Source organism: Oncorhynchus nerka, linkage group LG2, assembly GCF_034236695.1.
Source record: "Oncorhynchus nerka isolate Pitt River linkage group LG2, Oner_Uvic_2.0, whole genome shotgun sequence".
Taxonomy (NCBI): Eukaryota; Metazoa; Chordata; class Actinopteri; order Salmoniformes; family Salmonidae; genus Oncorhynchus; species Oncorhynchus nerka.
In genome coordinates this window covers 34548960-34621048 of record NC_088397.1, presented here as the reverse complement: position 1 = coordinate 34621048, position 72089 = coordinate 34548960, and the positions used below count along the sequence as shown (strand labels likewise).

The 72089-nt window shown below is 41.3% G+C and overlaps 2 protein-coding genes across 2 annotated transcripts; one reads left to right on the top strand and one right to left on the bottom strand.

Annotated features, from left to right (window-relative positions):
- The first annotated feature begins 18229 nt into the window (after positions 1 to 18229).
- Positions 18230 to 20193, top strand: LOC115145219 (neurogenic differentiation factor 1-like). The gene is made up of 2 exons (XM_029686615.2): positions 18230 to 18327; positions 18845 to 20193. The coding sequence occupies exon 2, from the start codon at positions 18856 to 18858 to the stop codon at positions 19849 to 19851; it is 996 nt and encodes a 331-aa protein (XP_029542475.1). The 5' UTR covers positions 18230 to 18327; positions 18845 to 18855; the 3' UTR covers positions 19852 to 20193.
- A 3671-nt stretch (positions 20194 to 23864) lies between these two features.
- LOC115134628 (integrin alpha-4-like) lies at positions 23865 to 53788 on the bottom strand. The gene is given in 29 exon segments (XM_029668826.2): positions 23865 to 27335; positions 27739 to 27858; positions 32170 to 32265; positions 32356 to 32481; positions 32683 to 33015; positions 40181 to 40288; positions 40475 to 40556; positions 40673 to 40762; positions 41059 to 41135; positions 42249 to 42347; positions 42630 to 42780; positions 43258 to 43334; positions 43983 to 44135; positions 45486 to 45646; positions 45950 to 45997; positions 46000 to 46103; positions 46269 to 46314; positions 46527 to 46617; positions 47130 to 47224; positions 47444 to 47552; positions 47779 to 47916; positions 49960 to 50022; positions 50677 to 50762; positions 51040 to 51166; positions 51282 to 51349; positions 51558 to 51687; positions 51971 to 52074; positions 53229 to 53344; positions 53487 to 53788. Coding segments are annotated over 29 exon segments (3237 nt in total). The 5' UTR covers positions 53663 to 53788; the 3' UTR covers positions 23865 to 27272.
- Between the last annotated feature and the right edge of the window lie 18301 nt (positions 53789 to 72089).

The following is a 72089-nucleotide window of genomic DNA, read 5'->3' as shown; positions in this document are numbered from 1 at the left end:
GAGGAGTGGAAAGAAGGAGGCAGAGAGGAATGAGTCAAAGGTAGACGTGGGGAGGTTAAAGTCGCCCAGAACTGTGAGAGGTGAGCCGTCCTCAGGAAAGGAGCTTATCAAGGCATCAAGCTCATTGATGAACTCTCAGAGGAACCTGGAGGGCGATAAATGATAAGGATGTTAAGCTTGAAAGGGCTGGTAACTGTGACAGCATGGAATTCAAAGGAGGCGATAGACAGATGGGTAAGGGGAGAAAGAGAGAATGACCACTTGGGAGAGATGAGGATCCCGGTGCCACCACCCCGCTGACCAGAAGCTCTCGGGGTGTGCGAGAACACGTGGGCAGACGAAGAGAGAGCAGTAGGAGTAGCAGTGTTGTCTGTGGTGATCCATGTTTCCGTCAGTGCCAAGAAGTCGAGGGACTGGAGGGAGGCATAGGCTGAGATGAACTCTGCCTTGTTGGCCGCAGATCGGCAGTTCCAGAGGCTACCGGAGACCTGGAACTCCACGTGGGTCGTGCGCGCTGGGACCACCAGATTAGGGTGGCTGCGGCCACGCGGTGTGGAGCGTTTGTATGGTCTGTGCAGAGAGGAGAGAACAGGGATAGACAGACACATAGTTGACAGGCTACACAAGAGGCTACGCTAATGCAAAGGAGATTGGAATGACAAGTGGACTACACGTCTCGAGTGTTCAGAAAGTTAAGCTTACGTAGCAAGAATCTTATTGACTAAAATGATTAAAATGATACAGTACTGCTGAAGTAGGCTAGCTGGCAGTGGCTGCGTTGTTGACTATGTAGGCTAGCTGGCAGTGGCTGCGTTGTTGACACTACACTAATCAAGTCGTTCCGTTGAGTGTAATAGTTTCTACTGTGCTGCTATTCGGGGCTAGCTGGCTAGCTAGCAGTGTTGATTACGTTACATTGCGTTAAAAGAACGACAATAGCTGGCTAGCTAACCTAGGAAATCGCTCTAGACTACACAATTATCTTTGATACAAAGACGGCTATGTAGCTGGCTATGTAGCTAGCTATGATCAAACAAATCAAGCCGTTGTACTGTAATGAAATGAAATGAAAATGTGATACTACCTGTGGAGCGAAGCGAAATGCGACCGGGTTGTTGAGTGCGGAAGTTCTGTTCGGTAGACGTTGGCTAGCTGTTGGCTAGCTAGCAGTGTCTCCTACGTTAAGGACGACAAATAGCTGGCTAGCTAACCTCGGTAAATTAAGATAATCACTCTAAAACTACACACTCTAAACTCCACAATTATCTTGGATACGAAGACAGCAAAGACAACTATGTAGCTAGCTAACACTACACTAATCAAGTCGTTCAGTTGAGTGTAATAGTTGTGCTGCTAATCGGTAGACGGTGGACGTTAGCTAGCTGGCTAGCTGCTGGGCAGATAGCAGTGTAGACTGCGTTAGGACGACGAAATACGATAATTACGCAATTATCTATGATACAAAGACGGCTATGTAGCTAGCTAAGAAGAAATTGCTAAGATTAGACAAATCAAACCGTTGTACTATAATGAAATGTAATGAAATGTAATACTACCTGCGGACCGAGTGCGGATGCGACCGCTCGCTCCAACCCGGAAGTCGCAATGCAAATATCATGGTACAGCTATATAGACACTCAATGATCTGTCACGCCCTGGTCTTAGTATTTTGTGTTTTCTTTATTATTTTGGTTAGGCCAGGGTGTGACATGGGTTTTTTATGTGGTGTGTTTTGTCTTGGGGTTTTTCGTAGGTATTGGGATTGTGGCTTAGTGGGGTTTTCTAGCATAGTCTATGGCTGTCTGGTGTGGTTCTCAATCAGAGGCAGGTGTTTATCGTTGTCTCTGATTGGGAACCATATTTAGGCAGCCATATTCTTTGAGTGTGTCGTGGGTGATTGTTCCTGTCTCTGTGTTAGTTTGCACCAGATAGGCTGTTTAGGTTTTCACGTTTTGTATTGTTCGTGTTTATTCGTTTTATTAAAAATGTATCCAAATTACATTTATTGCATTTTGGTCCGATCCTTGCTACACCTCTTCAGAGGAGGAGATAGAAGAAAACCGTTACATGATCATTTTACTCTTTAATGTTACATTTAAAAACATATATTTTGATAAATAGAATTGAAAGTTGTGTCTCATTATGGTAAGTGGTGAAATAAGTATAGGCAGTTTTAATTGTAATGGCTTAGCAGATAATAAGAAAAGACGATCAGTATTTACCTGGCTAAAAGAGAAGAAATATAATATCTATTGTTTACAGGAAACTCATTCAACAATTTTAGATGAAGTTCTGTGGAAAAAGGACTGGGTGGCAAAATATATTTCTCCCATGGGCAAAGAAATTCAAAGGGGTTGATGGTATTAATTAACAGTCATTTTGATCCAAATGTGCAAATTGTCCAAACAGATCAGATCATCGAGGTAGATGGATTATTTTAAATATGTTTTTGGACAATAAACAGATATGGCTCATTAACCTATATGGTCCAAATAATGATGATCCAAGCTTCTTTGAATATATATATATAAAAAATGCATCAACTCTACAAGCAACACTAGACTCTTATGGTGGGAGATTTTAATACGGTCTTAAATACCTTTATGGACTGTAAAGGAAATCCCACTACAAACTATCACCCTCAGGCACTTAAGGAAATCATGAATGTCATGGATATATTGGAATTAGTGGATATATGGAGGCTTATATACCCGGACCTACAGATATATATGGAGGAGGCTTAATCAAGCTAGTTGTCTGGATTACTTTCTTATGTCATTCTCTCTGGCACCAAAAGTTTATAAAGTGTTGATAGGGGACAGAATGTTGTCGATAATCACATAATTGGCATATATATTACTCGTAAAGAATTTCCACGTGGGCGAGGATATTGGAAATTTAATCAAAGCCTACTAGATGATATAATGTTTTACTAGGACAGAAGAATTTATAACTGACTTTTTCAGACTTAACATAGGTACAGCAGATCCCCTTAATGTATGGGACACTTTTAAATGTGCCTTTAGAGGCCATGCAATTCAGTACTCATCTATAAAACAAAAGCAATTTAGATCAAAATTGCCCATATTAACAAAGGCAATTTAAGGACTAACAGTACAGATAGATAGCTATAAAAACCGTACCATAGAGGCACAGAATAAGTTAGAGGAACACAACAAAAAAATGGAGGAACTGGATGTTTTATGGGAAAAATGCCCCAAATTCTTTTTCAATTTTCAAAACAAAATGCTACCAAAAGAATATGTATTGAAACTTGTTACAAATGGAGTCACGCATGATTCACCAAATGATATTTTGAAAGAGGATGTAAAGTACTTCAAGAATATGTTTTCATTTCAGTCTCCTCCATCTCCACTACCCGTAGCTAATTGTATGGATTTTTTCCCAAATAATAATGTAAAATTAACATCTGTACAGAAAGACTCATGTGAAGGCCAAATTACAGAGGAACTTATTGATGCAATATCAGTGGAAGTATACCAAACATATTTTTATATACTCAGGGGACCATTATTAAGATGTTTTAACCACTCCTATATAAATGGTAGATTATCAGACACGCAACAAGAAGGTCTGATCTCATTATTACTGAAACAGGACCCAAGTGGTATATATAAAGCTCCAGTCCATTTAAATTGGAGGCCTCTTACACTTCAGTGTTGTGATGCAAACATTCTAGCTAAATGCTTGGCGCATAGAATTAAATTAAAATTAAATGGGTTAAAGTTATGTATACTAAACCTAGGTGTAAAATAGTAAATAACGGCTACATCTCAGAAAGTTTTAAACTGTCTAGAGGAGTAAAACAAGGTTCGGCATATCTATTTATTATTGCTATCAAAATGTTAACAGTTAAAATTAGATTCAACAATATTAAGGGATTAGAAATCCATGGTTTAAAAACAAAGGTGTCATTGTACGCAGATGATTCATGTTTTCTTTTAAAACCACAATTAGTCTCTCCACGGCCTTTTAGAGGATCTAGATACTTTTGCTAACCACTCTGGATTAAACCAAATTGGATCACAAAAAAATGCACATTTTACATTACCGTGTAGTTTACCAATAAAATGGTCTGACAGGGACATGGACATACTCGGTATACAAATCCCAAATAGAAAGATATCTCACTCCAATATATTTTTATAGAAAATTAGAAAAAAATAGATAAGATCTTGCTACCATGGAAAGGAAAATACCGGTCTATTTGTGGAAAAATCACCCTGAGTAAGTCATATCACAGTTTACCTATTTGTGTCACGATCGTGAGGACAGACGGACAAAGGTGCAGCATGTGTTGAGTTCCACGTCTTTTATTTAAGTGAACCCCCCCCAAAACCTACAAACCGTGACATCCGTGGTGCAACATGGACATACACAAAACAATATCCCACAACCCAGGTGGGAAAAATGGCTACCTAAATATGATCCCCAATTAGACGCAACGATTACCAGCTGCCTCTAATTGGGAACCATACAAAACACCAACATAGAAATATTGAACTAGAACACCCCCTAGTCACTCCCTGACTTCTTGAACCAAGGGCTCTCTATGGTCAGGGCGTGACTATTTGCTAATGGTTTTGCTTACGCCTCTTTTTTAAAATTATATGAACAAAAAAATATTCTATTTTATTTGGAATGGCAAGCCAGAAAAAAATTTAAAGGGTCTATTTATATAACAAATTTGAATTCGGAGGGCAGAAATGATTATATATTAAACATTAGACCTCTCACTAAAGGCATCAGTCATACAAAAGTTATACTTAAATCCACACATTTGAACAATCTTTTTTTGCAGGTGCATGGTAACAGATGTACAAGATGAAGGATAAAGGAAACCGCACACTGCTCTGATAGTATCATCGATGTTTAATAAGCTTACGTATCGGCCTCACGGCCTTCGTCAGAGCTTTTTTTATATATATGTGGGATACAATCTTCCCAGCTCTGCAGATTTAGCTGTGAGGAGGCAGAGTCATTAGATCATTTATTTTGGTACTGTCCATATGTAGCTCGTTTTTGGTCACAGGACCAGGAATGGCTGAAAAATTGCAACATTTACCTAGAACTAATAATGCAGATAGCAATACTGGATGATTTGAAAAGCCATAGACAATCAATTAATAATATTATTATTATTTTAGCAAAAACATGTATTTAATTTACAGTCTGTAGAAGCTATGTGAATAGAAAGGTTCAGTACTTGAAACATCACAGCACAGTTGAAAAATATATGGCAAATAGAAATCCAAAATGGATGGTGTTAAGAGATAGATGGGAGAGGTTGCATGGAGTTGAAGGGTGGGACTAATAACATACTGTAAAATGTATGTAGGTTCAGAAATGTTGCGAAATAGCAAAGTTACAAATAGAAATCAAACTGGATGGACATCAGAAATAGAGGAAGGACTGAAAACAAATGAAATATAACTATTGTAAAATAGATTGTGTCTGTAAAATGTTTATAATATGTATAAACTGAAGGCATAAGTGTTATGTTTATTAGTTTACTCCAATTGGGGGAAGGGTGGTAGGGTTTGTGGGGAATAATAAAGGTATGTACTGTATATATCTATATAGGTATGTCTGTATGTGTATGAATGTTTATGTATGCATGTCTATATGTATGGGTATGTATATGGATATATATATATATTTATATATATATATATTTACCCAAAATATATATAAGGGATTCGAAATGATGCAGACAATTACATTGATGGAAGCAACAATCGTTCTGCAATATTAATCTGATTCACCCCCAAAAAATTCAAATAAATAAAATAAAAGTTAGTGTGGGAGAGGCGGGAAAACTGTTGTTATCTCTCAATAATGAAAAGCCACCAGGTATAGACAACCTTGATGGGAAATGTTTTAAATGATAGCAAAGTTGTGGAGAAGTGGAGATCAGGGTTGGGTTATAAAAAAATATCAGAAACTTTGAACATCCCACAGAGCACCATTAAATCCATTATTAAAAAATACAAAGAATATGGCACCACAACAAACCTGCCAAGAGAGGGACGCCCACCAAAACTCACAGACCAGGCAATGAGGGCATTAATCAAAGAGCCAACAAAGAGATCAAAGATAACCCTGAAGAAGCTGCAAAGCTCCACAGCGGTGACAATAGGTCCACCTTAAGCCGTACACTAAACAGAGCGGGGCTTTACAGAAGTGTTCAGAAAATAAAACATTTCTAAAAGAAGAAAATAAGCAAACACGTTTGGTGTTCACCAAAAGACATGTGGGAGACTCCCCAAACATATAGAAGAAGGTACTCTGGTCAGACTAAAAGTGAGATTTTTTCCCCCCAGAGAACCCCATCCCCACAGTGAAGTATGGTGGTGGCAGCATCATGCTGTGGGATGTTTTTCATCGGCTGGGACTGGGAGACTGGTCAGAATTGAAGGAATGATGGATGGCGCTAAATACAGGGAAATTCTTGAGGGAAACCTGTTTTAGTCTTCCAGAGATTTGAGACTGGGACGGAGGTTCACCTTCCAGCAGGACAATGACACTAAGCATACTGCTAAAGCAACACTTGAGTGGTTTAAGGGGAAACATTGAAATGTCTTGGAATGGCCTAGTCAAAGCCCAGACCTCAATCCAATTGAGAATCTGTGGTATGACTTAAAGATTGCTGTACACCAGCGGAACCAATCCAACTTGAAGGAGCTGGAGCAGTTTTGCCTTGTAGAATGGGCAAAAATCCCAGTGGCTAGATGTGCCAAGCTTATAGAGACATACCCCAAGAGACTTGCGGCTGTAATTGCTGCAAAAGGTGGTTCTACAAAGTATTGACATTGGGGGGGTGAATAGTTATTTACGCTCAAGGTCTGTTTTTTGCCTTTTTCCTTGTTTGCTTCACAATAAAATATATTTTGCATACCCTATATTACTCATCTCATATGTATACAGTGGGGCAAAAAGGTATTTGGTCAGCCACCAATTGTGCAAGTTCTCCCACTTAAAAAGATGAGAGAGGCCTGTAATGTGACAGACAAAATGAGAAAAATACTTATTTTCCACCATAATTTGCAAATAAATTAATTAAAAATCCTACAATGTGATTTTCTGGATTTTTTTTCTAATTTTGTCTGCCATAGTTTAAGTGATGATGAAAATTCTATGATGAAAATTACAGGCCTCTCATCTTTTTAAGTGGGAGAACTTGCACAATTGGTGGCTGACTAAATACTTTTTTGCCCCACTGTACTATACTCGATACCATCTACTGCATCTTGCCTATGCCGTTCTGTACCATCACTCATTCATATATCTTTATGTACATATTCTTCATCCCTTTACACTTGTGTGTATAAGGCAGCTGTTGTGAAATTGTTAGGTTAGATTATTCGTTGGTTATTACTGCATTGTCTGAACTAGAAGCACAAGCATTTCACTACACTCGCATTAACATCTGCTAACCATGTGTATGTGAACAAATAACTTGATTGTTTTGATTTAATTTCCTGTCTGACTTCTGGCTGGCTCCTCTTCCTAGTGCGGTGATCGGGATTTGATTGATTGATTGAGAGGGAGGCCTGAATCCTAACTTGAAATCTGACATCAATGGATGATTTATGCATTTACGCATAATTTCAAGTGAGGATTCCGGCCTAAGGCAGAGTCTTCCAGTAGCAATTTCAATGTGGAGTCGTTGTATATTTTTTCACCATTAGAGGGTAGGCTTTCTTCACTTTCCCATTATGTGGATAAAAAACAACAACAGATACACTACCTTTACCTATAGAACTGACGACAGTTGTAGTGAACTAGCCTTTAAAAGAAAATAAGTATCTAGATGTCCCTCTCATGTCCTCAAGATTTTCACCTTCATTACTCCCTTCATCACACTGCACTATTATATGTATTATATGTATAATATGTGGCTTTCCCAGATGCAATTAATAATGTATAGAATACTTTGCTTTAATCAAAAGTTTAAAACTACCATCAACTGTTATGGTAATCTCAGAGGTAGAAACCCCAAAACAAATAAAATATACTGTGGTGTACAGATACTTATAAAATACACTTGGTTAATAATATGCAGATAAATTGTTTTATTCATCACACAAATAACTTGCATTCTGCAATGTGAATGAATTAAAGGAACATGAACATCATTAAATATTTTCCACTGTCAACATCCTTCCAACTGTCACAGTCATCAAAGCATTAAGTTACTCCACAAGAGATTCTCTAATACAATACCTCATCAATTTCAAAGCAGCCTGTATGGTTTCGGGTTTGGGAGATGATAGGTGATAGATGATGAGGAGCTCTGGTGGCCACCTCAGGGGCTCCGAACCTGGGAAGAAGTCAAAGGGATTCCCCTTTCTGTTCCTCTCTCTGGATCAACCTGGTTGTAACAGCTCCAGTCCTCATTCAGATCAACTTTGGACCCGACATCCACCTCTGAACCATGTACCTCTAGCCGGGGCTCTAAATCATCTCCTCTACCTCCAGTGAACAGGCCATCACTTAAGCCCTCCTCCCCTCTCTCTACAAACATACTCCCGGGTGTGAGACTGTCCCTCCAGCCATGATCTTTGTCCTTATCTATATACCCTGTCATGTGGGTTTCTCCCTTGCCATAGCCTCTCTGTGTACACAGACCCAGGGCAGTGGGTGTGGTCCTGAGCCCATGTCAGTTGGGCTAGCTTATGCTCCTGGCTGCCTCTTGAATGAGAGAGGAGTCGGTGAGTTCACAGCCCCCAGTCACATGGACATCGAGGCCTGAGACTTGTTTTTAGAGGGAGAAGATGCTGTCCAATCCTAGTTTTAACCATTAGTGGGGAAAATGCATAACTGACCCAAGGTCAGCATTTACGGGCAACTTCACCCTACTCTGTGTTGTGTGGACCTTCATGGACAATCAGACTGAAGGCCTGACTGTGCATTATGAATCCTGCATGGTTGGTTTTGTTTTGCAATGTCACAGGACTCGTCTGAAGTCGGAACCGCTGATGTGCCAACTTCTGTTTGTAGCATCCGAACCATTTGGACTACAAGCTAATGTGACCGGCTATGAAAAGGGGAAATTCTCCATTTTGCTCTACGACCCCAACAAGTGTCACTGGACGAGTCTAAAGGAAACACATACAAATGAATGGAAGTGTGGATGTAGTTTTGTGCCTCCCCAAAAAGGGGTTAAGTATAAATATATATATATATATATAGCTATATATATATACACACACACTACCAGTCTAAACTTTTAGAACACCTACTCATTCAAAGGTTTTTCTTTCTTTGTACTATTTTCTACATTGTAAAATAATACTGGAGATATCAAAACTATGAATTAACATATATGGAATCATGTAGTAACCAAGAGTGTGCAAAGCTGCAACGTAATGCCAAGAGTGTGCAAAGGGTAGCTATTTGAAGAATCTCAAATAAAAAACATATTTTGATTTGTTTAACACTTTTTTGGTTACTACATGTTTCCATATGTGTTATTTCATAGCTTATGTCTTCACTATTATTTTACAATGCAGAAAATAGCAGAAATAAAGAAAAACCCTTGAATGAGTAAGTGTTCTAAAACTTTTGACCGGTTGTGTATACATTACCATTCAAAAGCTTGGGGTCAGTTATAAATGTCCTTGTTTCCATGAAAACATACAGTTGAAGTCGGAAGTTTACATACACTTAGGTTGGAGTCATGAAAACTAATTTTTCAACCACAACACAAATTTCTTGTTAATAAATTTGAGTTTTGGCAAGTCGGTTAGAACAGCTACTTTGTGCACGGCACAAGTCATTTTTCCAACAACTGTTTACAGACAGATTATTTCACTGTATCACAATTCCGGTGGCCCAGAGGTTTACATACAGTAAGTTGACTGTGTCTTTAAACAGCTTGGAAAGTTCCATAAAATTATGTCATGGCTTTTGAAGCTTCTGATAGGGTAATTGACATAATTTGAGTCAATTGGAGGTGTACCTGTGGATGTATTTCAAGGCCTACCTTCAAACTCAGTGCCTCTTTGCTTGACATCATGGGATAATTTGTTGACCTATACAGGTCTGGTTCATCCTTGGGAACAATTTCCAAATGCCTGAAGGTACCACGTTCCCATAACACCATGGGACCACGCAGCCGTCATACTGCTCAGGAGGGAGACGCGTTCTGTCTCCTAGAAATGAACGTACTTTGGTGAGAAAAGTGCAAATCAATCCCAGAATAACAGCAAAGGACCTTGTGAAGATGTTGGAAGAAACAGGTACAAAAGTATCTATGTCTACAGTAAAACGAGTCCTATATCGACATAACCTGAAAGGCTGCTCAGCAAGGAAGAAGCCACTGCTCCAAAACCGCCATTAAAAAGCCAGACTACAGTTTGAAACTGCACATGGGGACAAATATCATACTTTTTGGAGAAATGTCCTCTGGTCTGATGAAACAAAAATGGAACTGTTTTGCCATAATGACAATTATGTTTGGAGGAAAAATGGGGAGGCTTGTAAGCCAAAGAACACCATCCCAACCGTGAAGCACGGGGGTGGCAGCATCATGTTGTGGGGGTGCTTTGCTGCAGGAGGGACTGGTGCACTTCACAAAATAGATGACATCATGAGGCAGGGAAATTATGTGGATATATTGAAGCAACATCTCAAGACATCAGTCAGGAAGTTAAAGCTTGGTCGCAAATGGGTCTTCCAAATAGACATTGACCCCAAGCATACTTCCAAAGTTGTGGCAAAATGGCTTAAGGACAACAAAGTCAAGTTATTGGTGTGGCCATCACAAAGCCCTGACTTAAATCCCATAGAACATTTGTGGGCAGAACTGAAAAAGCGTGTGAGAGCAAAAAGGCCTTCAAACCTGATTCAGTTACACCACCTCTGTCAGTAGGAATGGGCCAAAATTCACCCAACTTATTGTGGGAAGCTTGTGGAAGGCAACCCGAAACGTTTGACCCAAGTGAAACATTTTAAAGGCAATGGTACCAACTACTAATTCAGTGTATGTGAACTTCTGACCCACTGGGAATGTGATGAAAGAAATAAAAGCTGAAATAATTAATTCTCTACTATTGTGCTGACTTTCCACATTCTTAAAATACAGTAGGGATCCTAACTGACCTAAGACTTGGATTTTTTTACTTTGATTAAATGTCAGGAATTGTGAAAGACTGAGTTTAAAATGTATTTGGCTAAGGTGTATGTAAACTTTCGAGTTCAACTGTATATGAAATTAGTTGCCAAATGAATAGGAAATGTAGTCAAGACGTTGACAAGGTGATAAATAATGATTTTGAATTGAAATAGTGTCCTTCAAACTTTGCTTTCGTCAAAGATCCCTCCATGGCAGCAATTACAGCCTTGCAGACCTTTGGCATTCTAGTTGTCAATTCGTTGAGGTAATCTGAAGAGATTTCACCCAATGCTTCCTGAAGCACCTCCCCACAAGTTGGATTGGCTTGATGGGCACTTTTTACGTACCCTACGGTCAAGCTGCTCCCAAAACAGCTCAATAGGATTGAGATCCTGTGACTGTGCTGGCCACTCCATTATAGACAGAATACCAGCTGACTGCTTCTTCCCTAAATAGTTATTGCATAGTTTGGAGTGGTGTTTTGGGTCATTGTCCTGTCGTAGGAGGAAATTGTCTCCAATTAAGCACCGTCCATAGGGTATGGCATGGCGTTGCAAAATGTAGTGATAGCATTCCTTCTTCAAGATCCCTTTTACCCTGTACAAATCTCCCACTTTACCACCACCAAAACACCCCCAGAACACCACATTGCCTCCACCATGCTTGACAGATGGCGTCAAGCACTCCTCCAGCATCTCTTCATTTTTTCTGAGTCTCACAAATGTTCTTCTTTGTGATCAGCACACCTCAAACTGTAACGGCATTCCTCCTCCTCTTCTGAGGAGGAGAAGCGAGAAGGATCTGAGTACCAATGCGCAGCGTGGTAAGTGTTCATGATGAGTTTTTAATTGAACCGAACTGAACACTGAAATACAAAACAATAAACGATGTGAACAAAACGAAAACCGAAACAGTACCGTGTGGCAATAAACACTCACACGGAAACAAACACCCACAAACCAAAAGTGAAACCAAGGCTACCTAAGTATGATTCTCAATCAGAGACAACTAACGACACCTGCCTCTGATTGAGAACCATACTAGGCCGAACACAAAAACCAACATAGAAAAACAAACATAGACTGCCCACCCCAACTCACGCCCTGACCATACTAAAACAAAGAATAAAAGAACAGAACTATGGTCAGAACGTGACACAAACTTAGATTTGTTTGTCCATAACACTTTTTTTCCAATTTCCCTCTGTCCATTGTCAGTGTTCTTTTGCCCTTCTTAATTGGCCAGTCTGAGATATGGCTTTTTCTTTGCAACTCTGCCTAGAAGGCCAGCATCCCGGAGTCTCCACTTCACAGTTGATTGTTTTGCGGTTACTATTTAATGAAGCTGCCAGTTGAGGACTTGTAAGGTGTCTGTTTCTCAAACTAGACACTCTAATGTACTTGTCCTCTTGCTCAGTTGTGCACCAGGGCCTCCCACTCCTCTCTCTATTCTGGTTGGATTCAGTTTGCTGTTTGCTGTTCTGTGAAGGGAGTAGTACACAGCGTTGTATGAGATCGTCAGTTTCTTGGCAATTTCTCGCATGGAATAGCCTTAATTTCTCAGAACAAGAATAGACTGACGAGTTTGTGAAGAAAGGGCTTCATTTCTGGCCATTTTGAGCCTGTAATCGAACCCACAAATGCTGATGCTCCAGACACTCAACTAGACTAAAGGCAGCCAGTTTTATTGCTTCTTTAATCAGAACAGTTTTCAGCTGTGCTAACATAATTGCAAAAGGGTTTTCTAATGATCAATTAGCCTTTTAAAATTATAAACTTGGATTAGCTAACACAATGTGCCATTGGAACACAGGAGTGATGGTTGCTGATCATGAGCCTCAGTACGCCTATGCAGATATTCCATAGAAATCAAATCTGCCGTTTCCAGCTACTATAGTCATTTACAACATTAATTAACAATTTATTTCTGATCAATTTGATGTTATTTTAAATGGAACAAAATTGTGCTTTTCTTCCAAAAACAAAGACATTTCTCATTGACTCCAAACTTTTTAATGGTAGTGTATATATACTGTATATACAGTGGTTTCTCAGCTAAAGGTTTTGAGATTATGCTGCGGGATTTAGAGGTAATTTGTGGTATAATACGGTGCCCTGCGTCACTGCTTCATTGCTACAGAGCAGCGCAACACAGAGTTAGAGTGTGCTTTTGGGTCCCAAGGCACTAATGTGTCTCTAACTGACAATGAATGGGTGACAAACCAAATAGAAACTGATAATTGTGCATCCATTTCAATTAACTGAATGATGAGGTTGAAGGTGATTTAATTTAGAACAATAGTGTAAGAATTGCTTTTCCTCTGTCCTGCACGCACACACCTGGAAAAACACACTTTTTTTTTTGTTTCTACTAGTCAGTATTACTTACTAAAACGTTTTTTACACAAGGGTTTTTATTCAAGTGAAACGAAAATGTTCAATTATATTCCGTGATATTCTTAAAATATGTGTTGACTGAATTATAAGCAAGTGATGCTAAATAATCAAGTTGATGGCACAGCCATATAGCCTCGGCACCTACATAAAGCTGAGTGACTCACTCATTCACGGCTTTGGATCAAAATAAATAAGTAACAACATTCTTTCTCATAGTTTCAATAAAATAAATGTTTTGGTTATCCTGAGCTGGACACCATGTATTATAGTCTCTAAAATGAAAAATATTATCACTGTCTTGCGCATGTCATTCTCCAGATTTGCCCGAATGAAAAATGCCCCTTAGATATTAATTTAGAATCCTCTAATCCTCAAAATGTAATTATTGGCGGAGAGCCATATAGATTGCAAAATAAGTGGGAAGAGATTTCGATGGCACGTGGTTTATGAATTGACACGCAATTTTACGTCCCTCCTGAACAATAGTGTAAGAATTACTGTTCCTCTGTCCTGCACGCACACCCGAAAAAAAATAGTTGTTTTTTGTTTCTCCTTGGTCAGAACAATCTGTAACTGGACTGTAGTGTATTACTTACTACAACTTGTTACATAAGGTTTTTATTCTAAGAGAAACAAAAATGACCTGGATACCATGTATTATAGTCTCTAAAAGAAAAAATATTACCACAGTCTCTTGTGCATGTCATTTTCCAGATTCGCCCTAACGAAAAATGCCCCTTAGATATTACCTGAACCACATAGGACATGAGCTTTCGTGCAGTGCCCTATCGCCGTGGGGCCTATGGGTTGTCTCCGCCTCGAGTCTCGAACGTAGGGGAGACAAACACACAAACACACTACAATGTGTTTGGTCCCGCACTCAGGCAAGCCTGAGACCTAGTAGTGCCCGCTGCTGGTTAGTCACATGCCACTCCACTCTGAGGAGCGTGGAAGAGAGCTCCCACCGTGACGTGTAGAGTCCTGTACTCAGGCGAACCTGAGACCTGGTAGTACATAACCGCTGGACACTGGCCATCCCCATTTAATGTTCACTCTCAGCGGGCGTCGTTTGATTTAAACTTTCGCGGTTTAGAGCTATCCAAGCATGCAGGGAACGCAAGCTTTTGTTTCATCACTGCCTTCTGTGATCAGACTGAATTCGGCAGAACACTTTTTGTTTTTCTTGGAATAAAAACACCGTAATATGAAACATTTTGTGCAAACTGCGTTACTACAGTTGCTGGTTCACAATTACCCCTCCTGGGTTTGGCCGGACAGGCGGTAGGTTTTTGGTTTCCCACCCTCTAAAACAGGGAGAGAAAACAAGCGTAGCAGGCTGTGAATTTATCAAACAATGGATAAAGATTTTTTTCTACAGCCTATCAATGTGTAGGCATACTGTGTAATAAAATTGATAATTGTGTACTAAAAACGTGAATGTGTTTTTGTAGAGCAACCATGCCACAAATAAATAAATAACAATTATGGTTTCACAGAATAACAACTGGGATTGATCCTGAGGTAAATGTGATTCTTCATCAACATCTGTATGCTTTCGCTAAAAAAATAATGATTACAAATACTCTCGCCAGCTTTGATCCATGCCTGGGTCTGCAGAACGCACATTTGTGTTTGTCCGACGAATCATTGGGTTGAAACTACAGAACATTACAAGAGAACATACATGGTAAATGTTCTGAAGAAAAAAAAAAATATATATATATATATATATATATATATATTTATATACACAGTTGAAGTCGGAAGTTTACATATACTTGGTTTGGAGTCAGTAAAACTCGTTGGTTAGGGCATCTACCTTGTTACATGACACAAGTACATTTTCCAACAATTGTTTACAGACAGATTATTTCATTTAGAATTCACTGTATCACAATTTCAGTTGGTCAGAAGTTACATAATCTAAGTTGACTGTGCCATTAAACAGCTTGGAAAATTCCAGAAAATGATGTCATGGCTTTAGAAACTTCTAATAGGATAAAATACATAATTTGAGTCAATTGGAGGTGTACCTGTGGATGTATTGGAAGGCCTACCTTCAATCTCAGTGCCTCTTTTCTGGACATCATGGGAAAATCAAAAGAAAATCAGCCAAGACCTCCAAAGAAATTGTAGACCTACACAAGTCTGGATCATCCCTGGGTGCAATTTCCAAACATCTGAAGGTACCACGTTCATCTGTACAAACAATAGTACACAAGTATAAACACCATGGGACCACATACCACTCAGGAAGGAGACACGTTCTGTCTCCTATAGATGAACTTACTTTGGTGCAAAAAGTGCAAATCAATCCCAGAACAACAGCAAAGGACCTTGTGAAGATGCTGGAGGAAACCAGCTACAAAAGTAGATATGTCCACACTATATCGACTGCAAGGAAGAAGCCACTGCTCCAAAACCGCCATAAAAACTCGGTTTCAACTGCACATGGGGACATATATCATACTTTTTGGAGAAATTTCCTTTGGTCTGATGAAACAAAAATAGAATTGTTTGGTCATAATGTTACGTTTGGAGGAAAAAGGGGGGCGCTTGCAAGCCGAAGAACACCATCCCAACCTTGAAGCATGAGGGTGGCAGCATCATGTTGTGGGGGTGTTTTGCTGCAGGAGGGACTGGTGCACTTCACAAAATAGATGGCATCATGAGGTAGGAGAATCCCATATAGATTGGGGGCACCATAAGCCACTTTGGGTTCATCCTGTGGTCATCTACCTCTGGTGTTGTTTCCCAGATGCCAGGATTAGGAACACTGATGCCTTTGTTATGTTCCTCCAGGCTCTCTCTAGCTGGTGCAGTCTTTGAATGTAGTTTCAAAGAACGGCTCAAGCGCATTCATTAGCTACCGAGCTAGACAGCTAACGTTAGCTAGCTAACAGTACACTAACTTGAAATGATCCCATATTTTTATTTAAAAAAAGGTTTACGTTCAAACGGCTCTCCAACGAAGTAGTGACCCGCGACACACGCCTAGTTTCCTGAAACAGGTCACATATACAGTATATGTAGATGACACAGTCCTGTTCTATTCAGTTTATACCACCAGAGAGTGTGAGGAGTCAGTCTCAAAAGACATCAAGAGGGTAGCAGCTTGGTTTGCTGACAACAAGCTCTCCTTACACCCTCAGAAGACCATGGCAATGCTGTTTGGCAACCCACAAAAGCTGAGATACACAGGCACAAGTATCACAATAACAGACGGACAAAACACTTATGAAGAAGTAAACATCATAAAGTACCTGGGGATGTAGTTGGGCCTACACCTAACACTGGACTGAACGCGCCAGCCTGGTCATAGGGAAACTACTGTCTGGCTTGACACTCTAAAAAGGGCAAGGGACTTCGTCTCCAATGACATTATCCTGACAATTTAGCACCCATGATAAAACTCACCTGGACTGCTGTGCCACAGTGTGGCTTTCCACCCTACATCATTGCAATAAGACCGGTCTTAACCAGTTACAGCCTATCATCAACAGGGTTGCTCGTATCATGACCAGGTATTCACGGAGGTAACACGGGTTCCTCTTAATTCTTACCAATTGAGATACAGATGAGAGGGGGTGTAACCGAATTGACAGTGTTATATATACAGACAGTGTTATATTCTCCCATCATGTCACATTTTTACACACAGCTCTAAGACCATTTTGACCAAGTTAGTGAAGCGGGAAACACTGCTATATTGTTATTGCGTGTGCGGCTCGAGTGCCCAACCCTGGTTGAGAAGGACTATTGGCTCAGACCTGGCATCTACCGTATCCCAAGCCACCAGCCAAGGCACACACGGTTAGAATTGAAAAACCCAATTAAATCCATGCCTGACCCACTGGTCTACCTCTCTATGCATTTAGGCCTCAAACTTTCTTGTGAAGGCACTCTTTAGGGCTACAAGCTTTTTCCCATAGCCTAGAGGCGGGGCGGCAGGGTAGCCTAGTGGTTAGAGAGTTGGACTAGTAACCGGAAGGTTGCAAGTTCAAACCCCCGAGCTGACAAGGTACAAATCTGTCATTCTGCCCCTGAACAGGCAGTTAACCCACTGTTCCTAGGCCGTCATTGAAAATAAGAATTTGTTCTTAACTGACTTGCCTAGTTAAATAAAGGTAAAATAAAAAAATAAAATAAAAAAAAGAATAGGCTACAGGTGTTGATGAAAATTTAAAGGTCTACTACCTGAAATGTCTAATAAAAATAATAGGCCTATATCAATTGCTTAGGCTTTTGGGCTAATCCAACCATCAAATCCAACATTTTCCCAAAATAATTGCACACTAAACGTAACTGTAGGCCTATAACCAACCTAATCTCTCTGCCAAACAAAATTTAGGCCTATGCTGCTGGCTGAAATGGGTTAGGGTGCATGTGAGGAGGCTTCTTTCATGGCATACACCTGCTAATTGGAAGAGTTCATTTATCGGATTCGGGTGTAAACAGGTCCGTGCAGTCTGACTGGTGACAGATGGTTGTTTTATTTTCAGCCACGATAGGGGAGGCTCCCAGAGGCCCAGTGAATCTAAATTGGAAACGTCACGTGAAGCTTGTTGCCTTTTGCCCGCGACATGGCATGTGTCGGAGAAAGGGGCGGGCTATGATCCCACTGTTGTCCATGCATGGATTTTTATAAAGTGCATCCATTGGTGCACTACACCATCAGTCAGCCTCAGCAACAATACTATAAAACTGCAGCATCTGAGGTTTGCAGGCAGATTGAATCAGGACTTTTCAAAGGATATGGAACTCTTATAACAACATAATCTGCATTAAAAGGTAATTATTTATAGTTTCAATTAAGAATGTCTCTAGTCTTAACTTTTTCTTGTCTGTAGACTGCTATTTGTGTTGGGTTCAAACATTACTCTGCTGGTGTTTTTTGATGTTGTAACTGGAATTGTATTGCCTATATGCTTCACTTAGTAGTATATCGTACTGAGAAGTGGTTATAGGGCTATTCAACATGTGGGTGTTTAGGTAAACTTGTCATATATGGGCCTATTTATGAAAACAATTGTAAAGGCACTTCATTAAGCACAGGGGTGATGTATAAGGATGACAATGATGTAAAGTACCAGTGCCTCATTCAGCCTACTATGCCTCATAACATGATTCATTGCCTGCATGGCTATTTGGCAGGTATTAATAGTTTAATCTGTCTAAGCTCAGATCATTCAGTTACACAATCATACATGGGCGTTAGGATTTCACAGTGGCAAACACATTTACCGCAGGTGTCTTTGTATCAGCAGTTTAGAACTATGGATGTAACTCTCTTCCTCTGCCCCAACAGAGGACAGCACCATGCCAGTGTCACAGCAGTATGTTTCCAAATGGACTGAGGGATGCCGCACCACTCAGAACATGGAAACAGTAAATGGTGTGCACAAAATCATGAGTAAGGACGGCGACAATGACGACGAGGATGGATTCAACAGAATGGAAGAGCGTAACGACGATGAGGAGCAGGGGGAAGAAGGAGGGTCGGGGGAAGAAGAGAGCCTTGACGATAGCCCAAAGAGGATTGGGACCAAGATAAAGAAAATTACAAAAACCCGACAGAGGTTTAAGGTCCGGCGCATGAAGGCCAATGCGCGCGAGAGAAACCGTATGCACGGGCTCAATGACGCGCTTGAGAGTCTGCGTAAAGTTGTACCTTGCTACTCGAATACTCAGAAACTCTCCAAAATAGATACATTGAGGTTGGCAAAAAATTACATATGGGCTCTCTCTGAGACCTTGCAATCGGATGAAAGTCCAGATTTGATGTTGTTCGTGCAGGCTCTATGCCATGGACTGTCCCAGCCCACCACCAATCTAGTGGCAGGATGTTTGCAGCTCAACCCCAGGACTTTTTTACCGGAGCAGGTCCAGGACAACCCGTCTCAGGTGCACCAAACATCGACTGCGTCCTTCTCTTTGCACCCCTCCTACCCTTACCCTAGCCCGCCATATGGTACAATGGACAGCTCCCATATCCACCACTCCAAGCCCCACACTGTCGACAATGCTCTTGAGCCGTTCTTTGAAACTACATTCACAGACTGTACCAGCACCAGCCCCCGGTTCGAGGGACCCCTAAGTCCACCGTTGAGCGTGAATGGGAACTTGTCCTACAAGCACGAGTCAACGGCAGAGTTCGACAAGAACTATGCCCTTTCGATACAATATGCAACTCAAGGCCTGGCGGGAGTACAATGTCTTCATCCTTTTTATGCAAGCTCATCAAAGCACTTTGATATTCTCATGGACAACATGATGTCGTTTGAGACTCATCACGAGAGGAAGCTGAACGCTTAGCTCAATGCCATATTGCCAGAAAACATGAAACACCTGAAAAGTCTGTGTTTGATTACACATGGACAGTGAATGCACTTCTAAATGATGCATGTATTTAATGTATCCGTTACTAATGTTAGTATGACATACAATTATACTGTTTCATTCTTCTCTGCGAACTTCTTGATAGAAAGATCAAATGAGTCTGTATTGCCCAACCCAATCGTGTACCAAGACCAATAGTTTGCATTCATCAAATAATTGTTACAACAAACAATAATGGAAATAAAAACATTTCTATATGAATGACTTTGTTTGTGTATTTCATATTTTGTTTGTGTATTTCGCAACCAATTACTTACCCCTCTTTGTAATGATTGTGCTATCAATGAATGCTATTAATTAGGCTAATCGCTATTTTACCCAAGCATTAACCTGCTAACAAGAACAATGTATGTGCTGTCCAGTGCTTAAATTAGAACATCGAATAATGTAGGCTAACTAACGATAATGGACATCCAGCTTTGTACTGGTACAAAATTAGCAAACATAGACTAACTGCACTGACTGCACTGTTCAAAGGGGAAAAAAAGATGTCAAGTCATCATCATGTCCTTCTCCTTTCAATGGGTCAATACTCTAGCTGCTCTGTAGTTGTTGGATTCTCATACATATTATGATTAGTCAATAATACAGTTATTTCATTTGTGATTAGCCACTGATATTTGCCTATCAATTTCTCGTAGTCAAAACACAACAGGATACTGAACACAAAAAGACGCAACATGTGGCCTTCCGCCACCATTCAAGCTTCAGACAGTGTCAGTAGACATCATATCATGGATTCAAATATATATATATATATTTTTTACAGATACTTTAGCTGCGCTTGTTTGAGCATGCCAGGCATAATGGAACCAATGCAATAGTGCCAAAACCCCACCCATCTGGCAATCCAGGCAGGTTCAATTATAACAAAGTATTTTTTTAAAAGCAAATACTATTTGAACCCAAATTATTAGTACTATTAAAGTACTACTCAACCTAAAACAATCAGCACAAACTGCTGCCAAACTTTTTGTATTGTAGATATGTAGTAGAGTAGTGGCCTAAGGGCACACTACTCTACAATGTCTTTGTAAAAGTGTTATGAAATGTAATGTCATCTAATATATTAAATTGTATATAACTGCCTTAATGTTGCTGGACCCCATGTTTATTTTTTTTATTTCACCTTTATTTAACCAGGTAGGCTAGTTGAGAACAAGTTCTCATTTGCAACTGCGACCTGGCCAAGATAAAGCATAGCAGTGTGAACAGACAACACAGAGTTACACATGGAGTAAACAATTAACAAGTCAATAACACAGTAGAAAAAAGGGGGAGTCTATATATAATGTGTGCAAAAGGCATGAGGTAGGCGAATAATTACAATTTTGCAGATTAGCACTGGAGTGATAAATGATCAGATGGTCATGTACAGGTAGAGATATTGGTGTGCAAAAGAGCAGAAAAGTAAATAAATAAAAACAGTATAAAAACAGTATGGGAATGAGGTAGGTGAAAATGGGTGGGCTATTTACCAATAGACTATGTACAGCAGCAGCGATCGGTTAGCTGTAGCAGCAAATTTGGATTCTTAATAAATACAAATATTACACACTACTATACAGTATAGTTATATATAGTACACCATATGAGTACACTATAAACTCTGCAGCCTTATATTATGAATGTGTGAAACACTATTAGACCTGAACCGAGGACAAATAGATTGATACAGCCATTTTATGAGATCATTGAGTCCTTCATCCACCTCTGCATTTGAAATGACACTCTTTAGTCTCCATGGTTAATAAGGTGACATCCTTGTTGTCCACATTATTTCCACAATACACAAGGCCTATACTGTGCTTTTGATTTGAAATGATCAGGTACCTCATAAAAAAATAAAAAATTCACACCACATACAGTATATACACATTACAATGTAAACATGAACAGTGACAACCTATTTGTGCGTTGGTTCACCTTCACGATACAAAGCCAAGCTTGACAAGGCTAGCTAAGTATTAAGGACCAACAGATTTAGGTGTCATGGGATTAAATGAGGAGAAGACTCTTGACCGGAAAACAACTTCAAGACTATTAACTTCAAAACTAAGTCGTTGTGTGTAAAGAGGGCAACACCATCATGTGAATGAGATCCTGCCCATATTGCTGCAACCCCCACACCCATTAGACAGACTGCTGTAACTATTATACACCGAGAAAGTGACATAATATCTGAATGTTTAAGCAATATCGTATAATGTTATCTTATATTGAATACTATGATAATGTGGAAAGAAAGAGGGATCGAACAAGGAATGCCAGAGTGGAGGGGGCTGCATGACTCCAGTGATACAAAGTCTGTCACAACCCCTACATGAAAATGTAATATCTCCAAAATATTCTGTCAATGTGTTCCCCAAAAATATGTCTGCCAATAAAAAATGTTGAGTAAATGTTCCACTCCATGACTTATTACTGGACTAAATAAAGACTATAACAAAATTAACCCTCAACAGGCTGGTAGAGCATGTTTTGACAGTGGATTTAAAAGTGGATATGAAACTAAATTGAACTTGATTGGTCATCTCTCCGAGCTCTCTTTTCAAAAACATGTCAAATAAATACAGCCCATCTGTGTGTGTGTGTGCATGTTGCCAGTTAGTGTGTCTCTCAGTGATCTACTTTAGGGTCAGCTCTAAAGATTGGATTAACCACTTCTGAGAATGAGCCTATGCTCGGTTGGGGTGCGTTCATGGGTGCTCATTTAACCCCGATTAAGGAGGGTAATCCTGGGGCTTGGAAAAAGTCACTGCATCAGATGGTCAAGGTACATAAAGGCACCAAACAGGAGCAGTGTGCCCAGAATCCCAGTTACGTTCTAGGGATTTACTTTCCAGTCCAAATTTAGCCCGTGATGTCAGTTAAGATTGTCAGACTAATACAGATTAGCCTATTTGAGACAAGCATGTTATGTCTTCCTTGAGCATTAAGACCAGTGAGGACACCCTTGTTTGTTATCTGACCTACAATCTATGTACATACAAAGTAAACAAAAAGTGTTGGCATGGACCAAGCCGATCTATGCGTTCAGACTTCAATTCACTGACCTCCTATACTGTAGATGACATACGGTGGATACATTTAAAATTAATTGTCAACATTTCCATCCACCCTAGTCATAAACTGTTCTCTCTGCTATCCTTCCTGTTTGGTCCTGTCTGGGGGTGTCCTCGGATGGGGCCACAGTGTCTCCTGACCCCTCCTGTCTCAGCCTCCAGTATTTATGCTGCAGTAGTTTATGTGTCGGGGGGCTAGGGTCAGTTTGTTATATCTGGAGTACTTCTCCTGTCCTATTCGGTGTCCTGTGTGAATTTAAGTGTGCTCTCTCTAATTCTCTCTTTCTCTCTTTCTTTCTCTCTCTCAGAGGACCTGAGCCCTAGGACCATGCCTCAGGACTACCTGACATGACTCCTTGCTGTCCCCAGTCCACCTGGCTGTGCTGCTGCTCCAGTTTCAACTGTTCTGCCTTATTATTATTGGACCATGCTGGTAATTTATGAACATTTGAACATCTTGGCCATGTTCTGTTATAATCTCCACCCGGCACAGCCAGAAGAGGACTGGCCACCCACATAGCCTGGTTCCTCTCTAGGTTTCTTCCCAGGTTTTGGCCTTTCTAGGGAGATTTTCCTAGCCACCGTGCTTCTACACCTGCATTGCTTGCTGTTTGGGGTTTTAGGCTGGGTTTCTGTACAGCACTTTGAGATATCAGCTGATGTACGAAGGGCTATATAAATCATTTTGATTTGATTTGAGTACCAGAGCACCAAGTCTATGACCAAAAGGCTCCTTAACAGCTTCTACCCCCAAGCCATAAGACTGCTGAATAGTTAATCAAAGTGCCACCCGGCCCTATTTACATTAACCCCCCCCCCCCTTCTCCCTTTGTTGTTGAAGGAAGTGGACCAAGGTGCACCGTGTTGTGCATACATTTTCTCTTTATTTGGAAAAAAGACGCAGAACAAGAACAAAAACAATAAACACTACACAAAAAAAACGTGAAGCTAAAGGCTAAGGCTAAACAAAAGTCAACTTCCCAAAAAAGACAGGTGGAAAAAAGGGCTACCTAAGTATGGTTCTCAATCAGAGACAACGCTAGACAGCTGTCCATGATTGAGAACCCTACCCGGCCAAAACATAGAAATACAAATAATAGAATATAGAATACCCACCCCAACTCACACCCTGACCAAACCAAAATAAAGACATAAACAGGATCTCTAAGTTCAGGGGGTGACAATCAGACTTTGGAAATACAAACACACTGCTTGGACATTTCAGTAAGAAGATATTTAATGATCAACATTCATAATGGATGGCAATGAAAATGTTTCTTAAATGAAATGATGATTATAGTACAGATGACACCTGTAGTATGTGGGTTAATTTTGGTTCAAGTATGGTACTGGTAAGGCATGTATGGTGTTAACCAATGCCAACATATGGCGCCTTGAAGAGTTGTAAATGCATTCAAACCAGTGGTTTCTAGAATAAGCACTTTCCTTACTTGAAATCGGTTCAACTTCAGGTGATTGGTAACATCCTAAAGACAAGTACCATTTAGTGGAAGTGACAAACAGAGGTTGTGCATTTCCAAAATAACTGAGGGTGTCAACCTGTCTTTTTAAAAGTTAAGAAAATAAAACAAACCACATTTCAGTGTAATAGAGTGCTGAGGTGTGCCGGTGTCATTTTGTATTACACAAAGCAAAGAAGTGATTTGCTGCCATTTGCCCCCATCCATTTTCCCACAAGATAGATTTTTTATAGCGATAAATAGGTCTGTGTAAGACTTAGGCCAACTAATTACAATACGTTTTTTTAACCAAATTAATATCTTTAAGAGGTTTTTAGTCTTTCTTTTTAGTCAAACATTGATTGACATCACCTTCTCAGAACAATAGCTAGTCAGTACACCTACATGCTACACAGACCTTATTGTAGAATAATCACTGTGAAAACATGGGTGAAATTTGATTAGAACCAGGCAGTCAGACTCGGCCTACAAAATGACAACACCTTGTCTCCCTGTACAGGAATAACTAATAATTTACAGCATGGTACAATTATTTTTTTATTTTACAAAAACAATACTGCAATTTAGATGGCATGTAGTCTATTGAAATTTAGAATAACATTTGAGACATTTCAAAACTTGAGTTGCATAGAAAACATAATTGCCTCTCAAAAGCTGAGCATTTTTCTAGTTCCTATATCAAATTTTGTTTGCTTTTGTTCATGTAGGTTAATCTCAAGATGTCTCTTGTCAAATATAAAGTGCATTTTGTAATTTCCCTCTGAATTCCTATAATCCACATGAATTTTTTTTTTTAAGTGTGTCTATTTGCCAGTTTTTCTCCTACGAATTCATTATTATTATTATAATATTTAACTAGGCAAGTCAGCTAAGAACACATTCTCATTTACAGTGACGGCCTACCAGGGAACAGTGGGTTAATGGCAGATTTTTACCTTGTAGGTTTGGGGATTCAATCCTGCAACCTTTCAGTTACTTGTGCACCGCTCTAACCACTAGGCTACCTGCCACCCCCAATACAGTGGCTTGTGAAAGTATTCACCCCGCTTAGCATTTTTCCTATTCTGTTGCCTTACACCCTGGAATTAAAATCGATTTTTCGGGGATTTGTATCATTTGATTTACACAACATGCCTACCACTTTGAAGATGCAAAATATTTGTTTATTTCTAAACAAACAAGAAATAAGACAAAAAAACGGAAAACTTGAGCGTGCATAACTATTCACATCCTATATTCATGGTACCATTTCAAAGGAAACACTTTGAAGTTTGTGGAAATGTGAAAGGAATGTAGGAGAATATACAGAGAAATGCCATGATGTATCATTCCAGCCCAGGTGCAAATTAGATTATGGCCACTAGATGGCAGCAGTGAATGTGCAAAGTTTTAGACTGGTCCAATGAACCATTGTATTTCTGTTCAAAATTGTGTGTCAAGACTTCACAAATGTACCTAATTGATTTATAACCTCATGTTCAAAAATTGTGCACTCTCCTCAAACAATAGCATGGTATTCTTTCACTGTAATAGCTACTGTAAATTGGACAGTGCAGCTAGATTAACAAGAATCTAAGCTTTCTGCCCATATCAGATATGTCTATGACCTGGGACATTTTTGTGTTACTTACAACCTCATGCTTATCGCATTAGCCTACGTTAGCTCAACCGTCCCGTGGAAGGGACACTGATCCCGACAAAGTTAACCTCTTGAACCTCTGGGGGCAGTATTTCATTTTTGGATGAAAAACGTTCCCGTTTTAAACAAGATATTTTGTCATGAAAAGATGCTCGACTATGCATATAATTGACAGCGTTGGAAAGAAGACACTCTGACGTTTCCAAAACTGCAAAGATATTGTCTGTGAGTGCCACAGAACTAATGCTACAGGCGAAACAAAGATGGAATTTCATACAGGAAGTGAGCCAGATTTCTGAGGCGCTGTGTTCCAATGTCTCCTTATATGGCTGTGAATGCGCAAGGAATGAGCCTACACTTTCTGTCGTTTCCCCAATGTGTTTCCAGCATTGTGACGTATTTGTAGGCATATAATTGGAAAATTGACCATAAGAGACTACATTTACCAGGTGTCCGCTCGGTGTCCTCCGTCGAAACTATTGCGTAATCTCCAGGTCCGTGCATTTTTCAATTTTGAACAGAGGAGAAACCAAACTGCAACGAGTGATTTATCATCAAATAGATATGTGAAAAACACCTTGAGGATTGATTCTAAACAACGTTTGCCATGTTTCTGTCGATATTATGGAGTTAATTTGGAAAAAAGTTTCCGTTGTAATGACTGCATTTTCGGGTTTTTTTCTTAGCCAAACGTGATGAACAAAACGGAGCGATTTCTCCTACACAAATAACTTTTTGGAAAAACTGAACATTTGCTATCTAACTGAGAGTCTCCTCATTGAAAACATCCGAAGTTCTTCAAAGGTAAATGATTTTATTTGAATGCTTTTCTTGTTTTTGTGAAAGTTGCCTGCTGAATGCTAGGCTTAATGCTATGCTAGCTATCAATACTCTTACACAAATGCTTGTGTAGCTATGGTTGAAAAGCATTTTTTGAAAATCTGAGATGACAGTGTTGTTAACAAAAGGCTAAGCTTGTGAGCCAATATATTTATTTCATTTCATTTGCGATTTTCATGAATAGTTAACGTTGCGTTATGGTAATGAGCTTGAGCTTGAGGCTATAATTACGCTCCCAGATACCGGATTGCTCGTCGCATCAGGTTAACTATGATATTGTGTCATATATTTGATATGAATCAATGTCCGTCCTCAGTAGTCCCAGCTGAGCCTTTGTATATTCTCCATCTTGTCCTCACGCTTAAAGAAGCCACTCTGTGAACAAAGTCCTTGATTTAGTACACAATTAAAATAGACATGCACAGTTCTAATTGTTAACAATTAACACTTGTTAAATGTTACTTAGTTAAAATATACTGATGTTTTTTTTATTTAAATGTTACCTTTATTTAACTAGGCAAGTCAGTTAAGAACAAATTCTTATTTACAATGACTGCCTAGGAACATTTATGTTGTATAGTCTTAAAGACCGTAGATGAAAAGCAGCAGTCGCTTAGTCTAACATAATACACATTCACAAGATGCTTAACAATTACATAAAGAACCAGTAAGACCCAGAAAATGAACCAGTAAGAACCAGGAATTGTACTAGTTAGAACCAGAAATTAACCAGTAAGAACCAGGAAATCAACTAGTTACTAAGAACTAGGATATGTACCTTCCACATGCAGATGACCAGCAAGGCAAGGATGAAGAGGCCTAGTAAGAGACTGGCCACGATGATGGACAGCTCAATGACTCGTTTCAGTTTGTGGCTATGATGGGCCTCCAGGACAACCTGGAGAACATTGATCCAATTATGTAAGTGATAAACAACAATGCCGTGGATGTTATTCCTAGTGTTCCATGAAATTAGTGCTTTTTGAAATTAGTGTCTATTTTAAGTAGAAATGTAAGTTAAATGTACAGTGCCTTGCAAAGGTATTCACCCCCTTGGCATTTTTCCTATTTTGTTGCATTACAACCTGCAATTTAAATTGATTTTAATTTGGATTTCAAGTAATGGACATACACAATAGTCCAAAGTGGTTAAGTGAAATGAAAAAAATTACTTGTTTCAAAAAAGTTTTTAAAAAAGTCAATGGAAAAGTGGTGCTATGAAGCTCTAAATAAGATCTGGTGCAACCAATTACCTTCAGAAGACACATGATTTCTTTACAAAAAAGTCCACCTGTGTGCAATCTCAGTGTCACATGCTCTGATAAAACGCTATGATAAACGCTATGATGATAAAACGCTATGTCTGGCACAAACCCAACACCACTCATCACCCCGAGAATACCATCCCCGATGTTTTTCATCGGCTGGGACTGGGAAACTCGTTAGAATTGAAGGAATGATGGATGGGGCTAAATACAGGGAAATTCTTGAGATAAACCTGTTTCAGTTTGAGACTGGGACAGAGGTTCACCTTCCAGCAGGACAATGACCCTACGCATACTGCTAAAGCAACACTTGAGTGGTTTAAGGGGAAACATTGAAATGTTTTGAAATGGTCAAAGCCCAGACTTCAATCCAATTGAGAATCTGTGGTATGTGTCACGCCCTGACCTTAGAGAGACATTTTATTTCTCTATTTGGTTCGGTCAGGGTGTGATGTGGGGTGGGCATTCTATGTTTTGTTTTCTATGTTTCTTTATTTCTATGTTTTGGCCGGGTATGGTTCTCAATTAGGGACAGCTGTCTATCGTTGTCTCTGATTGGGAATCATACTTAGGTAGCCCTTTTTCCCTCCTTTCAGTGTGGGTAGTTGACTTTTGTTAGTAGCGCTATAGCACAGTAAGCTCCAAGGTGTTTTCTTCGTTTGTTGTTTTGTTGGCGACATTTTAAATTAAAGGCAAATATATGCCCACCACGCTGCACTTTGGTCTACTTCTTTCAACGGCCGTGACAGTATGACTTAAATATTGCTGTACACCAGCGGAACCCATCCAACTTGAAGGAGCTAGATGTGCCAAGCTTATAGAAACATACGTCAAGAGACTTGCCGCTGTAATTTCTGCAAAAGGTGTTTCTACAAAGTATTGACTTGGGGGTAGAGGGGTGAATAGTTATGCATGTTATTTTTTTTTTGTCTTATTTCTTGTTTGTTTCGCAATAAAACATATTTGCATCTTCAGTGGTAGACATGTTCAATAAATCAAATGGTACAAACCCCCCCAAAATCTATTTTAATTCCAGGGTGTAAGGCAACAAAATAGGAACAATGCAAAGGGGGGTGAATACTTTCGCAATCCACTGTATATTGAATTAAAATACTGTAATATTCAATAATGTGCCCTTTAACCTCTTCAGTCGACCCTCTACTTTTTTGAACATTCTGTTAAAAATCGCACAACATTTCAGCGCCCTGCTACTCATGCCAGGAATATAGTATATGCATTTGCTTAGTCTGTGTGGATAGAAAACACTCAGACGTTTAAAAAAACTGGTTAAATCACTGCTGTGGCTTTACCAGAACGGCATTTACATCGAAAAGCACAGGAAAAACTGATCACTGAAAATGGGGAAAATATATCCATGCGCTACTTGAACCCATTGATAAACGTGAACCACAATTAATTGACTGAGGTTGCAGTACCTACAGCTTCCACAGGGTGTCTAGAGTCTTGTCATTTCCCTTCGAGTTTTTTCTTGTTCAAACACATACAGGACACCGTATCTAATCCGGTCTAGGACCGGATATTTTCGTTGAGTTTCTAGCCGGACATTTTTCCAGACGGACAGCTAATGATCTTTACATCGCCTCCTGATGAATTTTATCGCTTATTAACGTTTACTAATACCTAAAGTTGCATTACAAACTTATTTCGAAGTGTTTTGTGAAAGTTTATCGTCGACTTTTTGAATTTAAAAAAATGACGTTACGTTTTGAAACAATGTTTTTTTCGTTTATCACACAGTCTACATATAACGATATCTAGGCTTTATATGGACCGATTTAATCGAAATAAAGACCCAAATAGTGTTTATGGGACATCTAGGAGTGCCAACAAAGAAGATGGTGAAAGGTAATGAATGTTTTCTATTTTATTGTGCGGTTTGTGTAACGCCGAAATGCAAATTATTTTGTTTACGTCCCCTGTGGGTCTTTTGGGGTGTTGCATGCTATCAGATAATAGCTTTTCATGCTTTCGCCGAAAAGCATTTTAAAAATCTGACTTGTTGCCTGGATTCACAACGAGTGTAGCTTTAATTCGATACCCTGCATGTGTATTTTAATGAACTTTTGAGTTTTAACTAATACTATTAGCATTTAGCGTAGTGCATTTGCATTTCCAGAGCTCTAGTTGGGACGCAAGCGTCCCGAGTAGAAGCAACAGGTTAAACCTGTTACTCCTACCCCCTACTTTTTCGAACATTCTGTTAAAAATCGCGCAACATTTCAGCGCCCTGCTACTCATGCCAGGAATATAGTATATGCATATGATTAGTATGTGTGGATAGAAAACACTCAGACGTTTATAAAACTGGTTAAATCACGGCTGTGACTATAACAGAACGTGCGTTTCATCGAAAAGTGCAGGAAAATCTGATCACTGAAAATGGAAAAATATATCCATGCGCCACTTGAACCCATTGATAAAGGTGAACCACATTTAATGGGGCTGAGGTTGCAATAAATCAAATCAAATCAAATTGTATTTGTCACATACACATGGTTAGCATGTACCTACAGCTAACCATGTGTATGTACCTACAGCTTCCACACGATCTCAACAGTCTTGTCATTTGCCTACCTTTTGTTTCTTGGGTCAAAAAGACGCAAGGCATTGCCTTTCTTCCGGTCTCCGACCGGATATTTTGGTTGAGATTTACCCGGACATTATTTCCAGACGTACCCCTATAGAATATACTTCGCCTCGTGATCAATTTGATCGCTTATTAACGTTTACTAATACCTAAAGTTGCATTACAAAAGTATTTCGAAGTGTTTTGTGAAAGTTTATCGTCAACTTTTTTAATTTAAAAAAATGACGTTACGTTATAAGACGCTATTTTTTTCCGTTTATCACACAGTCTTCATAGATCGATATCTAGGCTATATATGGACCGATTTAATCGAAAAAAAGACCCAATAGTGATTATGGGACATCTAGGAGTGCCAACAAAGAAGATGGTCAAAGGTAATGAATGTTTTATATTTTATTTGTGCGGTTTGTGTAGCGCCGACTATGCTAATTATTTTGTTTACGTCCCCTGCGGGTCTTTTGGGGTGTTACATGCTATCAAATAATAGCTTCTCATGCTTTCGCCGAAAAGCATTTTAAAAATCTGACTTGTTGCCTGGATTCACAACGAGTGTAGCTTTAATTCAATACCCTGCATGTGTATTTTAATGAACTTTTGAGTTTTAACTAGTACTATTAGCATTTAGCGTAGCGCATTTGCATTTCCAGATGTCTAGATGGGACGCCTGCGTGCCAGGTAGGAGCAAGAGGTTAATATAGACCACATGGAGAGTTCAATTAATCCGATTTTTTAATATGAGGAAAGAATTGCTAGTGGCAAAATGAAGTATTCTGACATGTCCCTCTGAGCACCCTCTGTGACTTCCAGGCAGATTGTAACACAATTAATCCCAACATTTCTCCAAATTGTCACCATCATTGTAAAGCCTTAGATATTGTGTTGCTTTAATAAAGTTATTTCTGAAGATTATTATTATTAATTTCATGTGATTAGTGATTAATTTTAAGGTAAAAAAAACAACCTGTCCCTAATTTTAACCTCTTGAGATTGGAAAACATGTTAAACATGTGCTCTTTATGACAGAATGCTAAAATCAGGTGAAGTCTTTTTTTTTTTTTTACCAAGTCACACATTTCAAAAGGCACCAAATTGGTAGAACGTCCAAAATACCTTGAAGATAACAGGCTAATGTATGTACAGTATTGTACTGTAGCAACCCTATCCCAGCGAAGCTTCCGATCTCCTGCAATTGGGTTTACCCTATTGGAGCAGTGGTTAGCAAGTTTGCCTATGGTCTGGGAGACCTGGGTTTGACACCCACAAGGGACATTTCACAGTTGCCATTTACTCAGTAGAGTTGGGGATTCTCATGAAAATTATGAAGTGTTTGACTTACCACTGTGATGGGGTCTTCTTTTAAGAACCAAATAAATGGGTCCTTCTTGGGTGATATGACAGCAGTGGTCTCTAACAGCATGACACTATGTCTTCCCTTGGAAAGAGAACACAGGGAAATGTCACCACAATACTTATTCATTTATGTAAAAACCTATACAATTAGTATACACTGCACAGTCCTTACCGGTGAGATGTCTAAAACTCCCGAATTCATTTCGACCTCCATTTCAATGGTGACATCTTTCCCAATGTCCATGTCTCCAAGCTCACACACCGCGTACAGACACAGAGCATCCTCTTTCATACAATACTGGACAAAAAGACAATGTCCTTACAATTGTTCATAGTTTTGCTCATCAATGGCCCAGCTCTGATTTGAAATATGTGCACAGTTAAATCCACATTTGTCCCATTGACATGAATAGATGTTTTCAACATACTATATGTTTGAGTTTCAGCATTCTGGTCACAAAGTGGCTTCCAAGCAAAGCATTGTAACAAACGTACTTACCATATGTCTTCTACTGCTTTTCGAGAAGAAGAAGAAGAAATCATTCAAGGGATTGGAGTCAGGCAGATCACACTCATCCTCAATAACAGTGGTCCAGTTTCTCACATTGGCCCAATAGGACATACTAGTCCAATTGGTGTCAGTGGTACTGGAAATATTAGTCCAATAAGGGTGTGTGGTGCTGGACCTATTCGTCCAATAGCTGTCAGTGGTAGTTGTCACATTTAACCAAACACTGTCAATGGTACTGGCTCTCTGGCTTCCATACATGGTGCCATGTGTACTGCTGGTCCCATCAGTGGAGTTTCGAATGTAACACCACCCAGAAGATGACTGTATGTGAGAGACAAAGTAATGTGAACAGCAGGATAAGTCAATTCTATACACAAGAGACATGGATCATGTTCAGGTGAATGATACTGGCAAGGATAAGTATTTAAAAATGAATTGATTTGGTAGACAGTTTTTCATTATTATGACCTCCCTACACAGTGCCGACCCGCTCATTAGGCAGAATTAGGCAACTGCTTATGGTGGCAGATTGACTAGGGTGGCAGTTTCTGAGTTACACTGGCCAAAACGCACCTACAACAACACAGTAAACATCACATTTTTTATTTTATTTTTTATTTTACCTTTATTTAAACTCTTAAGTCGACCCTCTACTTTTTTGAACATTCTGTTAAAAATCGCGCAACATTTCAGCGCCCTGCTACTCATGCCAGGAATATAGTATATGCATTTGCTTAGTCTGTGTGGATAGAAAACACTCAGACGTTTAAAAAACTGGTTAAATCACTGCTGTGGCTTTACCAGAATGGCATTTACATCGAAAAGCACAGGAAAAACTGATCACTGAAAATGGGAAAATATATCCATGCGCTACTTGAACCCATTGATAAACGTGAACCACAATTAATTGACTGAGGTTGCAGTACCTACAGCTTCCACACGGTGTCTAGAGTCTTGTCATTTCCCTTCGAGTTTTTTCTTGGTCAAACACATGCAGGACACCGTATCTCCTCCGGTCTAGGAACGGATATTTTCGTTGAGTTTCTAGCCGGACATTTTTCCAGACGGACAGCTAATGATCTTTACATCGCCTCCTGATGAATTTTATCGCTTATTAACATTTACTAATACCTAAAGTTGCATTACAAACGTATTTCGAAGTGTTTTGTGAAAGTTTATCGTCGACTTTTTGAATTTTAAAAAATGACGTTACGTTTTGAAACAATGTTTTTTTCGTTTATCACACAGTCTACATATAACGATATCTAGGCTTTATATGGACCGATTTAATCAAAATAAAGACCCAAATAGTGTTTATGGGACATCTAGGAGTGCCAACAAAGAAGATGGTGAAAGGTAATGAATGTTTTCTATTTTATTGTGCGGTTTGTGTAACGCCGAAATGCTAATTATTTTGTTTACGTCCCCTGTGGGTCTTTTGGGGTGTTGCATGCTATCAGATAATAGCTTTTCATGCTTTCGCCGAAAAGCATTTTAAAAATCTGACTTGTTGCCTGGATTCACAACGAGTGTAGCTTTAATTCGATACCCTGCATATGTATTTTAATGAACTTTTGAGTTTTAACTAATACTATTAGCATTTAGCGTAGCGCATTTGCATTTCCAGAGCTCTAGTTGGGACGCAAGCGTCCCGAGTAGAAGCAACAGGTTAACTAGGCAAGGCAGTTAAGAACAAATTCTTATTTTCAATGACGGCCTAGGAACAGTGGGTTAACTGCCTGTTCAGGGGCAGAACGACAGATTTGTACCTTGTCAGCTCGGGGATTTTAACTTGCAACCTTCCGGTTACTAGTCCACTGCTCTAACCACTAGGCTACCCTGTCGCCCCAAAAATATTTCTCAACCACTGGCATATGGGCTTTTTAGACGAGCGCTGATGTTGGCCTGTGATAAGCAGTGCCCACTGTACTAAGCAGGTGCTTGCGAAAGTGGACTGCAAATGTTGTATCATTTGGGTTGTATCATTTGATTTACACAACATCATACCACTTTGAAAATGCAAAATATTTTTTATTGTGAAGCAAATAAGGAATGAGACAAAAAAACTGAAAAATTGAGCATACATAACTATTCACCCCCCAAAAGCCAATACTTTGTAGAGCCCCTTTTGCAGCAATTACAGCTTCAAGTCTCTTGGGGTATGTTTCTATAAGCTTGGCACATCTAGCCACTGGGATTTTTGCCCATTCTTCAAGACAAAACTGCTCCAGCTCCTTCAAGTTGGATGGGTTCCGCTGGTGTACAGCAATCTTTAAGTCATTGACGTCTGGGCTTTGACTAGGCCATTCCAAGACATTTAAATGTTCCCCTTAAACCACTCAAGTGTTGCTTTAACAGTATGCTTGGAGTCATTGTCCTGCTGGAAGGTGAACCTCCGTCCCAGTCTCAAATCTCTGGAAGAATTTCCCTGTATTTAGCACCATGATCATTCCTTCAATTCTGACCAGTTTCCCAGTCCCTGACGATGGAAAACATCCCACAGCATGATGCTGCCACCACCATGCTTCACTGTGGGGATGCTATTCTTGGGGTGAAGAGAGGTGTTGGGTTTGTGCCAGACATTACGTTTTCCTTGATGTCCAAAAAGCTCAATTTGAGTCTCATCGGACCAGACTACCTTCTTCCATATGCCCTTTGGCAAACACCAGACATGTTTGCTTATTTTTATCTTTAAGCAATGGCTTTTTTCTCTCCACTCTTTTGTAAAGCCCAGCTCTGTGTAGTGTACGGCTTAAAGTGGTCCTATGGACAGATATTCCAATCTGTGGAGCTTCGCAGCTTCTTCAGGGTTATCTTTTGTCTCTTTGTTGCCTCTCTGATTAATGCCCTCCTTGCCTGGTCTGTGAGCGGTCCTCTCTTGGCAGGTATGTTGTGATGCCATATTCTTTCCATTTTTTAATAATGGATTTAATGGTGCTCAGTGGGATGTTCAAAGTTTCAGATATTGTTTTTTATAACCTAACCCTGATCTGAACTTTTCCACAAATGTGTCCCTGACCTGTTTGGAGAGCTCCTTGGTATTCATGGTGCAGCTTGCTTGGTGGTGCCCCTTGCTTAGTTGTGTTGGCGACTCTGGGGCCTTTAAGAACAGGTGCATATATACTGAGATCATGTGACACTTAGATTGCACACAGGTGGACTTTATTTAAATGACTTCTGAAGATAATTGATTGCACCAGATCGTATTTAGGGGCTTCATAGTGTAACAGTATAACGTTACACCATCCCCTCGCCCATACCCGGGCGCGAACCAGGGACCCTCTGCACACATCAACAACAGTCACCCACGAAGCATCGTTACCCATCGCTCCACAAAAGCCGCGGCCCTTGCAGGGCAAAGGGAACGACTACTTCAAGGTCTCAGAGCAAGTGACGTCACCGATTGAAACGCTATTTAGCACGCACCCCTAACTAAGCTAGCCGTTTCACATCCGTTACACTCACCCCCCTTTTGACCTTCCTCCTTTTCCGCAGCAACCAGTGATCAGGGTCAACAGCATCAATGTAACAGTATAACTTTACACCGTCCCCTCGACCTCCTCCTTTTCCGCAGCAACCAGTGATCAGGGTCAACAGCATCAATGTAACAGTATAACTTTAGACCGTCCCCTCGCCCATACCCAGGCGAGAACCAGGGACCCTCTGCACACATCAACAACAGTCACCCTCGAAGCATCGTTATCCATCGCTCCAATAGCAAAGAGGATACATATGCACACACCACTTTTCCGTTTTACATTTTTTTTTAAACAAGTTTTTCTTTCATTTCACTTAAACAATTTGGATTATTTTGTGTATGTTGTGATGTTTAATTCAGTGCGATGTGAGTTTTTATTAGTCAGTATGGCGAATAATGTTATTGATCTGTCAGTTTCCCTAGATAATTCCATACTTTACACTGACAAAGTAATAAACAGCTCTAATATTTCAGGCTACACTGTCATGGTGCACAGTTGAGGTCTGCGCCAGACCGATTTCTTTATCCTGCTCCTCTCTGCACCTGCAGTTTTTCATACCACACCCTGCCCGCACCAGCTGGCTTTCTGTAAGACTCCCGCCCGCTACCGCAAGAACTGGTCCCAAACCCAACCGCATTCCAGTAGTGTTATTTTAGGCTTATGTGACACAGCTCACTTGCCAGCTATGGTCCCGGCAATATGAAATGTGCAAAAATAACATTACCTGAGATTCTCTCAGAGCCTAATATGAGGGCCATCTTTGTTACTGGGCTAGATCAGCCAATATGCTAGATGTAGTTTGAAGAGAGCAGAGTTGGAGAGACTTTCACTTTCTCTTGAGATATGTTTATAGCCTACATTTTAGGAGTGGGAAGATTTTCAGACAGAGAAATATGGGTGATCAATATTTAGGAATTTCTAGGCAGTAAACTATAGCCTAATCATGGGCCTATTTAGGAAGTACATTTCCTTGGAAAGATAACTACCCCGTGCTTCTCTGCCCACACATAGGCTAAAGCTTACTCTGTTTAATTGAGACCACACGCGCACCTGGCTACTGAACTTGAAGCACCAAGAATGATGACAGCAACACTTGCTACGTTTTGAATAGGCCTTTAGGATATAGCCTACCTTTAATTCCCACCCACTTCTAAAACCAAAGTGGCCCCCTGCCTTTAGGAAAATAAAATGTGAACACAAATCATGTGGCCGATATAGCATATGATAGAACGGTTATGTGGCCTTTTCTGTAGCCTACAGGCTGGATTTAAAATGTGTGACAATGTAATGAGATGGAAACATTTCACATCATGCAGGTTTTTTCATGAAATAGCCTAACCTATATAGTGCCCAATCTAATAAATAATGCACTGACATGTCAACAAACAACTTATCGTAAAAAAAGGACAGGTCAATGAAAATTGGACAATCAGGCTACTCACTACTGTTCAGGAGTTTCATCCCTTGGTCGAAAATGACATGATCAGTGGTTTCAAGTTTGTAACCGTCAATGTTTTACGAATGGATCATAGACAAAACGAAAATACTTCTGCATTTCCCGCTGTGTAAACACATTGAAAATAGGCTCTGGATAACTCCGCCTGATAAAGTTGGGTAGCTGATATTCAGAGCTTAAATAGCCAAATTGATTAGTTACAGGAATCAGGACTAATAAAGCCAATGCAATGGCCTGTTTTACAAATGGTTGGCCTACCACATGGATCGGCGTTCATAAAATTCCATTGTGCTCTGACATGGAAGGCTGCACCCCAATAAGCACGGACCGATGCTGATGCCTTTTTGGATGTCTTTCTTTGGTCCTGTCTGGACTGGATGTCTTTTTTTTTTTTTTGCTGCAGTCCGGACCGACCTTGAGTTCGAAGTCCACGGATATCGGTTTTTGGTCCAGTCCAGACCAAATCTGAACCAATCATAGACTTCTATGTTTGGTTCAGATTTTGTCTAGTCTGGACCAGCCTTGATTTGGCCTAAACATAAATATCTATGAATGAGGTATTCTCAACTTTCCTTCAAAACTGAAAATTGACCTGATTTCAACTTCTGGAAAAAAAGCATTTTCACCTTTCATTCGAACATCTGGAAAATGTGTATTGTAGATGTATTTTCAATGTCATTTGATTTACTGGGAATATTCTAGTTTTTTTTTGGGGGGGGGGTGCATAAGAGGCCCCAGGTTTAATATCCCTGGGATAAACAACGAAAAACTTTTAAAACATTTTGCAATTGAAATTGAAAATGATGCCTTCATGCCTGTGTGTTTCTTGTCAGACAAATCCAAGTAGTCCTTCCCTGTTTACGTTTGTTTTTCCTGTTTGGTGTCTTAAGCACCTTAAACACCATTATAGCCATATCAATCTGATAGGGAGCCTATCACACAAGTTCAGTATTTACTGAAGTAATCCAATGCAAGGTTATTTATGTAAAAAGAAAACTAGGTTGGGTAGAAGTTATTATTTTACAGCATGATACAATATTTGTATTATACTGTATCTGTTTGCTACGAATTTGTTTCTTATGAATGACAGACCATAAGACGTCCCGGAGCTACAAGGGGGCTAAAGGGGGCTTAGCCCCCTCAATTCAAACTTTATCCCCCTCAGTTTTAGTTTTTATGTCCCAATATGAAAATTCTTCAAACAAGTTCAAATGATTGTGACAGTTTGGCGCCCAAAAATCTGTACCTCTCAGCTGCACTGTGTCAGCACCATGGACAGGGGCCGCTGTTGTGTGTATGTAGGCAGCCTGGTCTCATAGACTAGACGTAAATCTTACAAGAAGATTTCAGGGAGAATGGAATGATTGATTACTCAGGACGATCCAAAGAGTTGCAACTCTTTTGAAAATGTAAGATTGAAACAATCCACCTGGTTGTTTAAAAAAAATCAAAATCTTGCTTTAGTGTGTAGGGCCTGTCGATGGTGCAGACAGAGCAATAATATTTTGTGCCTTTGAACCTGTCATTTCCTGGTCAAAAGCATATTTTTTAATGTGTATTGTTGTATAGTGTGATATATGAGGAATTCAATATAATTCCAATGCAAGAACCCAATAGCTACATATTGGTATGTTCCATCATTCTATTATGGATTTCTTGGTAGCCTATTGATTGTCATTACTGTAAATGGAACTGTACGTATTGGACACACGTTTATGGTAGGCTGAAATCGCTTAATGGATTACATGGGTCAAATTTGATTCACAAAAGTCTTTTGTGCCATATCACAACGTGTTGCTGAACTCGTGAGCGAACTGCATGCTTTTCAATGTTTGAAGCGAGCCTGTATAGGCCTATTTATTTGGCAATACAGCTGTGCATGGCTGCATCATAACGTAGTAGTCTGTAGGCTGTTTTGAGCTGTAGGCTGTAGGCTCAACAGCTGTAGGCTGTTTTGAGTATTTGCATCTCCATTCGAGCCTCAATATAGATTGTGTCATGCCTTCATCGATCAGATATTTTGTTTACTAGGCCTACTCGGTACCTCGGTTTTATTCTGTTCACATTCGTTCACATTCGCAGTTGTGTCTGTATTCTAAGCCAAACTGCCATTCAGTGTTTTTGTTTGTATGCATGAATAACTAGGCTACTACCTTCAGCCTTTAGTTTGCATTATTTTGGTAAGACAGCTGTGTGTATGGCTGCATTCACATAGGCTGTTTGCAATAGGGTAATCGCTCATCCAAATAGCATTGCTGAAGGGTCTGTCCATTGTGCGGATCCAGCGCAACAGAGATATTCTACAGATTTGAAAAGCACGGAGTCTCTGCATTTTAACTTTATGTTTATTACGGTATAGCGTTTTTATATAAACAGAATTCAATATAATTCCAATGCAAGAACCCCCAAAAATGTTGCCGCCTCGGCAATTTCAACTGCCCCCTTAGTCACTTTATCCTGGTGCCAGGTCTTCCATATGACTGTCTTCATCTGTGCAATTATGTTCTGATTCAGTGTTCCATAACATTAACTGAGCGACGCAAGCACATACCTGTATGTCCAAAATGTTGAGCAGTCTGTATGGATACGGTGCTAAAGCTTTGGGGATATCAATTTCCACTCTTGTGCCGTGAGATATGCTTGGACCAACATTGACAACCTGAGTGCGATATTAAAAGATAGATGTCTAGGTATGAATAATAATACCATAAAGCGCCCGAAACTTTACATTAGAGCCCTTGCCAGAATTCATGGCAATTACATGTTTCTAACACTCCTGTTAATTAACAAACGGAATTCTCACCAGGCTGTGCTGTTATTATAGAAACACATTTAACAACAATACCTTGAAAGTGTATTTGAACCTCTCAGCAGAGCAGTGTGGCTCCTCAAAGTCCCCAAACACAAACTCTGTTCGGGATACAAAACTACAGCCAAAGGGATATAGACAATTACAAATGCATTGATAAATCAACGTTTTTTTCAGTGTTTATAAAGTAGTATGCTAGAATATTGTACATAATAGAGTGATACCATGTCTTACCCGTGGATGTTTAGATTCACTCCATATCTCAATAGCAGAGTCAGATTAACAATATTGTCATGGAGAAGATCTTCATTTTCTAAATTCTCCCTGTATAGAGAGAGACATGTTCAGGTGTAATGTTTTAGGAGGGACTGATTTATTCAATATAAATGATATATATGTATACAATGAGTGTACAAAACATTAAGAACACCTGCTCTTTGGAACTCAATATTCAGAAGGTGTTACTTATGTTTTGTACACCAAAATAAGTAAATAACACAACAACAAAAAATGGTTTAAGATTCAAAACAGCCACCTTTGTTGATTTTTTTCATTATCAAGTGGGAAAGCAAGTGAAAACAGGACAGTGTCAAAAAAGAAATTAGACAGTAAATGTTTACCGGGTTGCATTGATTATAATGTTCAGGTCACCAGGTTCACTGTCAGCACTGACATCCAGCAGAAAGCTGATATTAACCTTAGAGGGAAAGATATAGAGACAATAATGTCATGAGAAATTCTAAATATGTCCCGTCAGATAATGACATTAGTTCACAAAAATACATCAGGGTAGGCACAAAACAGAAGAAAATGTAGTGAAATTAGGAGATACTACTGCTAAATGAGGAGATACTAAAATGTTTTCTTAAGTATGCTCTAATTAACACGACCCAGGACCACTTTTGATGACCCAAGAAGTGTATTATGATAATAAAATATGCACAAGGGAATTAAAAGTAAATGGATTGAACAACCTTGCAGAAGAGGGCTTAACTCTTTGTGTACTTTCTGTGCAAGTACTTAAAGGCCCAGTGCAGTCAACATGATTGTCCTATTTTTTAAAGATATTTCCACACTATGAGGTTGGAATAATACTGTGAAATTATAAAAATTATGATAATTCCGTTTTAGTGTAAGAGCTGTTTGAAAAGGCTGCATGACATTTCAGGCTGTTTTGGTGGGATGGAGTTTTGGCCTGCCTGGTGATATTACCAATAAGAAAGGGAGTTTCAAACCTCTCTGCAATAAAATCTAGTTTTCTACTCCCTACTCCCAGACAGTCCTGGCAAAATTATAGCTAGACAAATTGCTCTTTGATAAGAAGCTATTTTTGTTTCTTTTTGACTATTTTAAAGTAATCACAGTAAGAAACTATTCGATATTGAGATAAAAACGACTGCAATGAATAATTCTGCTACTTTTCAACCTCATATTCATAATCTCAAGCACAGAACCACTGTCTACATATGTGAAAACAGCGCGTTTCTATGATTTGTGGTTAAAAAAAAACAAGAAGGAAGGTCCTAAAAAAATGCTTCTCTGTGACATCACAGGGTAGGATTAAAAGTAAAAAACATACATTTTCAAAACCTGCAGCAAGTTTTTAGCTCAAGGGAGGAGATGTTCTTGCTCCCTACATCACCGCGAATGTTATTTTTGAAAATCACTGTTTTTAGAATGTTTAAACATTTGATGATGTCACCGTGCAGAATTTTTTGACTGTACATTTTTTTTTTTAAATGCGCTGTTTTCACATATGTTAACACAGATAATGAAAGTGAAGTGGAGGAGTTGCCCTTTAAGTATATACTTTGGCTAAGGTGTTGAAAAACAAATTTCCCACGCTGCAATCTAGCCCGACACTTGTCTTCTCTTCCTCAGCAATTTTACAGCTCACGTATTTCTCCTCCTGCAACCACATGTGCAACATTCGGTTAGACTCATTCAGTTTGCAATATGCCCCATGTGCATGAGTCAAGAGCTGTTTGTATCAAAGGGATAGTTCAAAACACATCATCATCATCATCATTTTTGCTCTGTACTGAAAGGGATCTTAAAATCTTGACTGCTGACATATACAATTTTAGGGTTTGTATCAATAGTGTACTAATGAACAAAATACTAAGTTTGACAGTAGATAAAACATCTGTGGTAGGTGTAAGGTTGTGTTAGCAACTAGCCGTGCTCCTACAGCGTCCAACACTTTGATGAAGTAGAGATTGCTGGGGTATCTCAGGTGAAGCATGGGGAGGAAGGCAGCGTCGCCAGCATTGGACAGCGTAACATTCAGTAGAATGGTCTTCCCCTCCCCCAGGGCAACGTATGGCATGTCTCTATGTGTCCTGAGAAGGAGTGAGAGAGAGAAAGAGAGAGAGAGAGAGAGAGAGAGAGAAAGAGAGAGTCATAAAGTGAGATAAAAAATAAATATAGTCAAAGTTGTTACAAGTAGACCTCAGAGTCCAGCTGTGGTTTTGTCTGAATGAGTAACAGTTACTAGCACATACAGTAAAGAGCCATCAAGACATGTAGAGGGTGACAAACCTCATGGCTCTGATTGAAAGATGCAAGGCAGAGATGGGAGAAGAGGAAAGGAGAGTGATACACACGCACACACCCACATATATAACATATATAACATAATATATAACCTACTACCATTTTCATGCACTCATTATCAATAGGTAGCCACCATTTCCCTGTATTCACAGCATGAAATGACTTACAATCGTGCTCTTCAGATTTAATTCACAGAGTGAAATGAAACAAGTAAATTCAAGAGTAAAGATTAAGATAGATGATCTGAGGGAGAAGGAGTTCACCTCGGTAACAGCAGCTGTGCAGACACTTGCAGATTGGTGGAACAGTTGGCCCAGGCACAGTACCTGGTGAATACAGTCTGTGGGAGGCTGTTACCTTTAGTGAGTTAATTACCTACTTCCTTTTCAGGTGCAAAGCACAATGCAAGAAACACTATGCCCAACACTCTAACCACTAGGCTACCTGCCGCCCTAATGTTCCACATACTGTGGAACATGTTAGAATTGCCAATGGGAATGTTAATCTTGTGTGAAATTTCCGGTAGAGAAACCTGAAAACCCACCCAAATATGCTGTACCAGTGCCATATCATGCCCAACTTGGAACTATCAGGATACTAAATGATAAACCATGCATTAACTACATACGGCACTGTAAAATAATATAGCATACCACTGGATGGCCCTGTTAGAATATTTAGAAAATGCATTCCTTCTCCCATCCTTTAAGTATAGTCCTTATCTAAATTGACCCATTGTCAAGTCTCGCTCTCCTTACCTACTGTTGTAACAAGGACAACATTTTCACAGGAAAACCCATTTCCCTTTCAAACCAATGGAGAAAACTACTCAATTCACCCACAATCTTGGGTCAATTGGGTGACAATCCTGCTTTCCCCTATCCAATCACGTATTATCTTCGATTATGTCAAGGAAACAGAATAAAGGAATGGTGGATTTCAAAGTTTTTGAACAGGGCCCCAGTCTTTGATCTCCACCTCAACCTACCTTGTTGGTCAGCAAGTTGCTGTACTCCTCTCCCCTCTGGAGCATAGGCCTGAGAGGGGGAAAGCTCTTGGAGTTACCCCTCACCACATTGTGCTCTCCCAGCTCATACTGCAGCTCAAAGTGGATGGGGGTGAAGATGTCCCAAATGTCTCTCTGGAAAGGGGAGGAAGGGGAAGAAAGAAGACTGTACTGTACTGTAGCAAAATTCACCACTATTTTCAGGTGGATTGCAGTTAAGTAATGGGTAAACTGCTTATTCTCTTTGGCATACTATGGAACAAAATTTTTTCTCATGTAAAAAATTACAGATGCCTAAAATACTATAAAACTAACTTGAAACATTTATTTAACATTGTAATAATGTGACATACATGGATGCACACAATACAAATGTGAGTTACAGTATTTGGAACTTGCATCAAATAATATGCCTTCCCTTCTATTTGAAATTGTATTGATATTATTTGACACGTGCATACTATGGGTGAAAGTTCATTGCACATGGTTTCACTGTGCTGGTTCATTTTTCAAATTTTGGTTTTCAAGAAGGAAGCTGTGGTATGTTCAAGACCTGAGTATCATGACCCCTTCGATGCACAGAGACCTCCAGAAGCCTCTTTTAGGAGAACCTGTTTTGGTCTCGTTTTGCATCAACCTTTCAACATCCTTAACATACTATATGTTATACACCACATGTTGTCAACATCACCTCCAATTCTACAGACCACACACACACACACACACACACACACACACACACACACACACACACACACACACACACACACACATTCTGACTAGCAGACGTAGGCCTACTTCACTTAAAATAAAATACTTTCACACATACTTGATATCAATAGCTTGCATCTTTGACAAAATCACATCTACTGAAGTAGAACATCAATAGATAAAACAGGTTCTATCACACACACACACACACACACACACACACACACACACACACACACACACACACACACACACACACACACACACACACACACACACACACACACACACACACACACACACACACACACACACACACACACACTAGCAGATGTAGGCCTACTTCACTTAAAATAAAATACTTTCACAAATACTTGATATCAATAGCTTGCATCTTTGACAAAATCACATCTACTGAAGTAGAACATCAATAGATAAAACAGGTTCTATCTATCTTAGCCTATGCGCTCTGACATTGCTCATCCATATATGTATATATTCTTATTCCATTCCTTTACTTAGATTTGTGTGTATTAGGTATTTGTTTTGGAATTGTTAGATATTACCTGTTAGATATTGCTGCAACGTCGGAACTAGAAGCACAAGCATTTTGCTACACTCGCAATAACATCTGCTAACCATGTGTAGGTGACCAATACAATTTGATTTGATTTGAGAACCTCTCTGGGGCAGAGATCACCTGACTACCCCTTTCCATATAACTCTCTCCCCCCATTCCCTGCCCTTGTCCCCTCGATCCTCCAGTTCCCTCACCCTCAGAAAGGCCAGGTGGGTAACACAGGTCATGTGGCCATGCCTGGTCTTGATGCTGCCTGCTGTGGCATTTGATAACTCTGTGCCGTTGGTGTTGAAGAAGAATCTGGACTGGAGCCCCTCTATGTGCTTGACATCAGCCGTCAGGTTGTACAGTATTTCTGCATGTGGGACACAGATATGGAATAATCCTTTCAGAGCACCACTGAATGTTCAATAACAGTTACATTACATAGATATGTGATATAAAACATTTTTTACAATTGTTTTTAAGAAATGCTAAACAAACAATAAGCTACTAAACCAATAAACCACATTTGTATGACAGAGATATTCTAAATCAATAGAAAACAGTGCCATGCAGCATTGTTTGAACAACATGGCACAAATTAGCTATGAAAAAGGCTACTGTGTGATGTGGTGTGGTGTGGTGTGTTAGGGTGGAGTGGGGTGTGGTGGCTAACCGATGAGCCCAGAGACACGTTTCGCGTGCAACTGGAAGCACACAGAGGTTTGAGGCAAACGGCAGGCTGGCCGTTCTCTGTACACAGGGCATGGGTGCGGTTCACACTAGGAGGAAGAAGTATCATCGCCTCCACCACAACAACCGCCCGTGTCCTACCACCCAAAGACGGAAAGATATAACAAACACACATACGCACACAAAATGCATACACGCATGCACACACACACAAAATGAAGGTGAATCTAAAAACAATATTATATTCTTCAGACTCTCAAGTCCAGATTGTTTAACTGTGTCTTCTGTCTCTGTTACTGTACCTCAGAACAACAGCTGAGTCGGACAGAAAGGCTCCCACGGCCACATCTGTGGACAGATATTGGGAAAGGTAATGTTACCTTACTACCAGTTACACTAATCTTTAACAGTATATGAATATTAAATCTGAATTAAAAAGTAACGTGGTTTGTTTGTCAGAAGAAAAATGTAGGCTATATTAATATGAATGAATAGCTTAAAGAGAGATAGACAGAGGAAGGAAGGAAGGAAGGGGTTGTTGGGGGATCAGAGTTTCTTACCTGGGTAACCGTTTCCATCAACATCAATGCCCCCAGACACAGACTGGCCAAACATCTTGAAAGCACTACCCAAGGCAGACCCAGCAATCCTCTGTTTAAACGGGAAGAATGAATACCATATTCTTGTGAGTTGGAAATATCTAAGCATCATTATCATTGTTTCCTCCATTATACATTGTCTCGTCACCAATAGTGGTGTACTCATACTGGATGTGTGATTGAACAAACCAACAAGCTTCACAGTTGTACTGTAACACACAAGCTGAGTTAAAAAAAATGTTTTAGGGAATTCAGTCAGAACTGATATTTCCAGCAGTTCAACTCCTCTTAGAAAAAAAGCGTTATTCGGCTGTCCCCATACGGGAACCCTTTTTGGTTCCAGGTAGAACTATTTGGGATTCCATGTAGAACCCTCTGTGAAAAGAGTTCTACCTGGAACCAAAAGGGTCCTTCAAAGGGTTCTCCTGCGAGGACAGCCGATGGAACCATTTTAGGTTCCAGATAGCACCGTTTTTTTTAAAGAGTGTGGGGACAGGCGCACGGCACAAACACACATACACACTCATTCCCATGCACACGCACTAACACCGTTTGGGGACATACTTGAGAAAAGTATTGTTCAAGTCCCGTCTTCCTCCCATTGTAGATATAAATAGCACCATGTAGGTCATCCTCTTGTGGTGCCCCAACTGCAACATCTGCAAAGCAGTTAGGCAGTCTCTATTCATTTTAATCTATTCTCAAATGTTGAGATTCTGTCACTGGCCAAACTAGCCTAATAATTTGACTTTTGTGTTTCACTCTGCAGCTGTGTTAATATTATATTTTGATTAATAAGAGGTACAATTTTCCATACTCATTGAAAACCATTCAATGGTTAATCCCCTTTTGGGCCCAAATTACATATATACATTTACCTGGATAGCCATCATCATCAATATCTCCAAGACTTGTGATACTTTCCCCAAACCGGGCTGCATATGAATCTCTCCCTGCTAATGTAAACTCCATCTCCTTCATGTTAGCCTGAGGAAGGGGGTAAAAATAGCTTTTTGGAAATTGACATTTCAACAGCATTGTGTCTAGATACCAATTGGAAATTGTAGGAAACCGCAATCCTCCAACCAGGATTTCTGGAAAACCTGAGAATTTAGGGAAAATTATCCGAATTTTTAAAGTACAAAGGTGTAAATTAGATTCTACCAGCCCTCCACCATACAGTAACTTGTCTAGGGGATGACAATTTGCTCACCTGTCCCTGGTTCATGTAGATGTACACACGGCCCTCCTCCCTCACAGCGCTGAACATTGGAGCTCCCACCAGCAGGTCAGACAGGCCATCAGTGTTCAGGTCCACCGCACACACAGTGGCCCCAAAATAGGAACCCAGCTGTGAAAAGGATGCAAAAGAAAAAAAAACATATCTTGGGCCGGTTTCCAAGAAAGAGATGAAGCCTGTATTAGACTAAAAAGCATTTTTAATGGAGACTCTCGAATGGAAGTGATTTTTAGTCCAGCACTAGTCCTAATCTGTGTCTGGGAAACTGCACCCTTGTGTAACAAACCCAACGATTTATGGAAGATATGAAGTTTTTAAAGCATTATGATTGGATAAGGTAACCCAATGGTAGTTCAATACGCTCTGCACATCAGAGAGGATCCATTGGATAATGTCAATGTTGATGGCAAAAAATTCCCCTTCAGAAAATTATCAAATGCGTTGAGACGGACCATTTCAACGAAAACATAAGATCACCAAAATATAGACAAAATATCATCCAGCGTAGCCATAACATGACAAAACATAATCACCCTATGTACAGTTGAAGTCGGAAGTTTACGTACACTTAGGTTGGAGTCATTAAAACTCCTTTTCAACCACTCCACAAATGTCTTGTTAACAAATTATAGTTTTGGCAAGTCGGTTAGGACTTCTATCTACTTTGAGCATGACACAAGTAATTTTTCCAACAATTGTTTACAGACAGATTATTTCACTTAGAATTCACTGTATCACAATTTCAGTGGTTCAGAAGTTTACATACACTAAGTCGAGTGTGCCTTTAAACAGCTTGGAAAATTCCAGAAAATTATGTAATGGCTTTAGAAGCATCTGATAGGATAATTAACATCACCTGAGTCAATTGGAGGTTTACCTGTGGATTTATTTCAAGGCCTACCTTAAACTCAGTGCCTCTTTGCTTGACATCATGGGAAAATCAAAAGAAATCAGCAAAGACCTCAGAAAAAAATATTGTAGACAACCACAAGTTTGGTTCATCATTGGGAGCAATTTCCAAATGCCTGAAGGTACCACGTTCATCTGTACAAACAATAGTATGCAAGTATAAACACCATGGGACCACGAAACGGTCTAAGCGCTCAGGAAGGAGACGCGTTATGTCTCCTAGAGATGAACGTACTTTGGTGAAATCAATCCCAGAACAACAGCAAAGGACTTTGTGAAGATGCTGGAGGAATCAGGTAGAAAAATGATCTATATCCATAGTAAAATGAGTCCTATATCGACATAACCTCAAAGGCCGACCAGCAAGGAAGAAGCCACTGCTCCAAAACTGCCATAAAAAAAGCCAGACTACGGCTTGCAAATGCACATTGGGACAGAGGGTCTGGTCTGATGAACCAAAAATAGAACTGTTTGGCCATAATGACCATCGTTATGTTTGGAGGAAAAAGGGGGAGGCTTGCAAGTCGAAGAGCACCATCCCAACCGTGACGCACGAGGGTGGCAGCATCATGTTTTGGGGGTACTTTGCTGCAGGAGGGACTGGTGTGCTTCACAAAATAGATGGCATCATGAGGATGGAAAATTATGTGGATATATTGAAGCAACATCTCAAGACATCAGTCAGAAAGTTTAAGCTTGGTTGCAAATGGGTCTTCCAAATGGACAATGACCTCAAGCATACTTCCAAAGTTGTGGCAAAATGGCATAAGGACAACAAAGTCAAGGTATTGGAGTGGTCATCACAAAGCCCTGACCTCAATCCTATAGAAAATGTGAGGGCAGAACTGAAAAAGCGTGCGAGCAAGGAGGCCTACAAACCTGACTCAGTTCTGTCAGGAGGATTGGGCCAAACTTATTGTGGGAAGCTTGTGGAAGGCTACCCAAAATGTTTGACCCAAATTAAACAATTTAATGGCAATGTTACCAAATACTAATTGAGTGTATGTAAACCTCTGACCCACTGAGAATGTGAGGAAAGAAATAAAAGCTGAAATAAATCATTATATCTACTATTATTCTGACATTTCACATTCTTGAAATAAAGTGGTGATCCTAACACAGGGCATTTTTTCTAGGATTAAATGTCAGGAATTGTGAAAAACTGAGTTTAAATGTATTTGGCTAAGGTATATGTAAACTTCCGACTTCAACTTTAGACAAAACATGATAATGACCCTCCCTCACCTTTTGACCTTTAACCTCAGAGATGATGCTCAGTGTGCTGGACTCTATGCTAAAGATGTAGGCCTGGGGAAGAGATGGAGAGGGACGGTCAATTACATTTGGAGACTGCACTGATGCTGAGGCATGAATGAATGTATAAGAAAGGGATTGGTTTTTTGTCCATTCTTATAGCAATGGTTATGTGGCCCTCAAGATCAGGGTTCAATAACTTTTGGCCAAAAGGCCCATTTATGATTTGTGAGCATGTCCTGTAGGAAAGTTCTTGAGAAAAAATCATTTGAATGATCAGACACTGAGCTATAACAAAACACCTTGAAAACGATTATAAGACATCTTTCACTTCTCTGTTCCTTAATCACTGATCTGACATGACAAATTTAGAGAAGGATATGCAATAGCACAAGGGCTGCCCAACCCTATTCCTTGAGATCTACTGTCCTGTAGGTTTTCAGTCCAACCCTAATTTAGCATATCTGATTCAGCTAGTTTGGGTCTTGTTGATCAGCTAATTAGTATAATCAGGTGTGTGAAATTAGGGTTGGACTGAACCCACAGGACAATAGATCTCCACAGAGGTGGGTTGGGCAGTCATCTCTGGTCAGTGATTACTTCAAGGATGGGAGGAAGGAAGGAAGAATGCATTTTAAGGACCTGAGTGTATCTCTGTATTTCTGTAGATGACAATGGGTTGGAAAGGGATGCAGTGTTAACTCTTACTCTTCCAGTCTGCCCGTACTGGGGGGCTCCACCCACTACCTCAGTGGAGTTTGGGTGCAGGAAGTGGCCAGCACTGACTGAGTACCCTAAAACAAGAGAGAGACACTGCATCAGTTTCACTGCTTACATACATACACAATGGATTCTTCTAACCTGTCAGGAGATGAGTGTGATGTTCATGTGAAAGAAAAGAGCAGGGGAGTTTAGGGCTAGGACTAGGAGAGAGAGACAGAAAGGACAGTATGGTCACCCTACACTGTACATGTATTGAAAGTCAGTCACTTTGAGATGATAGAAAGCCAAGATATGAATATAACTATTGTAAAGGTAAGTAATGTATGTTGACTTCCCTAATTCACTTACCCAAATAACTTCCATAGAGGACAACGTTATCATCCAAGTAGGCAGAAGTGACCTGACTGGATATGTTGTGGACAAAAACAGACCCAGTCCAAAACAAGGTTCCAGGGGCTCCCATTACTATGAGGTCCTGTTAAGCATAACAGTACACACCAATGTAACTAATCTCAATGTAACGTGCAATATTAGAGTGAGCATTTGCAATAAGTTAGAATTCTCTGAGAGCAAACATATTTCAAGCATACCCCAATAAGGACATTTGAAATCCCTGCTTGACATGATGCAAAGTCATTGCCAAACGTATTTTCGTGATCTATTTAAAAACAAAAGAAATGTGTAAGGAGAACAATGGTTGATACAAACTATTCATAGTGGAGGATAAAAAACACTAGAGATGGTATATAAGCTCAGCAAACATTAAACAAGGCAATGCACAATTACTAAACCATGTTCATTCATTCATTCATACAGGAAGACAATATTCCTGGACAGTCATGTTGAGTGATGCAATATGGCCATACCTCTGTAGCATGGAATCAAAGGACTTGATTGATTCAAGTCAGACTCCATTTTGTAGCATACGCCATGTGGCAACTTATTTAGATCTTCTTTTTTGGTGGAGTAGACATTTTTCCAACGATGTCCACAGGCCTGAAATGTCAAATGAAATACTCAAATTAACATATAATGTTGGTTTAAATTTCAATACCGAGGTGTGTCTTTACTCAATGTAACAAGTCTAGTCAAGACTGAAATGAACCCCAACAGACAGAGACTGAAACTGTTCAAAAGTTTAAATTGTACACTTCAAAAAGGAATCTCTCTTGTTCTCTCTCTCTGTTTCGAACACACACACACACACACACACACACACACACACACACACACACACACACACACACACTACACACTACACACTACACACTCCACATACCAACACAAGTCCATCCTGCTGCCGCCTGGAGAGGCTCACACCAAGCCACTGGTTTTCAATCTCAGCAGAACAGTGTCTGCCACAGGGCATGTCAAGCATTACACCTACATGGAGAAATTAAACAACAACAGCAACACGTGTCATCAACCCAGGACGAGCATGAGTTTATTAGGAAATCAACCATGCAACAAACTAGCTCCTGGCAACTGCAAATTAGGTAGTTAGAGGGGAAACCCTGAGTATTTAAGTATCTGAAGACTACGAATAAATAATAAAGTATTACATTTGCTTAGCCTTTTTATGACAGAAAGAATCTCAAAGCATGAAAAAAGCCAAACAAACATAAACAAATGCTATTTAGTTTACAAATGTAGTTTATTACATTATGTTGGGCTACATCTCAGACTTAACTTTGATCATGATCTTAACACCAAAAGATCCAAACCTCTTGACGAGGTCACTAGGTGTTGGGTTAAGGTCACTACATTAACCCTTCCTTCCAGAGATCATGTTCCCATGCTCACGTGTACATGCCAATGGCCTCACGGGCGCAATCCCACTTCTGACACCAATGTAGCAAATTTGGAGGTTAGCCCTGACCGTGACTCAAACCCGGGTCCAGCACCTGTCAAGCCAACACCTTAACCTTTACGTCAAGAGGTCCGAACATCTCGATGAGGCCGCTAGGTGTTGGGTTATGGTTGTAACAATATTTTCCTCAATCTACATTGAAATGACTAAAACCAAATACAAAAATAGGGTAGAAATGTAAATGGTCCTACATTTATATAGTTTTTCACTCTGTCCAGCTTACTAACAATCACCAAAGCGAAAGCAAGACAATCAGGGAGCATTGAAAATCAAATTAAAACGAATGATAGAGGACTATTTTTTGCAAGTTTTGAAAGCAAGGAAATATAACACATTTTTAGTGCAGCCCTCTGGACTTTAGTAAAGACCAAACATTGTAAAATGAGTTTCACATCTCTGGTGCAAAAGGACACTGGGGGGGGGGGGGGGGCACTGAAGCTGTTGATATTGTGGAGATCTTAGTACAACACCTACAGTAAGAACCACATAAAGAGGTTGACTGACAGAAGAAGATCCCAGGGTTTGACTCCCAATAAGGCTGTCCCTAAAATGTGAGATGAATGATGAAAAAGCTGTACATGAGGTATGTAAAGATTGTTGATGCAGTAAATCTACAATAACATGGATTAAGTATAACGACAGGTTAATAATTGATTAATATACTAACCGAGTTGAATCTGTTCACAGTCCTTCTTGTCTGTAATTTTGCACTTGTAGATTGCTCCAGGATTCCTGACAGCCTGGTTGAACCTTGAATTTGCAACTGGTGCGCCAACTATTACCCTATAACAGACAGAATTTGACAGTCATAAATATGTAGAACATAATGGGAAGATTAAAAACAATTTCAGAATAACATAAACATTCCCTTCTGTTCCTCACTCAATAATTTACATTTGAATCGCATACACATTTCAACACGCACCATGTCTGTTGCTGATGCTTGTGTAGCAACACAGAATATCCAAAAAATGTTCCATTCGGACCACTGAGTGGAATAGCGTGCGGTATGTCTAAATTGTACAAATCGGCATGACGTAAGAGAAAGCAAAACAACACGTTTAGCCCTATGCTGTGTAAGCCTAGCCCGTATGTAGTCATTTTTGATAAATGTAGCAGCGTTCCAAAGATCAAAAATTAACCGAATGTTATCTTGCTCAAACACCTGTGGGGGCTATCGTACCCTGCTGCTCCATCTTCGGATACATGGTAATAGTGCGGTATGAGCAGGATGTCCTAACTAAATTTAGTAGGCAGAAACTTTGACAGAAAGTAAGGTGGAGTCATCACAACACAGAGGCCACCCTCACTTCCCCAACTTAGCGTGCTGGAACATTATAACAATAGCCTGTCAATGCGCTACTATGGTTAATTTTTAAGTCTCCATTAATTTTAATCCGCACAGCTTTTACATTTTAAAAAAATTTTTTTTTATCTCAAACGACACAATTGTAAAAAAAAATTAATTCATGTTGTGACTTAGCCTGAAACAAGGCAACATTACGCTGTCACTGAAATAAGTATGTTTTGTTTGAGTACATGAGCTTGTTTGGAAATGAGAAGGCAAATTAAAAATATGGGAATTGCAATGTCTCTGTCATTTCTCCCAGGAAGTGACTAAATGAATTGCGTCTTTGATACACCAGCATCCTGTTTAATTGCTATTCATATGATTTCGATGACATCCGGATCAGGTATCTGGACAAAAATCCTTATTTAAATCAGGTCAAAGGCAAAAACACAGAAATTGTCCACAATACAGCCCGGATCTTAACTTGTTCACTCTTTTGTCGCAAAGAATTGTTCTCTTTCTCTCTATGCAGAGCAGGGCTTGCTAATAAAATTATATCCTCTCTTGCTCGCTCAAACGCAAGGCCTGAAATACATTCCTACACACCAAAAACTGTTGTTTTATATAGCTTAATAACACAACATATATATTGATTTCCACTAGGCTAAGACATACTAGTCAGTGTACCCTAAGGTTACAAATTAACAAAACAAATTAGTTAATTTGTGAACTGGGGTGCTCTAATGGTTAGGGTCACTGCCTTCAGCCCGCACATATAGGTCTTGCGTTTTTGGTGTGGGTTCAATTCTGGCCCATGCACTTCTGGCACAAATAACTCAATACCCGATTGAGTTGATGTCGTTACACATTTCATATATGTATTGTCCAGGTTTAATTTACTCCTGATCTTAGGAAATAAATAGGAAACAAATAAGAACAGTCAGTAGGCTACAACAACATTAGTTTCCATTCATACAAAGTGTTAGATCAATTGCCATAGTAGATTTGCTGTGGTAAACAAGGAAATAATTTATTTCCATTGTACTGAATGCTTGTCAATTAGATAAATCGTCCATTGCCTATAAAAAAATGACTATGTTGTTGCAATGACAGTGCCAACCACAGGGCAAACATATTTTGAAAGACGTTGGTTGCAAGCATCTTTTAGGGAGCAATAATGTATGGGTTGCGGAACTGGTGGCAGTGAAGTCAGAAACAGGAGAGCAGAAATAGGTAATAGCCGAAGCAGTTTAATGCAGTTTAATTTCAAAACCAACGGCAATAAGAAAATAACCTACATGGGTACAAAACCAGACGCGAACCAGTAACATAGTGCACAAGCACTTACAAACAAACAATTCCACACAAGGACATGGGGGGAACAGAGGGTTAAATACACAATACTTAATGAGGGAAATGGAAACCAGTGTGTAATAAAACAAGACAAAACAAATGCAACTGGTGACAGCCAACAGCTCCCGGTCCCCCACGTCATAGTTTCGCTCCGCCGGGCTGATCTTCCTCGAGAAGAAGGCACAGGGGCGGAGCTTCGGTGGTGTACCTGAGCTCTGAGAGAGCTATCCCAGCCTTGGATGTGTCCACCTCCACTCTGGATGCCAAAGAGGGATCCGGATGGGCCAGCATGGGAGCCGAGGTAAACAGAGCCTTCAGGTGACCAAAGGCCCTGTCCGCCTCAGCCGACCACTGCAAACATACCGGTCCCCCCCTTCAGCAGTGAGGTAATGGGAGCCATTACCTGACCAGAACCCTGGATAAACCTCTGGTTGTAATTGGCAAACGCTAGTAACCACTGCACCTCCTTTACCGTGGTGGGAGTCGGCCAATTACGCACGGCTGTGATGCGTTCACTCTCCATCTCCACCCCTGAGGTGGAAATGCGGTACGGACTGTTGAAAGAACAGACATTTCTCAGTCTTGGCGTACAGGTCATGATCCAACAGTCGACCAAGCACCTTGCACACCAGGGACACATGCTCGGCGCGTGTAGCAGAGTATATCAGAATGTCATCAAAAAACACCACTACACACTGCCCGTGAAGTTCCCTGAAAATCTCGTCTACAAAGGCTTGGAAGACTGATGGAGCATTCATCATACCCATAAGGCATGCGTACTCTTGCCCATTTGTCTCCATTTGTCTCCTTCCCGAATACGCACCAGGTTGTAAGCACTCCTGAGATCAAGTTTGGTGAAGAAGCGCGCCCCATGCATTGACTCAATCGCCGTGGCGATAAGAGGTAGCAGGTAACTGTACTTCACAGTTATCTGATTAAAGACTCGATAGTCAGTTCACGGGCGCAGACCTACCACCTTCTTCTTCACAAAAAAGAAACTCGAGGAGGCGGGGCAAGTGGAGGAACGAATGTACCCCTGACGCAGGGATTCGGAGAAGTATGTTTCCATAGCCACCGTCTCCGCCTGTGACAGAGGATACAGGACTCCTGGGAAGTGCAGCGTCTACCAGGAGAATTATCGCACAATCCCCCCGTCGATGGGCTGGTAATTGAGTCGCCTTCTTTTTGGAGAAGGCGGAGCCTTTTCGGCATATTTGGGGGAATGCGCACGGTGGAGACCTGGTCTTGACTTTCCACCGTAGTAACACGGAAACCCCTAAACACCTACCCCCTAAGCACTCTCACGACCACCCCGGAGAGCCCTCCATTGCCATGAAACAGTGGGGTCATGGCAAGCTAACCAGGGTAGGCCTAGCACCACGGGAAATGCAGGAGAGTCAATGAGAAAGAGACTGATTCTCTCTGTGTGACCCCCCTGCGTCACCATTCCCAAAGGAGCGGTGGCCTCCCTAATCAACCCTGACCCTAATGGTTGACTATCTAAGGCGTGGACTGGGAAGGGCATAGCCACAGGAACTATGGTGATCCCTAAACTATGGGCAAATGATCTGTCAATAAAATTCCCAGCCGCGCCTGTATCGATGAGGGCCTTATGCTGGGAATGCGTGGAAAACACAGGAAAATTAACGAACAAAAACATGTGTGCAACAGAGGGCCCTGGGTGAGAATGGTGCCTTCTCACCTGGGGTGATGCCAGAGTGCCCTGCCTGCTGCCTCAACCCCCAGAGGAACCAACCCGGCACCGACCGGCAGTGTGACCTCTGCGGCCACAGATGGTGCACGAGACGGATCTCCTCCAGTCTTCCTGTGCGCAGTACCTCCCAACTCCATGGGCATCGGAGCAGTGGTGCTGGGGATGGAATCAACAGACTGCGATCTGGACGTCCTCGAGTAGCCATCAGGTTATCCCGAATGGACAGGTCCACCAGCTGGTCGAATGTGAGGGTGGTGTCCCTGCAGGCCAACTCTCAAAGGACGTCCTCGCTCAAACTTCAGCGATAGTGGTCAATCAGGGAGGGCCTTGTCATTCCATCCCGCACCGGAGGCTAGTGTCCGAAAGTCCAAAGCGAACTCCTGTGCGCACCTCGTCCCCTGCCGTAGGTGGAAAAGACATTCACCCGCCGCTCTGCCCTTGGGCGGGTGGTCGAAGACTGCCTGGAACCGACGGGTGAACACTTCAAAGTGGTCCAGCACCGCATCTCCTTCCACTCATATGCCATTGGCCCACTTCAGGGCTTTCCCCGAGATACAAGAGACGAGGGCGGACACCCTCTCACGGCCCGAAGGAGTCGGGTGGACGGTTGCCAGGTATAACTCCAGCCGCAGCAGGAAACCCTGGCAGCGGGCAGCCGTCCCATCGTACTACCCGGGCAGGGTGAGACGAATCCCACTGGAACCGAGTGCAGGGGGAGTGAGTAGGGGAGGCCCCTGTTGTGCTGGGGGAGGCACTGGAGGAACTCCCTGTCTCTCCCGGCGGTCCATGGTTTGGACAATGCGGTCCATGGCGGCACCTAGATGGTGGATCATCGCCTCTTGCTCCAGGACGCGCTCCTCAACCCTTATACCAGGGGCACCTGCTCCTGCTGACTCCAAATGGGTGGTGTAGAATTCTGTAAAGGTTGCGGAACTGGTGACAGTGAAGTCAGACGCAGGAGAGCAGAAATAGGTAATAGCTGGAGCAGTTTAATTTCAAAACCAACGGCAATAAAAAATAACCTACATGGGTACAAAACCTGATGCGCACCAGTAACATAGTGCACAAGCACTTACAAACAAACAATTCCACACAAGGACATGGGGGGGACAGAGGGTTAAATACACAACACTTAATGAGGGAATTGGAAACCATGTGTAGGAAAACAAGACAATACAAATGGAAAATTAAAGTGGATGGCCAAAAGTCCAGTGATGCCGACCGCTGCACACCACCCGAACAAGGAGAGGAAACGACTTTGGTGGAAGTCGTGACAAATAATGAGGTGACCAATAATGATTGCAATAGATATCAGCTGTGAGGGTGAATTTAGCTCATATTGGTGGTCTAATGAGACATCAGCTGGCGATAATAAGGATGCTGCCTTTTGGGGAAGAATTTTTAGCTAGCATGCAAAAATTGAAATGTCCCAAAATACAGTTGAAGTCGGAAGTTTACATACACTTAGGTTGGAGTCATTAAAACTCGTTTTTCAACCACTCCACAAATTTCTTGTTAACAAACTATAGTTTTGTCAAGTCGGTTAGGATGTCTACTTTGTGCATGACACAAGTAATTTTTCCAACAATTGTTTACAGACAGATTATTTCACTTATAATTCACTGTATCACAATTCCAGTGGGTCATACGTTTAAATACATTAAGTTGACTGTGCCTTTAAGCAGCTTGGAAAATTCCAGACAATTATGTCATGGCTTTAGAAGCCTCTGATAGGCTAATTGACATAATTTGACTCAATTGGAGGTGTACCTTTTGATGTATGTCAAGGCCTACCTTAAACTCAGTGCCACTTTGCTTGACATCATGGGAAAATCAAAAGAAATCATCCAAGACCTCAGAAAATAAATTGTAGACCGCCACAAGTCTGGTTCATCCTTGGGAACAATTTCCAAATGCCTGAAGGTACCATGTTCATCTGTACAATCAAGAGAATGCAAGTATAAACACCATGGGACCACGCAGCCGTCATACCCCTCAGGAGGGAAACGTGTTCTGTCTCCTAAAGATGAACGTACTTTGGTGCGAAAAGTGCACATCAATCCCAGAACAACAGCAAAGGACCTGGAGAAAAATGAGGCCTATATTGACAACATGAAAGGCCGACCAGCAAGGAATGTCCAAATGTCCTCTGGTCTGATGAAAATAAATATAACTGTTTGACCATAATGACCATCGTTATATTTGGAGAAAAAAAGGGGGGGGCTTGCAAGCCGAAGAACACCATCCCAACCGTGAAGCACGGGGGTGGCAGCATCATGTTGTGGGGGTGCTTTACTGCAGGAGCGACTAGTGCACTTCACAAAATAGATGGCTTCATGAAGAAGGAAAAATATGTGGATATATTGAAGCAACATCTCAAAACATCAGTGAGGAATTTAAAGCTTTGTCGCAAATGGGTCTTCAAAATGGACAATGACCCCAAGCATACTTCTGAAGTTGTGGCAAAATGGTTTATGGACAACAAAGTCAAGGTATTGCAGTGCCCATCACAAAGCCCTGTCCTCAATCCCAAAGAAAATTTGTGGGCAGAAATTAAAAAGCGTGTGCGAGCAAGGAGGCCTACAAACTTGAATCAGTTACACCAGCTCTGTCAGGAGGAATGGGCTGAAATGCACCCAATTTATTGTGGGAAGCTTGTGGAAGGCTACCCGAAACATTTGACCCAAGTTGAACAACTTAAAGGCAATGCTACCAAATACTAATTGAGTGTATGTAAACTTCTGACTCACTGGGAATGTGGCTGAAATGGGTCGGAAGATCAGTTCATTGTGTGGAACTTCCACAAGAACCTGGAAAATCTCTGCACTGCCAAAGCATCTCAATTCCAGGTACGCTATAGCCCCGCGGCTACACCCTCGCACCCCAAGACCATCCTTCCAACCAAATCAAATCACATTTATTAGTCACATATACATGGTTAGCAGATATAAATGCAAGTGTAGCGAAATGCTTGTGCTTCTAGTTCCGACCATGCAGTAACATCTAACAAGTAATATAATCTAACCATTTCACCACAACTACCTTATACACACAAGTGTAAAGGAATGAATACAAAAATGTACATACAAATATATTAATGAGTGATGGCCGAACGGCATAGGCAAAATGCAGTAGATGGTATAGAGTACAGTATATACATATCAGATGATTAATATAGGGTATGTAAACATTATATTAGTGGCTAGTGATAAAATGATCACATCAATTTTTCCATTATTAAAGTGGCTGGAGTTGAGTCAGTATGTTGGCAGCAGCCACTCAATGTTAGTGATTGCTGTTTCACAGTCTGATGGCCTTGAGATAGAAGCTGTTTTTCCGTCTCTCGGTCCCCGCTTTGATGCACCTGTACTGACCACACCTTCTGAATGATGGTGGGGTGAACAGGTAGTGGCTCGGGTGGTTTTTGTCCTTGATGATCTTTTTGGCCTTCCTGTGACATCGGGTGGTGTAGGTGTCCTGGAGGGCAGATAGCTCAACAGGATGCTCTCAATTGTGGATCTGTAAAAGTTTGCGAGTGTTTTTGGTGACAAGCCGAATTTCTTCAGCCTCCTGAGGTTGATGAGGCACTGCTGCCTCTTCTTCACCACGCTGTCTGTGTGGGTGGACCATTTCAGTTTTTCCGTGATATGTACGCCGAGGAACTTACAACTCTCCACTACTGTCCCGTCAATGTAGATAGGGGGCTGATCCTTCTGCTGTTTCCTGAAGTCCACAAACATCTCCTTTGTTTTGTTTTGTTGACATTGAGTGTGAGGTTATTTTCCTGACACCACACTCCGGGGGCCCTCACCTCCTCCTTGTAGGCCATCTTGTCGTTGTAATCAAGCCTACCACGCTAGTGTCGTCTGCAAACTTGATGATTGAGTTGGAGGCGTGCATAGCCACGCAGTCATGGGTGAATAGAAATGCGGGTGCTTCCTGTTTTAGTTTCTGTCTATAGGCTGGGAGCAACAAAATGGAGTCGTGGTCAGCTTTTCAGAAGGGAGGGTGGGGGATGGCCTTATATGCGTCGCGGAAGTTAGAATAACAATGGTCTAGGGTTTTTCCAGCTCTGGTACCACAATCGATATGCTGATAGAATTTGGGGAGCCTTGTTTTCAGATTAGCTTTGTTAAAATCCCCGGCTACAATAAATGCAGCCTCAGGATATGTGGTTTCCAGTTTACATAGAGTCCAATGAAGTTATTTTAGGGCCGTCGATGTGTCTGCTTGGGGGGAAATATACAAGACTGTGATTATGATCGAAGATAATTCTCTTGGTAGTCTGCATTTTATTGTGAGGAATTATAAGTCAGGTGAACAAAAGGACTTGCGTTCCTGTATGTTGTTATGATCACACCACGTCTCGTTAATCATAAGGCATACACCCCTGCCCTTCTTACCAGGGAGATGCTTGTTTCTGTCGGCGCTATGCTTGAAGAAACCAGGTGGCTGTACCGACTCAGATACCGTGTCTCGAGTGAGCCATGTTTCCGTGAAACAAAGAACGTTACAGTCTCGGATGTCCTCGTGTCTGGCGATGACACTGAGCTGGGGAATAGGGATGCAGGTCCGTGAGGCGCAGCGTTCCCAGCCGAACACCGGGGTTGTCCCCATATAACCTGATGTTTGTACCTGACGCTGTACTCTCTTCGGTCCTGGAGTGGGCCCACTCCTCCAGGCTTGGCTTCCACTGTTTGACCCTGGCTTTTGTGCGACAACCCTTATGGTGGCCTACCATGGTCCCAGATGTCTCCACGTTTGTCGCCGCCTGCACGGTCTGTACGCAGAACAAGACCCCCGGGCAAGCTCCGGCTGGACTTCTTCAACCACTGCTTGTCCCTCTCTGTGCCTGGTCTCACATATCCCTGGGCTTCGTCACGGGTCTGCCACCGTCTGATGGCAACACTACAGCCATCCTGACTGTAGTGGACCGGTTTTCCAAAGCCACCCACTTCATTCCTCTCCCTAAGCTACCCTCTGCCAAAGAGACGGCCCAGTTCATGGTACTGCACGTCTTCCGGATCCATGAACTCCCGATGGACATGGTCTCTGACCAGGGTCCTCAGTTCTCCTTCTGGAAGGCGTTCTGCACACTCATTTGTTCTTCAGCCAGCCTGTCCTCCGTGTTCCACCCCCAGTCCAATGGCCAGTCGGAGCACACTAACTAAGACTTGGAAACGACTCTTCGCTGCCTGGTCTCGCCAACCCCACCATCTGGAACCTGCAACTAGTGTGGGTCGAATATGCCCACAACACCCTTCCTTGCTCTGCCACAGGTCTCTCGCCCTTTGAGTGTCCCTGGACTATCAGCCACCACTCTTTCCTGATCAAGAAGAAGAGGTCGGCATACCTTCGGCACAGATGTTTTTCCGCCGCTGTCGTTATGGCTGATGAGGATCTCCATATTGCAAATGTAAGGTCCTTACTAGACGTTGTTATTAAAATAGGCCGATGACCCTAGGTCATCCTCCAGGGCCCTGTCTTCAGGGAAGTCATCAAATAAAGTATCTCTGACATTTGGTATCCGCGTTACAATTTTTGACATTTTGAATAATTCCACAAGATGGAGACGCAACAAACAGACATGGACATTTCTCGTGAATGGAAAAGACTTGGAAGACGAAATTTGGTGAGCACAGGTTTGGCCAAATGTACTTTTAGCCCAGAAACAAGATGGCATTGAGGCCTCAACGTGAGTTAATGCCCATTTTAATGGGCATTTTCTGGGATAAAGGTCAACGGTAATACAGCGCGAATTAGACTGCTTCATGTCATAGAACCAGCCATTTATCTATTGTAATTTATGAGGTATCGTACAACGTCCATTTGGTGATGGTTAAATAAATGTGTTTTTTTTCTCCCCAAAAGTTATAGACCCAGTTGCGGCGTGTTAAGGCGAATCCTTTAAGGCGGGTTTCAGAGCTCTGTGATTTCTGTGATTTTCTGTACTCAAACACATACACACACACAAACACACACATTGATTCAGCAACCGTAAGGCTCTCCAGAGGGTGGTGAGGTCTGCACAACGCATCACCGAGGGCAAACTACCTGCCCTCCAGGACACCTACACCACCCGATGTCACAGGAAGGCCATAAAGATCATCAAGGACAACAACCACCCGAGCCACTGCCTGTTCACCCCGCTATCATCCAGAAGGCGAGGTCAGTACAGGTGCATCAAAGCAGGGACCGAGAGACTGAAAAACAGCTTCTATCTCAAGGCCACCAGACTGTTAAACAGCCACCACTAACATTGAGTGGCTGCTGCCAACATACTGACTCAACTCCAGCTCACTTTAATAATGGAAATTGATGTAAATAATGTTTCACTTGCCACTTTTAACAATGACACTTAATATAATGTTTACATACCTTACATTACTCATCTCGTATGTATATGTACTGTACTCTGTCATCTCTATCATCTACTGCATCTTTATGTAATACTGATAAGGAAATGTGTTTTAATAAATTATTAGAATGTTACAGTCCTGAAACCATAGGTCTGATGCCATGTTATTGTATCAAATTAATTTGAATCATGCGAGTATTATAATACATGTGTCACGCCCTGGTCTTAGTATTTTGTGTTTTCTTTATTATTTTGGTCAGGCCAGGGTGTGACATGGGTTATTTATTGTGGTGTGTTTTGTCTAGGTTTTTTTTGTAGGTAATGGGATTGTGGTTAGTGGGGTTGTCTAGAAAAGTCTATGGTTGCCTGGAGTGGTTCTCAATCAGAGGCAGGTGTTTATCGTTGTCTCTGATTGGGAACCATATTTAGGCAGCCATATTCTTTGAGTGTTTCGTGGGTGATTGTTCCTGTCTCTGTGTTTTTTTGCACCAGATAGGCTCAGTCACTTTGGTTTTTCTTTTTTCCTTGTTTTGGAAGAGAAGAGAACGAGCGCCATTCTCCTTGCGGAGATGGTGCTAAATACATCAACATGGTCGGTCCCTGGGATTGGGCTGGCCAACACGATTCGTTTTGCTTGGAAGGAAAAGGAGTTGGAGCCTTTAGGACGGGAAACTTTTGGAAGGATAATATTGATGGGGATTCTAAAGCTGACGGTGAAGGACGTGTTTTGTTTCCAAGGCAACTCGTTGGAGGGAGCATACAACGTGGCACTATATACAGAGGAGATACACGATGATATCCTGAGAAGGGCAAGAGCAGTGGGAGGTTAGAGGCCGATGAGCCACTATGAAATAACGAGCCTGGCGAAGAACAACTTTAGGGTTGTAACTGTCAACATTTACAAGCCTTACGTTAAGGACGAAGAGGTGAGGGCCTTTCTGGGGAGATACATGGATAACGTCTCCTCAGCAAGGCACCTCAAAGACTCCCTTGGGTTTTGGAATGGGAGGAGAGGCTTCCAGGCCCTCCTCAGGGAGGACCCAAAGGGACATGGTGGCTACCTCCATCCTCCTGCTATTCTATTCTGCTGTTCTCCCTAGGGGCTGACAGGGGGACGTTGTTTTATGCACGTCAGCCCCCATTTTGTAGGCGCTGTATGGCCTACGGCCACATATTCGCTTCGTGCAGCACAAGAAAATGCCGATTTTGTGGGTCTGAGAAACACGAGGCGAGGGATTGTGACAAGCCTAAGGCGTGCCACGGGTGTGGCTCGTCAGCACACCTGTGGCGGGGGTGCCCGGCTCGTCAGAGGTCATATGCGTCTGCGGCTGGGGGGGGAGCAGGAGCGGGGGATGGGGGAAGAAGAGGAGGGGAAGGAAGCACGCCTCATGACCAGAGTATAGGTCCAGAGGGGAAGGCCGCAAGGAAGGAGGAGGAGCAAGAAGCGGCGGATGGAAGAGAGAAGGAAACGGAAACTAATTTTACTTTTGTTAGTTTAAATGTAAGGGGTTTAACTTCTTGCTCCTACCCTCTACTTTTTTGAACATTTTGTTAAAAATCGCGCAACATTTCAGCGCCCTGCTACTCATGCCAGGAATATAGTACGTTCATATGGTTAGAATGTGTGTATAGGAAACCCTCGGACGTTTTTAAAACTGGTTAAATCACGACTGTGGCTATTACATAACGTGCGTTACATCGGAAAGCGCAGGAAAACCTGATCACAGAAAATGGAAATAAATATCCTTGCGCCACTTCCAGCAATTGTTAACAGTGAGCCGAATTAGATAAGACCGAGCATTCAACTCCCACAGCATCCCCATGTAGTCGAGTATCTTGTGAATTTAATCCTCTTTGATTCTTGGTTGAACCGAAAGAGGGGCACGACGTACCTCCGGTCTCCGCCCAGATCATTCCGGAAGAGCTCTCTCCTGAAATTTTTCCAAGACGACAGCTAATGATATGTACATCGCCTACGGATGAATTTTATCGCTTATTAACGTTTACTAATACCTAAAGTAGCATTACAAACGTATTTCGAAGTGTTTTGTGAAAGTTTATCGTCTACTTTTTGAATTTTAAAAAATGACGTTACGTTGTGAAATCGCTGTTTTTTCGTTTATCACACAGTCTACATATAACGATATCTTGGCTTTATATGGCCCGATTTAATCGAAATAAAGACCCAATAGTGTTTATGGGACATCTAGGAGTGCCAACAAAGAAGATGATGAAAGGTAATGACTGTTTTCTATTTTATTGTGCGGTTTGTGTAACGCCGAAATGCTAATTATTTTGTTTACGTCCCCTGCTGTGCTTTTCTGTTGTAGTGTATTGGTGCATGCTATCAGATAATAGCTTCTCATGCTGTCGCCGAAAAGCATTTTAAAAATCTGACTTGTTGCCTGGATTCACAACGAGTGTAGCTTTAATTTGATACCCTGCATGTGTATTTTAATGAACTTTTGAGTTTTAACTAATACTATTAGCATTTAGCGTAGCGCATTTGCATTTCCAGAGCTCTAGTTGGGACGCAAGCGTCCCAGGTAGAGGTAAGAGGTTAAGGGATTTTGTTAAGAGGAGGGCGGTTTTTAGTTATTTGGAGGGTGTGGGGTTTGATTTTTGTTTTTTACAGGAGGTTCACCTGAGGGATGGAGGGGATGTTAGTAGGTTTAAGAGGGAGTGGGACAAGGGGGAGTCGGTTTGGGGTATTGGGGGTGCACTCATCGGGGTAGGGATTTTGTGTGGGCACAGGGAGGTAAAAGTGGAAGATTCTTTTGTGGTAATGCAGGGGAGGTTATAGGGGTGGATGTCACGATAAGGGATTGTAAATTTAGATTAGTGGTGGTGTATGGGCCACAGGTGGTGGCAGACAGGAGGGAGATGGTGGACTGTCTGACGCCCCTGTGTGTCACAAATAGGAAATTAGTGATAGGGGGGGATTTTAATACAGATTTAGGAAAAGGGGGGGATAGCAGTGCAGGTGCCATTGCCGGGCTATTGGCTTGCCATGGTCTGGTAGATGGTGGTCTGCACACTACTCCGAAAATGGCCGGTCCTACATGGCGCAACTCCAGGGGGGTTGAGCGGAGGCTCGACTATATTTTTGTACCCAGGTCTTTGGGTAAGTTGTCTGGACGGCTGTTGCCTGTATTCTTTTCGGATCACGACGGGGTGCTCCTGCAGGTGGGGTCGCCAGTCTGCCTCTTTGGTAGGTAGGGGGTACTGGAAGATAGATCGGGATGTGCTGGAGGAGCAGGCTTTTGTTGACGGATTTTATGGTTTCTTTTGGAGGCTTGAAGGCCATGTGCGAGGATGTGTTAGAGTGGTGGGAATTAGTTAAGGTGAGGATTAGGGCTTTTATAATAGGGTATTGCAAGAGGAAAAAAAGGGAGGAGAGGAGGGAGGTGGATCGTATCCAAAGGTTAATTGAACTCGAATACGAGGCAGGCAACCTCGGCTGGTCGTTTGACTGGGAGAGATCCGCAACCCTAAAGGCGCAGCTCAGGGAGTTGCAGGAGTGGAAGGCTCGAGCTTTCCTGGAACGTGCGCATAGTGGCTTTCTAGAACATAATGAGACTTGTTCTGCTTTGTTATTTAAGTCGGTTAGGGCCAGACAGAGTAGGAAGGTAATGCATGGCGTTAGGGAAGAAAATGGTAGTATAGTTAGAGAACCAGAGGATATGGTCAGGGTGACAACTGATCATTTCCAAGGTTTATTTAAGGAAAGGGAAATAGATGTAGAGCAGGGAAATGTGTTTCTAGAACACTTGTCCAGGTGGTTGCCGGAGGACATTAGAGAAGTGATGGAGGCCCAGATTTCACTAGAAGAGGTTGAGAGCGCTCTTAGGAGGATGGGAAAAGGGAAGGTGCCTGGGATGGATGGGCTGGCGGCTGAGTTTTATCTCAAGTTTTGGGGTATACTTGGACCAGTGGTCCTCGAAGTCTTGAAGACCATCCTTGAGACGGGGGTCCCGGGGGGATCAATGGCTGTTGGTGTGCTGTCACTTTTATATAAGAAGGGGGAAGTAACAGACCTTGGCAACTGGTGGCCGTTGACCATGCTGTGTGTAGATTACAAGCTACTTGCAAAGGTTTTAGCAGACCGGTTGCGCACAGCCCTTCCCTACGTCGTCCATGAGGATCAGACGTGCGGGGTAGAGGGCCGCTCTATTACATGGAACCTATAGTTAATCAGGGACTCCATCGCTTGGGTTGAAGATAGAGGACTGCCTTTAATGGTAGCAGCGCTAGATCAGGCGAAAGCCTTTGATCGCGTGAATAGATCCTTTTTATTCAGAGTGTTAGGTCGATTAGGATTTGGGGAGAAGTTCATAGGATGGATTCGTACATTATATGTCGGAGCGGGGTGCCGAGTTAGTGTAAATAGTCACTTGGGTGACGTTTTTGACCTCTCGTCTGGGGTCAGGCAGGGGTGCCCACTCTCGGCTCTCCTCTTCGTTCTGTACATGGAGCCTCTGGGGGCTGCCATTAGGGCAGACACAGGTGTGGAAGGCTTGTTGATCCCTGGAAGTGGTGGGCTGTGTGTTAAGATGACGCAGTACGCCGACGACACTTCCTTGCTGCTGTGCAAGGACGTGTGCCTGACAAGGTCCCTTGCCATCTTTGGGGATTTCACCCGAGCGTCGGGAGCAGTTCTGAACCATGCAAAGTCTTCCGTCAAGTTTTTCGGAAGATGGCGTGGTAGAACGGATGTGCCTGGGGGGGTTATCTCTCTGTGAGGGGGCCCTGAGGATTCTCGGGGTCCATTTTGAGACCTCCGGCTCAGCGACGCTAAACTGGAACATGCGTATCGCAGTGGTACAGAGGCAGCTAGCAATGTGGAAGGCTAGGTATTTGTCTTTTATGGGCAAAGTCCTGGTCCTAAAGGTGGATGTGTTGCCGTCTCTTTTGTATTTGGCGTACATCTACCCATTGCCGGCTTGTCTGAGGAGGCCTCTAGTGAGGAAAGTGTTTCAGTTCATGTGGCGCCTGTAGTGGGCATCTCGGAAGTGGTCTGGGAGGGAGTGCAGGCGCGGGGTCTGGACAACAGGCTCAAGGACCTGAATTGGTTGAGCCTCCATAAGTGCTTGCCGGTACGTTCCATCATGTACCGGTATAGTTTGGTGCAATCCCCCACCTGTCCAAGATCCTCTTGTGGCAGGGAGGAGACTGTGCGCCATGTCTTTTGGGACTGTGCCTTTGCCGGAGTAGTATGGGTTAGGGCACGGGTGTTGTTAGGTTTGGTAAGGGGGGATTTTGTATTGACGTGGGCCAGGTTAGAGAGAGGTGTAGGGAGAGCGAGAGGGACGGATAGGGACAGGTTTCTGCTCTGGCTTCTCATGAGTCTCTTTAAACGGGGGCTGTGGGAAGCCAGGCAGAACATGGTGAAGACAGGGAAAGATTGGGGGGTGGAAGGGATAGTGAGGAGGGTGGAAGGAGATTTGAGGGGGAGGATGAAGAGGGAGGAGAGGAAGTGGGGGCAGCATGCTGCTCGGGAGAGGTGGAAGGGGGGTTTAGGGCTGGGTGTCATTTAGGTATGTAAGGGGATAGATTAGGGACGGGGAGATAGGGAAATGTATTTTGTAGGGTGACGGGGAGGGAAGATGCTCCCCTAAGGTTTTGTTTGGGGTTTATGTTTAGTTAAATTAGTTAAATTAAAATACCATTATTTGAGTATGTATGAAAATTATGAGTTGTAAAGAATGAATGGTATTGAAGATAATACATTATTTTTTATAAAAATAAAAAAAATAAGTTTTTTTTTTTTCATGTTACGGTTATTGTTTTTGTATTGTTTGTTATCATCTTTATTAAAGATGTTTAATAATAACCACGCTGCATTTTGGTCCTACTCTCCTTCGACGGAAGAAAACCGTAACAACATGTGTGTAAGTTTTAGACTCATTCGATAATTCTGTGTGTGGCTTCAGTCAGAATCATTGTTTTGGAAACCATGTGTCAAGTGTTTTGAGAACAGACTATCTGTTCAGATCCAGGGAGACTATGGCTGGGACACTGAGAATTTCCCAGTCCCAGGTTTCTCCCTATCTTAGGGGAGGGTAGGAAGACACTATTCTCACGTACTCCCCTAGGCTCTATTGGCGGGCGGATTTGATGGTTGGTGTGGACGTATGTGTGTCACTATAAATTGAAGGTCCTGTACTGTATACAAGGGAACATTCCGTGAATAAACATTTAACTTTGGTAGACTGGGCCTCAGTCTGTTCTCCTTTCTATCAGTATCTTACAAATCCTGATATAACAGACTAAGGGTACCTTAATTGAATTGGTATATAAACAGGAGTAGTAGAATCCTCCTGACAAATACATGTACCACTAGCCACTTTAAACTATGCGACTTTGTTTAAATACCCCACATTACTCATCTCATATGTATATACTGTACTCGATACCATCTACTGCATCTTGCCTATGCCTTTCTGTACCATCATTCATTCATATATCTTTATGTTCATATTCTTTATCCCTTTACACCTGTGTGTACAAGGTAGTAGTTGTGGAATTGTTAGGTTAGATTACTTGTTGGTTATTACTGCATTGTCGGGAACTAGAAGCACAAGCATTTCTCTACACTCGCTACACTTTAACATCTGCTAACCATGTGTATGTGACAAATAAAATTTGATTTGAAGCATTGCATTTGTCTAAAACTTTGCACATACACTGCTGCCATCTAATGGCCGATATCTAAATTGTGCCTAACCTGGAATAATACATGATGGCCTTTATCTTGCATTTCAAAGATGGGGGGAAATGCATGTTTTTTTTCTTTGTATTTTCTTTTACCAGATATAATGTGTTAAATTATCCTACATTAATTTCACATTTCCACAAACTTCAAAGTGTTTCCTTTCAAATGAAATCAAGAATATGCATAGCCTTGCTTCAGGTCCTGAGCTACAGGCAGTTAGATTTGGGTATGTTATTTTAGGAGAACACAAGAAAAAGGTCATTTTTAAGTTGTGTCGATATTTTTTCTATAACAGCCTCAGAACAAATGTATTTGAAATGGCAAGACAATCTTTCATGGCTGTGGTGTGACAGTTCCTTACATGGGATGCACCCTTCATCCTGTTTCCTGTTGAACGAGAACTGTGACCTCACTCAGACAAAGCAGGGGCCAATGGACAGCACAAATGCTATGATTTTGTAATATTTTATTTTGCATGATGCTCCTCATCGGCAGCAGTACCCTGATCCTGGGTATGCAGAATCTTCGGTTCCAACAATATCTTGTCCAGAGGCAAGGGCCAACCCCAGCCTGAGACACAGGCCAGGGATGATGACAAGCCTGGAGCACTGGAAGAGGAGACTCTAGTCTAAAGTCACAGGATGGGAGAGGATGGGGGAGGGATTCTAAGTTTCCTTGGAATATGTATGCTGCAGTGGAGGCTGATGAGGGGAGGGTGACTCATAATATTGGCTGGAATCAGTCAATGAATAGCATCAACCACTTTGAAACCCCATTTGATGTGTTTGATACCATTTAATTGTCTCCATTCCAGCCATTATTATGAGCCGTCCTCCCTCGGCAGCCTCCACTGGTATGGAGGAACTGTGGAATAAGTCTGTTCATATCCAAGTTCATACAAAAGCCATGACTGAAGTGAAATTAGTTGTCTTGGGGGGATTATTTAATGTGGGTGTCTCTTTTGTGTGTGTTCGCACATGGCATGCGTTTGTACACTCACTCTGCCAAAACAGTGAACAGTTACAGTCACTCTTCTAAATAACTTTGAACAGTCTAACCAGGTCATGTGTCTTGAAGTTGCCAAGGCTAGCCAACTTCTTTCACCATTTAGCTTCAGCCAGGTGGTATGTGACCTTGGCTACGTTAGTTTGACATTGGATAGCCTTTCTCTGGGGCTAGTTAGGGACCGTCAATAAATTACACAATGTAAATTGGACAATATTTTCATGTTGCTCATCTTTAAATGCTTCAATATTTGTACATGAATTCTACAATTTACAGTTGGTGTGAGGTTAAGTCATTGAAATTTGGTCCCAACTCTCCTCATAGGGATTTCAAAATGTCAAACCAAATTGATCATGGGCATTGATGATTACGTGGGTGCTGTCAGCTTTGGGCATGTGGGCATGATTGAAATAAACCCAACCCAAGGAAAACTGTTACTGTACAATTCATTCCGTGACACTTCTTTCCTATCATCTCACAAATATTAGTTTTGGACGAGACAGACTTTATAACCAAAATGATCCTATTTAAACTTTGGTCAATTCTGTAGTGCTCAGCGATAAACCGACATTTCTGTCATTTTTCATTTTTTTAAACATCTAAATTAAATCAAAGTACATTTTATTGGTCACATACACATGTTTAGCAGATGTTATTACGGTGTCGCGAAATGCTTGTGTTTCTAGCTCCAACAGTGCAGTAATATCTAACAATTCACAACAACACACACAAATTTAAAGTTACGGAATTGAATTAAGGGTAGATAAATATTTGGACAAACAATGTCGGAGTGGAATAGACTAAAATACAGTAAAAATAATACAGTTTAAACATATGAGATGAGAAATGCAAAATATGTCAACATTATGTAAACATAATTAAAGTGACTAGACCTTCTTGTGACATCGGGTGATGTAGGTGTCCTGGAGGGCAGGTAGTCTGCCCGTGATGCGTTGGGAAGACCACCACCCTCTGGAAAGCCCTGAGGTTGCGTGTGGTGCAGTTGCCATACCAGGCAGTGATAGAGCCCAACAGGATGCTCTCAGTTCTGCATCTGTAACAGTTTGTGAGGATTTTAGGTGCCAATCGGAT

Excerpts from the sequence above, each read along its gene's own strand:
- LOC115145219 (XM_029686615.2), top strand. The coding sequence starts at position 18,856 with ATGCCAGTGTCACAGCAGTATGTTTCCAAATGGACTGAGGGATGCCGC.